The sequence below is a fragment of the Camellia sinensis genome, chromosome 14, assembly GCF_055761805.1.
Source record: "Camellia sinensis isolate YWXY chromosome 14, ASM5576180v1, whole genome shotgun sequence".
Taxonomy (NCBI): domain Eukaryota; kingdom Viridiplantae; phylum Streptophyta; class Magnoliopsida; order Ericales; family Theaceae; genus Camellia; species Camellia sinensis.
Window position 1 is genome coordinate 28102460 of NC_138974.1, and position 72089 is coordinate 28174548.

The 72089-nt window shown below is 35.9% G+C and overlaps 2 protein-coding genes across 2 annotated transcripts; one reads left to right on the forward strand and one right to left on the reverse strand.

The window, feature by feature from the left end:
* The first annotated feature begins 5929 nt into the window (after window positions 1-5929).
* LOC145788683 (DDT domain-containing protein PTM-like) lies at window positions 5930-37138 on the forward strand. The gene is made up of 9 exons (XM_082906779.1): window positions 5930-8355; window positions 8447-9058; window positions 20983-22003; window positions 25363-25651; window positions 25741-25865; window positions 26900-27357; window positions 32949-32977; window positions 35094-35717; window positions 35898-37138. The coding sequence occupies exons 1-9, from the start codon at window positions 6314-6316 to the stop codon at window positions 36719-36721; spliced, it is 6024 nt and encodes a 2007-aa protein (XP_082762905.1). The 5' UTR covers window positions 5930-6313; the 3' UTR covers window positions 36722-37138.
* Window positions 37139-66535: 29397 nt separating this feature from the next.
* LOC114293681 (uncharacterized) lies at window positions 66536-67602 on the reverse strand. Its single transcript, XM_082906780.1, has 2 exons — window positions 67501-67602; window positions 66536-67187 (listed from the first exon to the last, which is right to left on the reverse strand). The coding sequence occupies exons 1-2, from the start codon at window positions 67532-67534 to the stop codon at window positions 66775-66777; spliced, it is 447 nt and encodes a 148-aa protein (XP_082762906.1). The 5' UTR covers window positions 67535-67602; the 3' UTR covers window positions 66536-66774.
* Window positions 67603-72089: the final 4487 nt, after the last annotated feature.

The window sequence follows — 72089 nt, forward strand, 5'->3', positions numbered from 1 at the left end:
ATACATATATATATCCTTTTTTTTTTTTTTTTTGAGTTAGATGAAGTTGTTGTGAAAGGATTATGTAGTAAATCTATAAATCTCTTTTTGTGAGAATTGCCAATTTGGTTTAAAGATTTAAATTGAAATCTTGAAATGTAAGTCTGTAAAGCTCTCCAAAATTGAGACACAGAGAGAGACACACAGATAGGAGAGAGAGAAAGAGAGAGAGACATTGATCTTTGAGATTTTTAGATTTTTTGCCTATCTGTTGTTATTTTAGATGTTTTTTTTCTCTCTATTTTTGTTGTTGTTGTTGATGATGATGATAATGAACAAATAAGGTTTAGTTTGACTTGTTATTGCAACAAATAGGGTTGAGTTTGATGATGGACAAATAAGGTTTGGTTTGACTTAGTATTGCAATAAATAGGGTTGAGTTGGCTCAACAGATAGGGTTTGGTTTTCCTTGTATTTCAGCAGATAGAAAAAATAGAGATATATAAAAATTGAACAGATAGAATTTTGAAAAATAGATTATAAGCAAAAACAATTGAGGAGACAATAAAATTTTGAACAAATATTTGAATAGATAAGGGAAAAATTTGAACAGATAGGCAAAAATAAGATTAGATAGAATTTTATTTGGACAACAGATAAGCAAAATTTGAATTGAAATGATTAAAAAATTAAACAAATAAGGTAAAAAATTAGAAAAGATAGAGAAAAATTTGAATAGATAGTCAACAAAAAGTCAAATTGGAAACAAAATGTCTTATAGGACTTTTTACCAAACTATTTCACAAAACGTGAAACTTTCAACAGCAAAAAATATTCTCTGAACCTAATGCCTTAGACACTCTCTAAATTGGATTTATTACGAATTTTTTCATTAAGATAAATATAAATAGAACTATACAATTTATTTAAAAAATTAAATATAAATATGTTGTGATTAGATTAAGAAGAAAATACATAAATTAAATATGTAGAGTATTGATTTTTTTCTTTAATATTTGTTTTTGAATTATTCATACATGTTGTATATAGGTATATAAATTTTAAATTAAATATAAACTTTTTCTAATAAATAATTTTATGTTAAATAAAAAATTAAATATAAATTAAAATTAAGACATCAATAAGATAGACAAAAAATAAAATATATATAAAAAAAAATTTGTTCTGTGCATTACATATAATTAAGTACATTTTGTCTTATTTATTTATTTATTTATTTGTATATCAAGATAATTTTTTTTTTCAAATATCGTAATAATTAAATTAAAATATCAACTATATAAAAGAAATATATACATGATGAGAAATATATAAAAAAATAAGTATTTCTCAAATAGAGTCTGTACGGGGAGTAAATAATTTTCACTTCCGTATTCCTTGCCTCCGTGTTTTGTTCACTTTAACAACGTCGTTTTTCCTGTAAACACAACAGAGTTGAGCTAACCGGCAAGTGTCTCACCGGAAAATCCCTTTGATGGTCTAGTTAGCACCCTTAGAGAATATAGGAGAATGAGAGAGTATTTTGGCTCGAGATTGCTTACCCTTCAGAATGGACTCGTAGGTCTTATATAGATAGCTTGACTTACTTCCCCATGCAGCACACATTATCCCCATTGTCCTAGGGCAAGGACATTCTGTTCCATTATTCTTTTACATGCGTGTACTTGTCAGGAACAACACTAACTTGTACAGGTCATTGTTTGTCCTCTACAAACTGTTGGGGCACAAGAAGCACTCAACCGAGACACTCTTGGCCGAGCTAGCTTGGTTAGGATTGTGATCACTACCCATGAGACTCGCGTCGTGTTGCCATTAAGAGCTCAACCAAGCTATCAGCTCAGTTGGAAATATGCAAGCGCTGTCATTGCCCTCCATCCAAGATCCAATCCTATTTGCTTCACCACAGACCGGTGGATTTAACTTAGTCTAGGCGGCGAATATCTCGGCTGAGAAGACGGAGCTCGATCAGCATTGTTGAGCGAACTCAAAAAGTACTTTAGTTTGGCCCAGCTAACCACAAAGCGGTGGGCCGAACTTGGCCCATCATATTGACAGTTCGACCCCATTTTGCACGGTCAAAACTCCTCTCTCATAGTCCATATAAAATTAGTTATTATAATTGAAATTGAATTCATATAAGATTTTATATGTAAATAGAAAATGCATTTTTATCTGACTTTGTTTTTAAAAAAAATTAAGTCTTTACAATGTGCCACCTAAATAAAAAAAAAAAAAAACTACTTATATATATATATATATAAGATTCATCATTTATAAGATATTTATGTCTTCTTCTATATTTAGGGGTTGTTTGGGGTGTCCTAAATAAGTGCACTTTTTGTCTTTTTGAACTAAAAAGTTGAGGGAAAAAATATGGATGTTTGGGTTAACTTTTTGACTTTTTATGAAAAAATGTGTAATAAAAAATTGTAAAAATTGGTTTGTAGGGAAAAATTAGGATTGGGAGTTGTGCAGCCGTAATTGTTGACTTTTGGTGAATAGTGTTAACTTTTTAACTTTTTAAGTAACTTTTTGACTTTTTAGATTATTTCATACTACCCAAACTTGGCCTTAATCTGATGTGTTTCTAACATTACTACACACATATAAATAAAAAAAAAGTGAAAAGAGAATTGAAGGCTGTGTTTGGTTATATTTTCTAATCATTATTCCACCCCTCCGTTTGCATGCATTATTTGGATGAAGTTTTGAAAATGTGATTCCACCACACATTTCAAAACATATTTTTCTTTCATGTTTAGCAGATTCGTACATATTCTCTCTCTCTCTCTCTCTCTCTCTCTCTCTCTCGTCTTCTCCATTATGAAAAGCAAAGGAGTTTTTGAATTTTGAATCTATCCAGTCATCCTCCTGGACGTTCGGTCGGTCGGTCATCCGATCGGTTGACCGAAACTGTGTAATTTTTTTTTTTGTAATCACTAATCGCCACCTGTTATTTGAAAAAAAAAATTATATTTGTTTTTGATATTTTTTTAATATACAAATTATTTTTTTAGACCAAAATGACAAATTATTTTTTTAAATTGAATTTTAAAAAGAGTTTGGTTATAAATTTTGAATACTAGAATTTTCAATAGAGTTTTGAATTGTGTGTTTGGTTATGAGTTATAAGTTTTGAAAATTCTTTTCAAAATTTATAATTAAATTTTTTTTCTCATTTCATATGTCATATCAAAAATTTAAAACTCAATTCAAATTTTTTTTCAAAACGCATAACCAAACAAATTTTTTTTTTTAAATCATAATTTCAAAACTCACAAACTCAAAATACAACTTTATTATTAAATCATAATCTTAAAACTCTACAAAACACCACCATTTTTTTTTCCTCATCTCTCTCTTCGCCCTTTATGGAGAGCATTTATCAATCCACCACATTTGGGTTCACACTTGCCGTTACATTTCCAAGTCAAGAAGACGTGTATATAGGACTAGTTCAATTCCACTTTTTTCACGCCCACCACTTAACTCTCAACTTATACGTTACCAATATATTTTTTTTCATTTTTCAAATCCTATGCATCTCTCTCCTGTCACTTTTACGACTGCTGCCTTTTCCTTTTCACAATTATTTTTCCTATATTAGTTATTTTCTGATTTTAGTAAATTCATAAAAAAAAATGTCAATACCTTTATTTTTTAAAATCCTTTTTCTAAATATAAAAAAAATTGGACCAAGTTAAAAAAAAAACCAAAAAAAACATAAATTAACTTCACTACAAATAAGCATAAAAAATTTGGTCAATAAATAGTTTTTTGGGAGAGATTAAATTGGCTAATAAATTTAGATTTTAGGCCTTCACTAAGACCATCTCCAACGGTGAATCAAACTTGGCATCAAATTTAAAATTTGGTGAAAAAGTCACTTTTTTAAGCTCCAACGGTTTCATCAGATCGATATCAAATCCAGAATTCAGCAAAAATGGTACCAAACTGAGTGCAGGCGAAGCGTTTAACCAAATCACTGTTCCTAACCGTTGGGATGAGACGAACGGGTCGACCATCCGGTTGACCAACCGGTTAACCAACCGGTCGCCCCGGAGAAAGTTCAGACCGTTCACAAAAAGGTTCAAACGACTCAAAAAAAAAAAAAAAAAAAATTTTTGCCTAGGTGGTCGACCACCCGGTCGACCGGCCGGTTGACCACCCGGTCGACCACCAAAAGTTGAAAAAGTTCAAAAAAAAAGGTTCAAACCGGTAAAAAAAAAAAAAAAAAAAATTTTTTTTTTGCCATTACCGGTTGACCGGCCGGTCGACCGGCCGGTCAACCAACCGGTTGCCCAGTGCAAATTTGATGAAACGGATTTGATGTTGAACTGTTGGAGCGCGAAGTATCAAATTAAGGAAATGACTCATTTTTCACTCAGATTTGGTGAAAAATTTGGTACACCGTTGGAGATGCTCTAATTATTTTTTCCCCAAATTTAGTATAATATTTGCAAATTTTAAAAACTTTCTTAATAAGTATTAAGTGCACAGAAGAAATCACTGAAATAGATTTCAATGATGTGGGGTCCGTTTGTGAACGATGATGCTACATGTATCAATTGATATATCAATTAGTATATTAATATATGTCATGACATTATTATTGACTCCACCCGTTATATAAATTATGAATACTCAAAATCTTTAAAATTATGCCACATTATCTGTTAATATACTAATTAATATATTAATTGGTGCATATAGTATTATTTATGTGCGAAACTCACATGAGACATCTAGGTAGTGTTTGGTTCTGTTTTGGAATTGTGATTCCAATTAAAAAATTTCAAAACTGTTTTCAAAACTCATAACCAATCAAATTTTCTCAAAATTCAAAACTCAATTCAAAAACTATTTTCAAAACTTATAACCAAACACATAACTCAAAACTTAAAATTAAACTTTTTTCAAAACTCTATTTAAAAAAAAATTCATTTTTTTAATTTTATTTTTTAAAATCATGATTTGAGTGTAGAGTCGTGTTTTGAGTTTAGTTTTGAAAAGAAAAAATTTGTTTAATTATAAGTTTGAAAAGAGTTTTGAGTTGCATTTCGAAAATTTTTGGGTTTATTTATTTTAAATATTTAAAAATTTTCTTAATTTTATTTTTTTAGGGTAAATATTTTATATTTTAAATATTTATTTATTTATTTTAATATACATTATATTTCATACATTTTTGTGCTATATTTTTTTTGTTAAATATTTTAAATATATATATTTTTTATAAATATATTTTTAAATATTTTAATTTTTTTTTGTTATGCGTTTAGTTACGATTTGAGTGTGAAGTTTTAAAAGAAGTGTGTAATTTCGAGTTATATATTTGGTTATAAGTTTTGAAAATAGTTTTAGAATTGAGTTTTGAATTATGTGTTTGGTTACGATTTGAGTATGGAGTTGTATTTTGATTTTAAAATATTAAAATTAACATATTTACAAAATAAAATAAAAATATTTAAATAAAAATTAAATAAAAATTATATATTTAAAAAAAATTAAATTATATATTTATAAAAATTAATATTTTCTTAAACATTTTTTAATATTTAAAAAAATAAATCCAAAATATTTCAAAATACAACTCCAATTCAAAAATTCAAAACTCAAATTTTTTTTTCAAAATTTAAAATTTAAAAATTATTTTGAAAACATTTTTCAATTTTTTTTTCAAAACTCATAACTAAATAAATTTTTTCTTTCAAAACTCAACTCACAATTTCACAATTAAATTACAATTTTACACTTAAATCATAATTTCAAAATTAAACCAAACGGAGCCTAATTTGTGGCAAAATTTTATAGTGAAATAAAATATTAAAATTATTATTTTTTAAAATAAAAAATTTAATACAAACAGTTTTTCTTTTTTTTTAAAATTACTTTTTTTTAAAAATTACTTTCAAATATATATTTTTTTGGGTCACAATAAAGTTTCTTCACAGCAGAAGATTCAAACACCAAAAACCATTTTTTTGCTAAGATTGTGTATTATATACAAATTTCCCAAGAGAGAACTGATTTGCCTAACCCCCTTAAAAAAAGAACCATTTCCGCAGAGCGACTCAGATTTTTAGCTCTTCGTGCAGAGCCCATTTGCTCTTGCGCTCTCTCTCTCTCTCTCTCTCTCTCTCTCTAAGCAGTTAAAATGCATTTCTAGAGAAATTTTTTTACAGTTTGTACCTATACAGACACAAAGAAAAATCTCTTCTCGTGTTTTCGTGACAGATCAAGAGTTTTTTTTCGATTTTTTGTATGATGATGATTCTGAACAGTTGCTCTCAAAAACCCTAGTTTTTGAAAAATGGAGTTCGTGGGGAGGACCGTGGGGAAGAAATTCAAAGGGTCCGAGGCATGCGCAGGAGTCGTGAATTCCTACGACCCCTCAACTGGGTCCTTGGAAGTTGTATACGAAGATGGCGATTCTGAGTATTTAGAGTTCTCCGAGGTTGCTTTGCTCTTGGAGCTAGAGGCCACCAAGAAGCCTTGTAGGGTCGGCCGGAAGCCTAGTAAACGTCGTCGTTCTGGAATTCGTGGCGATTCAGGTAACAGTTGTGCTAATTTGATGAGTGATAGTTGTTTGACGGAAGTGATTCTGGGTCAGGGTGGGGTGAATCAAAAGGGGATTTTTGAAATACTTGAGAATGGATGTGGGGTTGGTGATAATTTAAAAGAAACTCTTCCTGTCAATGGGAATTTGGGTAATGGGTTGAATTTGAATGATGGGTTGGATTTGAATGATGGTTTTAATTTAAATGATGGGTTTGATTTAAATGTTAATGGTGAAGAACATTTGAAGAAAACTGCATGTATTGATCTAAATATGGATGCAAATGGTGACGTAGAAGAGAATGTAAAAGAGGGTGATCAGGGGGTTTCTGTTGTGGGAACCCAGAAGAGAAAGCATTGTTTTGATTTGAATTTGGGTTTAGATGGGGAGATCAAGAATTCAGATGTTGACTGTGAAGTACAATTGAAAGAGAACACTTCATTTCATGTAGTTGAAGAAACCCAAAAGCAGGAGATGAGTAGAGATGTTGAGGAAGATCGAATGAAAGGTGATGGCAAAAATGAGCTGGAAGCTTGTTTTGAATTTAGTGGAGGTACTCAAATGGAGGCTATTGGTAGGTCTGTTGAGAATGTAGTGAGAGATTCATTTTTAGGGTTGATGGAAGAAGTTCAAAAGGAAAATGGTGTTAGTGGAGGGTTAGAAGGAGGTGATAGTTCTGGACCTATGGATGCCAAGGATTTTAGGTCTTCTGAAGTTCAACTGAACGAGGGACTTCATGACACTTGCTCTTTGCTAGATCATGTTTATCAAGGCAATTCTGGAAGCACATGCAAAGAAAGAAAGAGAAGAAAGAGAAGGAAACTTTCAGATAATGTTAATTCTGCTACAGAAACTGTGTTGAGGAGAAGCAGACGCAGACTAGCTGAAGAGAGAACCAAGAAGAGGGAACATTGTTTTGATTTGAATTTGGGCTTGGACGAGGAGTTCAAGAATTCAGATGCTGATCATGTAGTTGAAAACACCCAAAACCAGGAGACAGGTGGAGTTGTTGAGGACACTCAAATGGAAGGTGATGGGAAAAATGGGGAGGGAGCTTGTTTTGAAGGTAGTGGAGGAACTCAAATGGAGGCTATAGATTCAGGTGTAGGGTTGATAGAAGTTCGAAAAGACAATGGTGTTAGTGAAGGGTGGAAAGGTGGTGATACTCCTGGATCTATGGATGCTAATGATTTTATGCCTTCGAAAGATCAAATTAAGGAGGGACTTCCTGACACTGGCACTCCACTACCTTATGGTTATCAAGGCAATTCTGGAAGTACATTCAAAGGAAAAAACAGAAGAGAGAAGAGGAAACTTTCAGATAATGTTTACTCTGCTACAGACACACTGTTGAGGAGAAGCAGTCGTAGATTGGCAGCCACTTTTTCTTCTCAAAATCATGTTTCTAGTGGAGCAATGTTCTTTACATACAATGAGGCACATGCATCTCTTGCAGTTAGTGCAGTATTGGAGGAACAACCTACAACCTCAGGTCGTGAAGAATCCGAAGAATACACTTTTCTTCCTTCAAAGCTGCAGTTACCCCCTTCTTCAGGAAACTTGAACTTAGATGGGATTCCCATACTTGATCTTTTCTCAGTTTATGCTTGTTTGAGATCATTTAGTACATTATTATTTTTGAGCCCCTTTGAGTTGGAGGATTTTGTGGCAGCTGTGAGAGGCGAAGTTCCTAACTTATTATTTGATTTCATTCATGTTTCTCTTTTGCAAACTCTGAGAAAGCATTTGGAATTTCTTTCTGATGAAAATTCCTTATCTGCGTCTAGTTGCCTCAGGTACTCTATCCTCCCTTCTTGCTGAATTATTGTCCTTCTCTCTGTTTGAATCTTCTTCTTGTGCTTATTTACTTTATATTTTTAATTGTAGGAGTGTTAACTGGGATTTGCTGGATTTGATCACATGGCCTGTCTTTATGGCTGAGTATCTGCTTACGCATGGTTCTGGATTGAAACCTGGTTTTGATCTTTGTAAATTGAAGCTATTTGAGAGTGATTATTACAAACAACCAGCAGTAGTAAAAATTGAGATACTTCGTTGCCTCTGTGATGACGTGATTGAAGTGGAAGCCATAAGGTCAGAGATTAACAGGAGAACACTGGCAACTGAACTGAATACGGATATTGATCGGAGTATGAGGGTTGAGACTTCTAAGAAAAGGACTTCAATGGATGTTTCTGGTGGTTCTTTCTTGACTGAGGAGGAGGTTGATGTTGCCACAGACTGGAACAGTGATGAATGCTGCCTCTGTAAGATGGATGGGAGCTTAATATGTTGTGATGGTTGCCCTGCAGCATATCATTTGAAGTGTGTAGGAGTTGCTAATAGTCTCTTGCCAGAGGGTGATTGGTATTGCCCTGAATGTGTGATTGACAAAGATAAGCCCTGGCTGAAACTGGAAAAGTCACTTCGTGGGGCGGAGCTATTGGGAGTTGATCCTTATGGACGACTATATTATAGCAGCTGTGGCTACCTATTAGTGTAAGTTTTTGTTTCGCATAAATTTCGCAAAGCTTGATTATCTCTGTTCATTTTATTGATGAGTAGGCTTATATTGCATAAAAACTTAGGAGAGACGGAAGTAGTTAATTTTTGGAAATTTTCATATGGCCAAACCAACTTCATTTAATTCAAAGATAAAACGAAAATGTAACACTACACTAATTTTTAAGGGGAAATAGCATTTTGGTGGGATAGTCCCAAAATAATTGCACTATACATGAGAATCTTTTAGGTGCATAGAAAAGACTGCACCTTGCACATGATTGGACTTGCACCCATACAGGATGGAGTTGCACCCCCATGAAAATGAGATTATTTTACCACAATTCAACTGGTTTGTAGTTTCCCCAATTTTTAAAATCTAAAGGAGGAGAATATAAATAAATTTATATTGTTTTCCTGTTTTGAGGATTCCAAGTTATTTTATATACACATTTAATGTGTTTCATGTGTGTCTAAGTGCTAGACACATGTTCTCAAATGTCTAAAGAGTGTCCGAGTTTGGAAGATTTTGAAAAATACTAGGACATAATTGGATGTGTGTTCGACAGGTGTCGAGAGTGTCTTGTTGTGTCGTTGTCTGACACGACGTACCTGTGAGAATATATTGTATATATTCTAGAAATATATTGTCTATATTCTAGATTTGATATAATTCTGATTGTATATATATTAGGCATTGTTGTGATTATGTAAATCTTATATTTCCTTTTTTGGTTTAGGAGTTAGGGTTATATAAACTAAGATCTTGATGTAATCGAAATACACAAGTTGAATGTACTATTCTCTTCAGAAAACTTACATGGTATCAGAGCCGTTCTCTGATCCGAAACCCTAGAGCCGTCACCATTGCTCTCTTGTTTGTGTTTGTGCTTTCTTCTCTTAGGTTCATCTTGGTTCGACTTGGGTGTGTGACCCATCACTCATCTGTTTGTGACTTATCTACTTGTGATTGTGCCTCGTCGTAGTTGACCTATCTATATTTCCTCTCTATTCGTGCTATCTGGTGCAACTCGGCTTCTCTCTCTGGCTCTCCTTCGTGGTCGCCCATCTAGTTTCTAGCTCGTGAACATTAGCATCGCGACTCTTTCTCTTTGCTTCTGGTTCGCGATTGTGTTCGCACTCATACATCTACATTTGCGTCTGCGTCTTCGACTTTGACTTCGGATTTTGGTTCGTCTCAGACTCTCTTTGGTTTGTCTTCTTCAAACTCTCTTTGGTTCTCAATTTGTTCGATTTCAGGCTTATTACACTACAACCCCCAAGGTTTTCTATTTATTATAATTTGTTCCATATACTCTTTTCTTTTTCTAGTTCATTACAATGTCGGAAGATAAAATTCAGGCAATCAAACTCAAACTCACTAGTGTCAATTATGCTTATTGGTCCAATGTTATGAAAATTTTTCTGCTTGGTTGAAAAAAATGAGGATATGTTTATGGTTCGGTTCCTCGTCCATTGGACCTGAAACAAGAAGGATATCTGACTTCCTGTGACACTTCGGATTATGATAATGCCTAAGTATTGACTTCGTTTCATAATTCTGTGGATGACTGCATTGGAATGATGTTTTCCAAATATAGTATTGCCAAGGAGGTGTGATTATTTATTGGACGTTTGTCAGCAGTCTAACTTTGCCAAGCAGTATGAGTTGGAAATAGTTATTCAGAGTGCTCGTCAGCGAGACCAGACTATTCAAGATTTTTATATTGAGATGACAGGTCTCTGGAATCAGTTGGGTCTCATAGAACCACTTAGCCTAAATGTAATAGACGCTTATGTTGAGTTTTGAGAGCAGGGTCGTTTAGTGCAATTCTTAACGGCTCTCTCCCCTCAGTATGAGGCTATTCATGGTGACATCCTTCATCGGTCTCCTCTTCCCTCTATGGATGCTACTGTTCGTGAGTTCCTTTCTGAGGAAACCTGTTTTAAGATGGCCAGTTAGACTTTGCCTCCCTTTGTCTTCTTGGCTCCTGCTAAGCCTCCTTTGTTATCAACCCCACCTTTTCATCATCTTCCGGCTATTGCGAATGCGAAGGCCAAGAAGGGGCCATTAGGTCCAGACGAGTGTGCTTTCTGCCACCAGAGGGGTCATTGGTAGTCCAACTATCCCAAGAAGGGACATCAGGCTGCTCCGTCTCAGACACAGTTTTGCGGTATTGCTCTGAGTACTTTCCTGTCTCCTGTTGTTTATACTGCATTTGCTCCGGCTTCAGATCTTGGTTTAGCTTCCTTGAGTGCTCAGATTGCTCAACTTCAATCTCAGCCATCCTCTTCTGCTTTCGCTCTTACCTCTCTTTATTCAGGTTTGCTTGGGTCGTCTTCAAGTATCCCTTCTTCTGTCTGGTTTTTTGATTCTGATGCCTCTTATCATATGACTTCTCACATTTTCTTATTTTAAAACTGTATTTGCCCACCCTGTTCCTATTACTATTAATACTGCAAATGGGTTTGGTATGTTAGTTCTATCTATTGGGTCTGTCTTACCTTATGCTATGTCTGCTGTTACTATTCCTTCTGTTCTTTATGTTCCTCAACTATCTGTCAGTTTATTATCTATCAGTTAACTTGATGCTTCTGGTTTTGATGTTATCTTTTCCTTTTCCGTCTGTAGTGTACAGGATCGGGTGTCCAAGAAGTAGATTGGGACCGGTCGTAGAGTTGGAGATCTCTATGTGGTAGAAAGCTTGCATCTCTCTTTATCTACCTCTCCAGTTGCTCTTTTCTCGTTTCAGTTAGATTCTCAGTCGAGTCAGTTTTACTTCTGACATTCTCGCCTAGGTCATTTGTCTGTTGATCGCTTACGGTATTTAGCTCAGTCAGGATTGTTGGGTAAAGTTTCTCCTAATCCAATTGATGAATGTCAGGGGTGTAAATGTACCGAAATGTCTTTTGTTGATGATTGCACCCGCTATACTTGGGTTTATTTTATGACTCATAAATCTGACTTCTACCAAATCTACCGCACCTTTCAGTCTATGATCACTACACAGTTTGGGTCTACTATTAAATTGTTACAGTTTAACTTGGGTGGAGAGTATTTTAAAATTGAGTTCTGTGAGTATCTGGCCAATTTGGGTACCATTTACTAAACTTTTTGTACTGATACACGCGCCCAAAATGGTCATGTTGAGCGTAAACATTGTCATCTCCTTGAGACAGCTAAATCTCTCTTTCTTTCTGCCTTTGTTTCGACTCCCTTTTGGGGGGAAACCGTTGTTATAGCTGCCTTTCTTCTCAACCGTATGCCTATCCCCTTACTCTCTGGTCATTCTCCTTATGAGGCTCTGTTTTCCTAACTTCCCAATTACTCTCTTCTTCGTGTTTTTGGGTTTGCTTGTTTTGTCCTTCTTCCTTGGAAAGATAAGACAAAACTTAGTACTCGGTCTGTTCTGTGTGTCTTTTTGGGTTACAGTCTTACTCAGAAAGACTATCTTTACTATGATCCTGTTTCCCGCCGCCTTTATGTCTTTCACTATGTTGCCTTCCTAGAATGTCTAGCTTACTTTCAACTTCCTCCTATCATTGCTCCGGTTTTTGAAGAGGATTTGATTCACATTGATCCATTTCCCTCTGAGGTCCCCTTTGATGAATACATCTCTACTGTTCTCCACGTGCTTGTTCCCTCGTCCCCTTCACCACCCTTCTTGCTGAGTCCCTCTCCATTGTCTCCCATGAATCTGTTCCATCCTCTCCACCTCCTCCCCGCCTGTTTCTTTTTCTCCGCCGTTGTTAGTCTATTTTCGTTGCAAGACTCTCCCTCCACTAATGGTCACTGCCCTTGCTGCTAATCCTCCTGCTTCTGACGACTCTGATTGTGCTACTCATAAGTATCCCTTTCGCATCCGTAAATAGGTAGTCAAACTTAGTTTTGCTAAAACATGTTTTTCTTCTTCATACTGTACGTTTTTGTCTGCTGTTCACGCTTTTTCAAAACCTTTGTCTTACAAGGAGGCTTGTCAATATCCTAATTGGATTCAAGTTATGGAGGGTGAGTTGTCTGCCTTGCAGAAGACTAGTACTTGGGAGTTGGTTCCTTTGCTTGCTAGCAAGAACCTGATTGGTTGCAAATGGGTCTATAAAATCAAGACTCATTCTGATGGTTCTCTTGAGTGCTACAAAGCTCGTCTAGTTGTCAAAGATTTCTCACAGGAGTATGGTATTGATTTTAAGGAGACCTTTGCCCCTGTTGTTAAGATGATGGAGGGTGAGTTGTCTGCCTTGCAGAAGACTAGTACTTGGGAGTTGGTTCCTTTGCTTGCTAGCAAGAACCTGATTGGTTGCAAATGGGTCTATAAAATCAAGACTCATTCTGATGGTTCTCTTGAGTGCTACAAAGCTCGTCTAGTTGTCAAAGATTTCTCACAGGAGTATGGTATTGATTTTAAGGAGACCTTTGCCCCTGTTGTTAAGATGACACTGTCCGTACTCTTAATCTCTGTTGCTGTTGTTCGTTATTGGACTCTTTGTCAATGGATGTTAAAAATGTTTTTCTTAATGGCCATCTCACTAAGGAGGTTTACATGAGTCCTTCCCTTGGTCGTCATCATTCTTCTAGATAGATTTGTCGTCTTCGGCATGCTTTGCATGGTTTAAAGCAATCTCCTCATGCTTGGTATGATCGCTTTCAGATAGTTATTATTGAGCTTAGGTTTCATCCTTGTGCCCTTGACTCTACCTTGTTTCTCCTCCACATCTTTACTGGTTTTGTTGCCTTATTACTGTATATGGATGATATGATCATTACTGACTCTGATTCTTCTGCTATCGCTGAGGTCAAGCTGCATCTCTTCTGCACTTTCGAAATGAATGATCTGGGACCATTCAGGTGTTTTCTTGGTGTTAAAGTGCTTTCTTCTCCCAAGGGCGACTTTCTGTCTCTGGCCAAGTATGCCAATGAGGTTATTCACTGCGCCAGTCTTGCTGACACTAAGATTTCTAATACCCCCATTGAGCTTAATGTGAAGCTCAACACTGTTGATGGTATTCCATTAGATGATCCTACTTTATATCGTGAGCTTGTGGGTTGTTTCGTCTGTCTGACGGTTACTTGCCCTGATTTTGCCTATGTGGTTCATATGGTTAGCCAGTTTGTTTCTGCTCTTCGCTCTACCCATTGGGCTATTTTGGTTTGGATTCTTCGTTATTTTCGCAGTATTATTTTCTAAGGTTTGTTGTTGTCTTTTACTTCTTCCTTGGATTTGGTTGCCTATGCTGATAGTGATTGAGCTGGTGATGTTAATGATCGTAAGTCCACTTCTTGTTTCTGTATGTTTCTTCTTGATTCTTTGATTTCTTGAAAAAGTAAGAAACAAACTGCTGTTACCCGTTCTACTACCGAAACTGAGTATCGTGCTATGGCTCATGTTACTACTGAAGTTGTTTCCTATCGGCCTTGTGTGTAGCTCAATCCTTTCCAACCTCTCTTTACTGTGACAACCGAAGTGTTATTCAGATTGTCCATAACACTGTCTTTCATGAATGGACGAAATACATTGAGATTGATTGTCACTTCGTCCATCAGCACCTCCAGTCTGGTTCTATCTCGCTTCCTTTTGTCACTTTGACTTTGCAACTTGCTGACTTCTTCATCAAGACTCTCACCACTGCTCGTTTTCAGTTTCTCCTTGACAAACTCTCAATATTTTATGCTAAAACACTTTGAATTCGAGTGGGGGTGTGAGAATATTGTATATATTCTAGAAATATATTGTCTATATTCTAGATTGATATAATTCTAATTGTGTATATATTAGGCATGGTTGTAATTATGTAAATCTTGTATTTTCTTTTTTGGTTTAGGAGTTAGGGTTATATAAATTAAGGTCTTGATGTAATCAAAATAGATAAGTTGAATATACTATTCTCTTTAGAAAACTTACAGTACCGCCTTCTTAAAAATGTCCATACTTCTTAGTTTTGTGTGTCCTCGACAATGTGTTTCATGTGTGTCTAAGTGCTGGACACATGTTCTCAAATGTCTAAAGAGTGTCCAAGTCCGGAAGATTTTTAAAAATAGTAGACATAATTGGATGTGTGTTCGACAGGTGTTTAGAGTGTCTTGTTGTGTCCTTGTCCGACACGGCATGCCATCTTAGAAATGTCCATGTTTCTTAGCTTTGCGTTCTGTCCTCAATAATGTTTCTGATGCAAAAGGGGCTTCAATTTGCAGCGTTTGGATGCTTTAAAAGTTGCAAATGTTCAGTGTCAGAAATATGGTGGCAAACATTTATTAAGTGGATTCTGGAAGAGTTATTTGTATTTGGATTATGGCATCTATTTGATGTTGTTTCTTTTAGAACCTTTTGATCTTATTGCTTGATGCAGCGTATATAGTCACATGTTGCTGATATGTGCACTTAAAAAACTAGCATCACAAAAAGAGGAGGTTGTAAGGCTGAAACAAAGTGAGAAAGAAAAGAATCATACTAGCGTGAAGATAGCCAAAGCTGGTGGTCATTAGACCAAAGCTAATGCTCATCTCAGTCATCACCAAAGCAGTAACAGTTACTTGGTGGTTGACCTTTAATGTATGCGTTTTAGAACTTTTAGAACTTTAACTGACACGTAATGACCTTTTGAATGATTATTTCTTTGAGACTTAAACAATAGAGAACTTAAATTGATGATCTCACTTCTGCCAATTAGTTGCATTAGATTCACGTTTAAATACACAGTTGTATGAGATTAAATAGTAACATCCAGAGTAACTTTCAGTGTGCTTTTTCTATCAAGAAACAAGTGAACTTATTATTGATTGCTCTTCTACGTAAAAAAAAGCGATGATGTGCGTTGGGTTATGGTGGAGGTAAGGTTTTAAAAAGCGGTCGCAACCGTTACGTAATGCCATTATGTAACGGTTGTGGTAGTTACCGCCACCCGTTATGGCCGCTTTTGCAATGTGACTGAGATTCACAGATGTATCGGTCGTAACAGTACTGTAACGGCCTGTTACGCACCGTTATGTAGCAGTTCCAAATTGCTTCTTTTGAAAAAACACAAAAAAAAAAAAAAGTTGAAAAATGGGGAAGAGAGATAGAGAGAGAAGAGGGAAGATGGAGGAACAGGAGATAGAGAGAGAATAGGGAAGATGAAGAATATGTTATTGGTTTGTTGAAATTGTAAGACCTATGCTATTCTATTCAGCTGCTATCACTCAACCATTTTGTTTGTGTGTGTCTATCTATATATTGTTTGAAAATAATAATAATAATAATAATAATAATAATAATAATAATAAGTGTGGTCATTATCTATTTGGCTTGATTAATATATATATATATATATATATATTTAGGCTTTTATTTATTCTCTTATTTTTGTCATTGTTTATCTTATATATAATAGTTAGTGATTGATTTTTTGTATAATATAAAATCATTAATTATTAAAATAAAATGTAAAAAACTCAATTTATAGTTATTTAAAAATATGAAATATATTGGATCAAACTTAAAAATTTATAAAAATTGATCGATATTTATTTTAAAATCCAATAAATATGATCATGGAAAAAAAATGTGCGTATCGGTAAATTTTTTTCAAATTGTGCGAAAAATAAAAAAATTCACGGTTCCGGTTACCACAACCGTTACGTTACGGCCTTTACACCCCGCAACCGCAACTGCGCCACCGCCACTGTTACGGCGACCGCAACCGCTTTTCAGAACCTTGGGTGGAGGGGATGAGGTGCTATCTCTAGCTATGTTACATAGGCTCAAAATAAATTAAATGCCTGTGTCGGACACTTGACATTTGGACAAAGGTGTGAAATATGTGTCTGATACTTTCAATCGGACACTTCTTATATATTTGTTTATTTTTAATACTATCTTATATGTATATGCTAATTGTACAATTGCTATAAAATAGCTTTTTGATGTTGTATGTAACATATAGCACAATCTTATCTCGCATAATAGATTAAAAATATAAAAATATGATCTTTTTTTGCCCAGTTTGCGTACTCTTAAATTTGAGATTTGATGGATCCGAGTTCTAGATACGTACTCACGCCCAACACCCACACTCGAGTCCATATAACATAGATCTTTGGTTACAATAATGACTTACATAGGTGAGGTTTTAGTTGGCTAGTGATATATAGGAGCTTTGTTATCATAATCTTACGATTCATGATTCATGTATAAATTGATGTGAATTTATGAGGGAGAATCTATTTGAATTTTATGATTCATGATTCGATTCACATCCTAGATCTTCTAGTCACCATAGGTGCTATAGAAAGACAGTGGAGGAGTATTTTCTTTTTCAAACAATGAAGGTTGGGGATTACTTGCTGGAAATGTTTAGATATATTGATCTAGGAGTAGGGATTACTTTCATTAAAGTAGTGAGCCTGGGTTAAGTATACTAGTAGTAGCAACAATAGACTTATAGGGTTGGATTTGGTGGGATTTTGTGATTGCAAAAGTATTTAAAAAAATAGGAGTTTAAGGGTTTGTAAAAAGGTAGCGTTTCGGGATGAAAACACAAGTGTTTAGGGGTAGTTGGATGGTTGTTCTAAGTACTGTGAACAGTAATCTTGTTAGATAGAAGAAGAAGAAGAAGAAGAAGAAGAAGGAGGAGAGAGAGAGAGAGAGAGAGAGAGAGAGAGAGAGAGAGAGAGAGAGAGAGAGGTGCTTCACCCTCACAAGGGATAGATTAATCACACAAACACAATCTCAAATTTTCATAATATTGACTGTGCTATTGAATCATTGAGATTATATATATATTTATAGGCTAAAGACTCTTAATTCTATAAGGATTATTTCTCAAATTTAGAACTAAAAATATTTAGCAACTACTAATATTCTAGACTAACTATGACTTCCAATTCTATTTCAATCATAATAAGAAACTTTAATGACTTCTAATTCTACTTCAATATAAAAATAAAAAATTTGGACTTTTGATCACTAAGATTTTAGACATAATAAAACCCATATATAATAACCCATTTAATAACTTGACCCAAAATAAAACTCATGGGTGATCCCTACAAGGCTACAACCCATGTCCATCAATTATTGGAATTACCATTATGCCCTTAATTACTAAAACCTACTGTAATGACATGAAGACTCAAAATTTTTCAAAATCTTTAATTTTTGATGCCCTAAATGTGCTTCATGTGAAATTCCATATATGCTCTTTTTTGTCTTTCCATGATCTTCATCATATACACGAGCTGTTTGAGATCTTCAATGATGGTGTTCATTTAATCAAAGCTTTTTCTAGGCTAACTTAATTACTCTTGCTATCGTGCCCAATGACTCATAAGGTTTAGCTCAAACATTTTGGCTCTTGAGAATGGTTGCCATCTAAAACTTGATTGGCAAGACCTCAAGGGGTTTTTGCTCAGCTTATACAAGGGTTGATTGTTGTTCATTGGAGATTAATGAAAGAATAATTCTATGTATCCACCCTTGTCTACCCCGAATTTACCCCAAATGAGATTGTGTGGTTGTGATTGAATGTGTGGTGTGGGGTCTATTTGTAAAATAAATCTGAACCATAAGATAATAATTCGGAGTAATTTTGAAAGTTGAGCCTGGGTTTGTAGTATTACTGTTAATGAAAATGTATTGTGATATTTATAGTGTTTGGTATTATTAACTGATTTGGCTTTTAGATAAGGACTTGTGGTCTTATCCTTCAGCTGACTGCACGCTATCTAATTGTCTCATTTTGGATTACTTACGGTGGTACTTGGTTGGCGCTCAAGTTGGTCCCCTTGTTATCTATCTCTATTTTCCGTAGTCGTGAATTGAAATGGCCTCGTACCACATCGCGAATCGAATCGTGAATTGTAAAGATTCAGTCACTTTTTTTTAAATTACTTAAAAACATATATCTACATATTTAGATGTTGATATATCTTATGAATATGAAATATTTAGACTTAAATCAATGAAAATGTTATTTTGAATGATAATCACGTAATTTAATAGGTAAGAAGTTAACAAAGGTTCCTATGTAAGATCAATATCATATCTTTTTTCTTTTTTAGACAACCATTCTTAATAAAGATAATAACCAAATAGACAAACTATTAATTTTCGAAGTAACAATAATTAACAACAATATGGGTGTTTGGGAAGTGGGTTTTTATGTAGGTTTTTTTAGTTGTAGGATATTATTGGAGAAATTTTTTTTCTGTTTGGGAAGATAGTTGGGTTTTTTTGTGGTTGAATGTGATGTTTGTGAGAGAAAAAGTGAAATGATTATGGGGTTTAATGTGATATTTTGTTTGGATTTGTTTTTTTGGTTTTGCAAAATCTTTGTCTTTTAGTGGAAAAAATTCAAAAAAATCCAAAAAAAATTATTGCCAAACACCGCCAATATTGATTAGTAAAAACTCCATGATTACTAAAATAAAATCATGTATATGTTGGTTATTTTAGTATTAAACGCTATTAGAAGTTGTATTATGTCATTTTCTCTAAAAAGATGGAGAAAAAAAGAGTTGAAAATCAGTCGGACACAATAATTTCAAAAATTGTATGAATCGTAAAAAGTTAATTGAATCGTGAATCGATTTTGAATCGTGCGATTCACTAGAGATTCACTTCCAAAATAGATTCACCCATAGATACATATCGATTTTGCAACAATTGCGAATTGAATCGTGAATCGAATCGCGAAGCGTAAGATTTTGATAATAGAGCTATTTTCTATCTGACTGTCTTTGGTGCCTTGTGTGTAGCCCTTCTTTCTAACTTGATAATAATATACCATTCATCGTGTAGATTAGCAATCTAGAGTGCCAATGGATTATGTTTTTGGGACCCCTTAAGTATTCTATTCGTCAAGCACTAGTGATCGTCTCTCGCTTGTTCCGTAATACCTTCACAATATTTTTTGATTTCCACTTTTTTTACTAGCTTTCTTCAGTGACTTATTTGATTTGTTGCTGGTTAAACTCCATTAAATCTGAATGGGTAGTTTTTTTCCCCCTGTTGAGGCCTTGCTTTTCTTGTCAATTAGGTTTATTATCCACTGATCCTCAGGATTGCAGCCTCCATTAGATTCCAATTGAAAACTGGATTGCCATCACATACATAAGATTGATTAATTGATTGAATAAAGCATTAGTACACTTCACACTAGGGTTGACATTGCTTTGGCTCATCATGCTACACTCATGGGAAGCTATGTCTTTGGCAATGCTTTTCTTAAGCTAGATGCATTTCATACTGGCTTGTGTCTTAATTAAGAACCAGATAAAAAGGGATCCCATTAATGACATACCGTTTCCAACCCTTACTTTTCTTGTTGGGCCTTCACAATTCACTTCTTATGCAAGGAGGAAAGTGCAGGGGAGCAGATATTGAGTTGGCAGACATTGCACAACTTGTGTGCAAGATGTGAGAAACTTGATTTTGAGAAAGGAGAGCCTTTATTTGATCATTTTTAGTAAAGGCATGCTAGAGCTTCAGTTTGATTGCCAGTAGTTTTCTGTCCGCTAAAATGTGAAATAATGATGGTGGATTAGCACCTATGAACCAGTTTGAGAGGTGCCTTCCAACAGCTAACCATCACCACTTTAAGTGGGAAGTGCACAAGGTTCTTAATTGAACGTTGGGCTCAAGCACAAGGTTGACATTTTAGTAACTATTCCCTAAATCTAGACTATTGCTTTGTACATGGTTCTTTCAAGCCAGATGGAGATCCACTTCGGACATAAAGCTTGGCCTTTTTTAATTTCTTTTGAGTTAGACACCTTGTCCAAATTTTGTTGCATCTGATTTACATACAGTGAATAATACGCATGATATATTGGGAGCTCATGATGAATAATTCATTATTGATCTTTTTTATTTTTATTTTTTCATGTCATAAAAGCCATATGATTGTTTAAAACCTATTGTGAATCTTGTCTTCTGTTGAATTTGCAGGTCTGATTCATGCGACAATGAATCCTCGTATCACTATTACCACATAAATGATTTGACCTTTGTTATTGATGCGTTAAAGTCCTCAGATACTTTTTTTAGCCCAATATTAGGTGCAATCTCAAAGCAATGGAATATATGTATTAATTCTAATGGAGCAAAATGCGATGTGGACTGCAAAGATGCTACTGTATGCTCAGAACTTGTGAAGAGACAAATGCTTTCTACTCCAGTGCTGCCGCTGCATTTGGCACCTTCAGAAACATTTGTTAGGGATGAAATCATTGATGAAAGGAAACCTGAAGAGAATTCTATAGCTGCTCAATATTCTGGTAATACAGACTCTGAGGTTTCTTCATTGGTACATAACAATTTATTGACCGTGAATAATTCTGTGAAGATAGGAAATCCGTTGAAAAGTTGTGTAGTATCAGCTGAAATCTCACAAACTACAGGCATTAAAAAAGGTGATCGTATATCATCCATGATGCTGACCAAAAGGGGTGAAATATCACAAGGGCAACTAGGAACCGGTTATGTGAACTATTATAGTTTTGCTCGAACAGCTTCATTGGTTGCGGAAGAGTTAACACGGAAATCATCAGATAAGAGCACTGATGGCTCTATAAAATCGGTTGAAGATATAATTTCAGCACAGCTGAAGGCCATATCGAAGAAATCTACCAAGTTTTCTTGGGCAAACATTCAGACCCTAAATGCTGATGCTAGGAAAGAAAAATGTGGGTGGTGCTTCTCTTGTAAAGCACCTGATGATGACAAGAATTGTTTTTTCAACATGAATGATTCTGTTTTGGAAGGTTTTACAGGTGAGGTGGTTGGTATTCGTTCAAAACGGAATACGAATTTCCATCTTATTGATGTCATGAGCTATATTCTTTGCATTGAAGATCGTTTGCATGGTTTTCTGCTGGGTCCATGGCTAAATCCACACTATACCAAACTTTGGCGTGACAGTGTTGTCAAGGCATCTGATGTTGCTTCGCTGAAACATTTTTTGCTCATGGTAAGAATTTTCCTCTGTATTGTATTGATTTGACAATTATAGTTCCTGCAAACCGGTGGTGCAATTCGATACGTGTTTGAGTCTGTTGGATGTGTTTTAAGAGCATTGCCCTTAGAGCTGGTCCAGTGTGCATTTTAAATTGACATACTCAACCTGAATTCAATTATGTGTTAAATTCCTTTAGTTCGGTCGAATTCAATTTGATCTTAATTTTTTATTTTATTTTATTTTATTTTTAAATTTTCAGTTCATTGTTTGGTGCACTACAACAGAACTATATTTGGATGAACTAGTTTTCATAGGTTGATATATGTGTGGGTATATGTATATATATTATATTATATATGATCAATAACCACAGATATGTATTCTTGGTTAGTTTTATTATGTCAACCAAAGTCTCAGCTCATAGCCTATTCCGATTTCAAAATATTTTTTATTTTCATCAAGTTTAGGGTGGAACATTTTTTAGCCCAAATCAAATTATTGATAGTCTGCTTGATCTTGGTTTGGAATTACCCAAGTTGCTCTTTGTTATGATTGTCTGCTATGTGTGTTTGGTCAGATGTTGCTTCTTGGAATATATGAAGCTGCATCCTGTGATTTTTTTACAACAATTTTTAAGTATTATTAAGTTTTCCTACAATTGATTGTGGGCTGAGCATAAAGAAATGGAAGTTTATAGGTTGAGTTTGAAAATGTTGGAAAGGTAGACAATGCTTCAACATAGTTGATTTTGAAGATGACAGGTCGTTGGAAATTCTGATTTTTGTTCCTGGAACTTCTTTGCCAACAACTATTTTGGGTTGGTTGACAGGGAGAAGGCTTTTGTGGTAGATAGGTTAGGTTGATGAGGGCATGTTTTTGGTTGAGAAATAAAAGAATTTTGGAGAGTATTAATTGAAGAATATCTCAGGAAGCACTACTGGAATCTCTTGGACGCCACATGTACAGCTTGTTTTGCATTATAAATGCTGCTGGATATATTTTCTGAGTGGACCTCTAATGTCTTGAAAGAATGGGTAGTTACTTGGAGGTTTCTCTTGTAAGAGTAATTAATAACTTGCAGGCTATTAGACTTCTCCTGAAGTACTTAAAACTTTTCATAAGTAATATTAATGCTAAAACCAGTTAAGGTTGCATATAAAGGTCCTGTAACATAGGCAAGTAAAACTAGTAACAGAAGAAACTCCATGGACCACTAATACAGCCAAGGCGTATAGAATTTGAAGTTCGTTAAATGTGACGTTCCTTGCATACTTAGAAGAACATAAAAATTTGGCTAAGCTGAAGTAGCATCCTAACAATCTTGGGGAAATATGTATGGCTCCACTGACAATAATACTTGGTTGTACATATATCTATGTTAGAGGTGAATAAATGAGGGAAAGCCATTTGAGATGATGTGTGGTCATGTTTATCGTAGACCAATTAATTCAACTGTAATTTGATCCCTGTGGAGGTTCATAAAAGAAATAGACGGACATCAATAAGGACATGGATTGAGGTGAAAGGACACTTGAAAGCACTACTAAAAGCAGAGGTGAGTTTAATGACCTGTATGATGTCTAACAAAAACATATGGTGAATGCACATGAATGCCATTTCCAAAACATGCATTTTCCCTTTTTAAACTATGCTATGCCAGAGTTCAATTCACAATTGATATATCTTTGCTTCAAAACAGAAAATAGGACAGTAAATACACATTAGGAATCTTTAGGTACGTTACAAGTAGGCCATAAAAGCACTACCAAAAGTCATTTTACCGGTACTAACTAGAAGAATCAGCACCTGACCACGCGGGTTTTTAGACTTTCACCAAGGATACAAAGGCTAACTTAAATAACTACATCCACACCTCCTAACTAGATTCACACCGGTATTCACCCTTTTTTTTCAAAACAACACTTTGCCATGCGTAAGTGTAAAACAATTGAGTAAATGCAATGCATGAGTGAATTGGTTTCAATTAACCTAGTTCTCATACAATTTCTACAACAAACAATGTTATCTTCCATTGATAGCCAATACAGTTATCTCTATTCAATATATTCTAAAATGGACAATATATACATAAACATCAAGAGTATAACCAATAATTCCAACATCGTCAATCCGATGAAATGTTCTTACCCTTTTCTTAAGAGTTCAACACTTCCAAAGTCACATGAATTTCCAACTCAACTCAATTCATAGATTCATCATGAAATTCCAATTTTTCCAACAACACCGAGGATTTCTGAACATAGAACAATTCAAGGATTTTGAGAAAAATTTGAGGTTTCTCATTTTAAAAGCAATTTCTCCCAACTTCCAATACCACTCATTATCATAGGCAAACCGACCATACTATAAAGAAAATCATTCCGAAAACCCCTATTTTGTAAATCAAATTATGCTTTAATCAATCCCAATTCTTCCAAAGTGTTAATTACCCAACTAACACATAACAAAGCTAAATAACATGCAAATCATTAAATAAATCTCTACCTCAAAGAAATAGGAAAAGAAGAACCACAAGCAAAATCGATAGCGACGAAAACCCGAACTTTCTAGATTAAAACAACCCCTTCCTCAAGCTCTACCTTTAATCCCAAAGCATTGTGGTAGAGAGATTCACGGATTGAAGTTGATTAGAAGATTTATGCAAAAATTTTAGAGAAGAGGGGTGAGAGCTCAAAGAGAATAGATATTTGTAGAGAGAGAGAGAGAGAGAGAGAGAGAGAGAGGAATCAAAAAGTGAGTAAAGAGTGACTTTCCTTCTAGCTTTATCCGGACAGACCACTCGAGCGATGAAACCTGCGCTCAAGCGTTAGACACAACATATTGCTCAAGTGAAGAAACCAAACTCCCGGAAGTTTATCTCTGTAGAACAGACAGCTCGAGCTACCGAAACACTGTTTGAGCAAAGAAAACAAACTCTTAGAAGTTCAAATTGTAAATAGGCTGCTCGAGCGACCAAAACGCCACTCGAGCGAAGAAACCCCTACTCGTAGAAGCTCAGGTTGCAACCCAGAATCTGAGAGAAAGGAAAGACCGCTCGAGCAAACTCAAGTTCACATAGCCAAAATCACCCTAGAAAACCAAATTTCCCCGTCTCAAAATAACCTAAAAAGAATCCAATCCACAACTCAAAGATAACATAGGACCAAAATAGATATCAACAACATTAATAGGTACCAAACCCAAAACCAAAGAGTATAAAAAGATCGGATCTTAACCCAGGCCGCTATATGCTCTATCTGCACTTTCCCAATCATTGCATCAACTTAACTATAGTCGTCTTCAAAGTAGTTTTTGCTTTCGTATTTCTTCTGTTTTTGGTGTTAATTACAAATGTTGATGGCATCCTGCAGTTAGAGTCAAATTTGCGTCGTCTTGCACTTTCAGCAGAGTGGCTAAAACATGTGGATTCTAATGCTACAATGGGGTCTGCTTCTCATATTGTGATCAGTTCACAACGTGTGTCTTCAAAACATGGGATTGGCAGAAAACGTGCTCGGCTTTCGGATTCAGAGCCCAAGCCTTCATCAAATGCTGCAACTGGCTTGGGTCTGTTTTGGTGGAGGGGTGGGAGGCTCTCACGTGAGCTGTTCAATTGGAAGGTTTTGCCTCGCTCCATGGCTTCAAAGGTTGCCCGTCAAGGTCTGAAACTTTTGTTCTCTTTCATATTTTCAAAGTTTGTTGTTTTTCCTAACTATATAAATCATTCTGAATTTGTTAAAATTCTGCAGCTGGACGTACAAAGATACCAGGCGTATTATATTCTGACAGTTCAGAATTTGCAAAGAGAAGTAAATATGTTGTCTGGCGAGCTGCTGTTGAGACATCAATAAGTGTGGAACAGCTTGCTCTCCAGGTATGTGCCCCTGATTCTTCAATTTTCAATGTGCATGTGTGGGTGTGGCATTGGCTTGTCTGGCCTATTTACCCATGTAAATAAATAACGAAACTCAGATTGCACTAAGAATCTGCTGAGTTCAGTTGGACCAAAATTGAAGGCCAGTCAGATTTTGCAGTGCCTAGACAGCTCTCACTAACATTTATTTCCCAATATAGTATTTGTTAGAATTTGAAGGCATCCAACCCAAAACCAATTGGCTATGGATGGAGAGACCTCTAGACTATATGAACCTAGATTGGGTGGCTTAGAGAAGTGATGTGGGACAACAACACTCTTTTGCACATGCGACCCAGTTGCACATGGATATAGAGAAGTGAACTAAACAGACCCAGGGTGGCTAGTTGGCCCGTGACATCACCCAAGACTTAGGTCTGATACTGTGTTAGAATATTAGATAGATCCGACCCAAAATCAATTGGTAATGGGTGGTGAGGTCTCTAAACTATATGAACCAGGCTTGGGTGGTTTAGAGAGTCATGAGGTGCACGTCTCTAAGGCCACATTTGATTCATGGACAGAGGATTAGGTGGGATAAGTAATCCTGAGAATAACACTTAATGCAAATTTCTAAAAAGCCCTCCTCGAGATACGTTGTCCCACCCCTCTCTTGGAGAAAATAATTTTACATGTGGGATAAAAAGCCCCCTTGGGATTAGTTGTCTCAGGTTAGAAAGTTTGAACCAAATGCAGAATTATTTTAGCCCAGGATTATTTTATCCAGTCCTGCTCCCCTATATGTGAATCAAGCGTGGCCTAATAATTTTGATTGCTTCACTTGCTTCTACAATTGCGATAATGTAATTTAAATAATCCTCTTATTGAGTAATTGTACACTATCAAGTCTCATTTTCACACAAGACACCTATGCATGTTACATGTTTGATAGATTAACCTGAGTTATTTGCCTACCTTGAAGGTATTTGTCATATAAATATATTTCATATTCTTTATGGAGTTTTCAGTCTATTTGATTTGCATATTCTCTTTAGGTTAGAGAGCTTGATGCGAACATTAGATGGGATGACATCGAAAATACTAATATTCTCTCAAAGATGGACCAATTTAGAAAATCAGTCAGGCCATTCAAGAAAGTTATAATCCGTCGGAAAAGCATAGAAGGAACTGTGGTGAAATATCTTCTTGATTTTGGCAAGAGAAGAATTATCCCTGATATTGTTGTGACTCAAGGAACCAAGGTGGAAGAATCTTCTAGTGGAAGGAAGAAATATTGGTTGGAAGAATCTCTTGTTCCCTTGTATCTCTTGAAATCTTTTGAAGAAAGGAGAATAGCCCGCAAATCTAACAAGACGAGTCCCAAGAAACTTCAAGGGAGTGGTAGAGTAACAAAGAAAACCTCAAAGAAGAGGGGATTCTCATACCTTTTTGCAAGAGCAGAAAGATCTGAGAATTATCAGTGTGGGCACTGTAACAAAGATGTTTTGATCAGGTATCAAATGATTATTTTATCCCACGAATTATATTATGCAGTTTTTAGGGTTCTGGTATTGGCTGCCTTTTTTTTTTTTTTTTTTAAAAACTCCGAATTCAATTATTATGATAGTATTGGCTTGTGGATATCTAGCTAAATCTTAGTTTTGAGAATGAGTTGCAACTATTGTTAGTGGCATGTGGTTTGTGGGGACAAAACATTGGAAAATTTAAGCAAAGACAAACATCTCAGGAAAGAAAGTGTCTTGTTAGCATGCTTTTGATGTGCTCTTGTGAATGTGTTGTATAATGAGCATATTTTTGTATTCAAAAATTAAATAAGAAATTTTAGAATGTCTTAAAAACCAATATTCGAAATTTAAGTATGTGTCTCTATAAGTACTATTAATAGTTTGGTATTAGGGTAATTTATATTTAAATGAAAGACTGCAGTTTGTCAAGGGGTTTGGTCCCAAGTAGGAAAATATATATCGAGTATAAAACATGTCAAACTTTGAAAATGAAATAATGTTGTGAGCCATAGTTGTCAAAATGGGATTTATATTGTGAATTGATATCCCTTTTTTAAAAAAAAAAAAAATTAAAAACAATTTTAGGCATAGAAATCAAATTTGTATTATAAAATTGTACAAAATGGTAGCATATTATTTTTTAGTGGTGTGATCACATTATCTAGTATGAAGCACAAATACAAACACACAACATGGACAGAGATGACCTTTCTCTAAAAATTAGGACACAGACATGTTAGGGATATGTTGAATAAAATATATATTATAAATTCATATAAAAAACCAACATTATTAAATCAAATTAGGGATAAATTTTTTTTTTTTGCAAATAATAATAATATTATCAAGATATCAAAACAACGAAAGCACTAAATGAAATTTTAAGAACTAAGCATCCATGGCATTTTATATTTAACCATCACTCAAAATTCTATAATTTCTTCATTTGACACAATCAAAAGATTGTCCACCCAGAAATGTTTAAAAGGCCTAGATGTGTAGGATATTGATACGTGAGGCCAGATCAAATATTTGTGCATCATAGTTTAGCATAATGAGCATCTAGCTGATAATCATTGGAGTCATTGGAAGAAGACAAAAGTCATTGAATTTCATCGAATGTCATCAACGTAAGATATAACGTTTCTAGTTTTCTCTCTTTCTCCTTCCCAATTCTTAATATTTTTCCTTTTTAAGATCTAATAGTTGTCATGTGGTGGTTTATTCTCCTCCTTTTCTTTTCTTTTTGAGTATTTGTTTAGCTTATACATAAATATATATTTATAAAAAAAATGTGTGCTTAAAGTGTTATTAGTGTGTCCTTAAAGTGTCTCTTAACATGTTTAGAACATGTCCTTAGCATCTCCTCACCGCACCTCCACTTGCCTGTAATTCAAAAATAATTCCAAGCACTTTTTCACGTGTCCGACATGTGTTCAGAGTGTGTTTGTCTCAAATGTGTTTGACACGTGTTCAAGCGTCTCCGTGGTCTAGATGTGTCCCGATATTGATGCACTAAGAAGCATGGACATGGTGATTTCAAAAAAAATGAGGACATAAACATGGCGGGGACAAGACAATAATATATATATATATATATATATTTGTTATGTAGATAAATAATGCATTCACAAAAAATCAAAATTAACAAAACTTAACACTAATTCAATTTATATATAACCCCACTCTTAAATTAACTCTGATCGTGTATTTATTCTTTATGGATGATCAATTAATTATTTAAATTTAAACAAAAAGTAACAAACATTTAACATTCAACATTCATCAAAAACACTAAAAAAGAAGGGGGAAAGGGGGAACTAGTTGGCGTGCCCCCTCCATGTCCGCCACCACTACGGCACCTATTTTGGAGTGTCAATGCTTCATAGTTGATAGGTAGGTTTGACAGAGGTTTTTGTTCTTCCTAGTCTAGTACATAAGTTTTTGTATTTTGGACTCATTATCCAGCTTATTGGACCAACTAATAGTCTAGTACATAAGATACCTACGATATATATCTTTTCTTCTATTCAATCCTATATTATACTTCTCCAATGTTTGCATTACTATTGTTGACTTCTTTCTTCAAGAAAGAAGAAAGTGACCCTAGTCATGGTGTTGAGTCCTTACCATATTCATTGACCGATTTCACTGTCTTGACAAGCAAAGGGCTTTTAATTTAACTAAATAGGAGAGCTTGGGTGTATGCACTTCACAAAGGTTCTAGTTGGATATAACGTTTCAACTTCATAATGTATTTTGAAGTCAGTTATTTAACATTCTTAAATTTTGTATTTCCTTTGAAGTGTATGCATCGGTAGTTTTTTATTCTACACCAACATTGATTTTCCTAACAATCCATTTAAATCACTATAACCCTCCATTCATTCTGACATGTGTCATCTTAGCATTTGCACATCAAAATGTGGTGTTACATTACCCCTTACTATTAAAAGAGAAAAGACTTAATATATATATACATATATATTTGAGAAACAAATAGTAATTTCCATTCTTATTTCAAATTATTATTTTTTAAACTACTTCAACATCTTCAGCAACTTATCTTGATAATTACATTAAATGTATCCTAGCATTACCACATTAACTATCGTTAACGGAGGTCAAATTCTCTTGTGGGATTTTTATTGCCCGAACACCCTGACCCACACTCACATAACACAGGAACGAAGTTCAATCACAAAATAAGATAGTACCTGCAAAACAAAAAATAAAGATATCAACCTCAAAGGCCAATGTGCAAAACCTCGCATTCTAAAAATAACTGGGTTCAAAATTTCCTTCTTGACTAGAAACATTGGCAAAAAATCACCGTTCTTTATTTTGGATTCTTATAGAGGAAGAGAGAAAATCCTCAGTGTCTTGATAAGAATCTTAGAGATCTCAAATAGTCATGAATAAAAATAAGATGAAGGAGAGGGAAGAATGAATGATATATTTTGAAAAAGAAAGAAAAGATCCCTTATGCCCCAAAATAAAACTTACCAATTAATACCAAAGAGGGGTTGTTTCAAATCAAGTTTTTTTTTTTTTTTTTTTTTTTTGGCTTACATGAATGTTACTTAACATTTTTTTGGGTGTTGGGAGCATGGTTTTAAAAAGTGTCCGCAATCATTATGTAACAGTGTCGGTGGTTAGCTATCTTGGGAGTGGGGTTTGAATTGTGAATGTTGGATTTTAATAGCTATAGAAGTAACACCATGACCTATCTTCTCCCTCCTTCCTATTTTGATGGCCCATTTTTCTCATCTTAGTTGTGTGTTGCTTGTGTTCAATTTAAAAAGTCAATTTAGTCGATTTAGTTATATGATTTTCTTAAATTATGCTTTGTGGTTGAATGTGAACACATTCAATGGTTTGAGACAAATGAGGGACAGGAAGGGAGGCAGGTAAAATCTTAGAAGTATATAACTTCCTAGTAAGTGGGAATGTATTGGTAGTGTCTCCTTAAAGGGTTTGGGTTTCAAGAATTATGTTACATATTAATTAGAACATCCTTATTCAGAAATTTCATAATTAAGGAATAAACCAAATGAATGCAGGTTTTTAATTTTTTTAAGAAATCATTTGAACACAAAGTAGAATAACACGTCTAGGGAGGAGTCGCATCCGTGTTGGATGCACATTGGACATGTAAACCTTTTATGCATCCCTAGAAATGGGCTTGACACTTTTGAGACATGTTCTAATGTGAAAGTGAAATTTCAGAATATTATACATGTAAATGACACATCTCGGACAATTTCAGAAGGCCGCAAAGACAAGCTAATATGGGGATCTTAGAAAGACCAATGTTGGACTTTCTTGGGAATGTGACACACCTGGCACCCAAATATGTCATTAAAACATTTCTAAAAGAAGACACTACATATACAATTATTACAATGTAAAGTATGTGACGGTTACTTCTAATTTAGGAAAATAATATAGTAGCAAAGGTGAATAAGGAATGTAATGAGAAAACATCAATAGTAGTATCCATTACAGTCATGATCTTGTGGAGCTTCACCTTTCTTCTTTTGCACTTGTAAATACAAATACTTAAAAAATTAACTTGTTACATATTGCTTGTCATAAACGGTCTTATGTTGTTGATACCGTCCTTTTTTATTTATTTATGTTAGTACTATTGTTGTCGTTATTGTTCTATTTTATTTTATTATTTATTTATTGGTATCATGTTATCTATCGTCGTTTTTTTGGTGTATATATTATGGTTTTCCGTAGTAAAAGTATGTATAAAGAGCGTACATTATTTTAGAACTCATCATCCCAATATTATATTAAGATCTAAAAGAAATCTCTCTCTAGTGAACATTGATACTTTGGTCTCTTAGTCTCGTTATCTATGTTGGTGGCAATTTATATACATTTGATGTAGTTGGTATATTAGGGGAGAGGAGGTTGTCCTGTTGAAATTATAAGGTTTATTTTTCCTTGAAATAGAACTATAAATTAAAATTACCAAGAAGTGAAAACATAAAACGGTAATTGTGGTAAGGTTGCTTAGGGAAATTATGTTGTGGGTCTTTAGAATGCTATCATGAATGCGTATGATATCTTTATGAAGGAGTTGAGGTTTGAGGTGAACGAAGCAAATTGGCTTTAATTCGGGAGAGATTGTTGATTTGTATAGGGCTTTGAATTTGTGCATCTTTTTTAAATGTCAAGAGATAAAGAAATGTGGGTGAGTGGTACTGTCTATTGGTGTGTAAGAGATGCATTGGTATCTAGCTTTTTACAGAAGATTATGTGGTTGGGAGTTGGAAACCACCATGCTGTTAGTTGAAAAGATCTATAAGGTGAGTTTACTTGAATACTTTGTATGTTATGGTTTCAAAGTGAGGTATTAGTGATTTGTATATTATGAATTTCTGTTCTGGTATTTAAGTGATTGATTTATTGGCTGTTAAAAGGTGAAGGTGACAATGATTCCTCTACCTCTTGAGGGTGCCTTCTTTACTGGTATTGTGGGGTGCAACAAATGTTTGACGGCCAATCATCAACCAGTAGAAACTTTCATACTGAAAATAGATGCATTATTTGTAGGATATCTGGGCTCTCTCTCTCTCTCAGTGGTCTTGCCTCAACCAACATATTACTTGCTTTTGAGTTGGTCCTTTTTTATGATCAAGAAAATTAGAAGGGTTTGGAATAGGGATCTGTGTGCTTTTTTGGGGTCATTTGGAAGGATAGAAATGAAAGAAATTCTGAAAATTTATAAATATTAAATTTAATTTGACAATTTTTATTTTTTTAATAATTTTTTCTTAGTTTCAGAATGTTTAGGAGTTGTGTGTCCTGTTGATCCTTTGGAAATCTCAGCTAGTGAATTTCAACTTGTGTGCACCCAAAATGTATGTGCACCCTCTAAGTAAAACCTCTATTCATACTTGACTGTTGTTCTTATAATTATTTGAGTAACTTAAAGTTTTACCACTTGTGTAGTTGACAGAATAAAACCTACTAAGATTTGGTTTGCCTTGTTTAACTTAATAGCAATTCCATTTCTTGCAGTCGTTTTAATTTTTTTTTTAATTTTTTTTTTCATTTTCAGGGAAGCTGTGAGCTGCCAGTATTGCAAAGGTAAATAATTGATTATAAGGAAATATTTTCTTATTTGTGCTTTGTAGTTTTTGTTCTTTGGTTTATGCTTTCAGATTTGGATTGCACTTATCATACCATTGATTTTTTGGAGAGATATCCATTGGTAGAGATGGGAATTGTTTGTCTCGCCGTCTCGCCGTCTCGCCAATGCTGTCCAACCTTTGAAAGGAAACTTTCATACTGTTTGTCTTGTCTAAAACTTGGTTCTGGACTTTGTTTGGTTGTTGAGTTCAAGTCTGTGTTGCTACTGGCTTGACCAATCTGTAGAATCCAGGTTGTTGCATCTTGAGGAATTTATAATGAAGTTGGTGACTTAGTAGGAGATTGGCAGGGTTCTCTAAAAATTTTGTTATTCTTTTCCAAAAGAGAAGAATGCCAAAATATCCATTTGCCCTTATGCATTTGTACTCAAGGGGAATGGAAAGACCAAAATCCTAGTTGTTGATATATTGAAGGGTTAATACACCAAGAGCCTTTTAACTATATCACTTTACCCTCTCATCAATGAACTTGTACATTTTGACCCTGTCAATTATAAAAATTGTTCAAATGCTCCCCTTCTAGAGGGGGTGGAAATGATGCATTTTTGTAGTTAAAGGGGTCAAAATATAAGGGTTCATTGATGAGGGGAGTAACGTGATATTTACTAATAGTTAAAGAAGTCTTGGTGTAATTAACCATATATCGAATGAGATGTTAGATTTGGAGTCCTTTCTTGAAACATGAAAATTTTCAAGCTAAATTCAAGTGGTGAAGTTAAAATTTTGTTGAGGTTTGTACCACATACATTTCTTTCTTGCTTTTGCTTTTGCTTTATTTTTTCTTTTTCTGTTGTTGGGCCTAGTGGCCTGATCTCTACTGTTCGTATTTTTATTTTCTACAGTTTTAATTTTTAAGTGTTTCATCTGCAGTTCTTTCATTACAATTTAATGTTTTGTTGTTTATTCTATGTTGTTTTCAATTTTGTGATACTTTTCTACGTTGCTGCTGTTGAATTGACGAAGGAAAGACAAACAATTTATGCCATCTATTTTGGGTTTACGTTTCTGATTATGCTGAAAATTGAGCAAACTAGTTAGGGTTAGGGCCATCCGATTTTTACACCTGGATGGTTCATGAAGTCAGAAATTGAGCAAAGTTGGTTTTAGGTCTTTTGGGCATCTGTTATGATGACCTGATGGGTATGGACAACTGAATATTTGCATCCCTTCCTGCTGGCATGGAGTGGTTGCAGCATTTTATTTTTCCTTTTCTTTTAATTTTTGCGAATGATGTGTTTAGGTACTTGATAGGGATCCACAAACCTTGTATAAACTAATGTGTTTCATCAGTGTGCTTTGTACAATTTTTTAATTTTATTTTTGTTTGTGTTATAGATTCTACTGCAGTTTTAAGCTGCATATTGTTGTTCTTCATTTTAAGTTGGCACATAAGTCATCTATTGACTTCTTAATAAAGTACAAATGGCTTAATGCTGCCATGGCTGTTGTTTATACCCCGCAGAATTGGGACTGTGTTTTAAAATACTTGGATATATTTTATGTCTATGAAATCTGGCTTCATGCCACTCAAAATTGGTTCTTCTAACATTTGAACCTGTTGAATCAGTTGATTTGGTAGATGATCCTACTTGATTATCGGTTGCATATCCTCAACTTAAGTTTAAAACTTGTAAATATGTATTTGTGTTATGTGGAGAGAGAGAGAGAGAGAGAGAGAGAGAGAGAGAGATGTTATTATGGATTGGCCTGTATATTTTGGCCAATTCCTTACTGAAAGTTGGGGAATACATTGGGTACTATACTTACTAAGTTACTACTCAACATCACAAGAATAGTTTTCGAGGACAGCACATATAACTTTTTTGCTTCTATTTGTAAATGACATTTTCTTGTTAAACCCTTCAGAGTACTGCAATAGATTTGAGGACCTGAGATCTCCAAGAGGGTTTCTATACCTGGTGGTTTGATACTAGGTTGTTTTAAATATATGCATATACATATATATTCTAACTGACACTATATATATTGTGATAAGTTTTTTGTCTAGTTTTATTTTCTATAATAAGTATGCGTGGTTGTATTATGAATTTCAGGCTTTTTCCATAAGAGACACGTGAAGAAGTCTGCTGGAGCTGTCACTGCTAGATGTAAATACACATGCCACAAATGCCAGGATGGGGACCGTGTGAAGGTTGAAGCCAAGAAAGGGAAATCTCAGTCACAGAAAAGTAAGAAAGCCTCCACTGTCTGCAGGGTATTGCGCTCGAAAATGAGTAAGAAACCCGCCAAAGATCAAAAACCATCACAGCAGCAGAAAAATAGAAAAATTGCTGTAGTTTTACCTCTGCGGCGTTCGGCTAGGAAAGCTAAATGTGTGACACTGCAGAATAAAAAAGTTGGAGGTCGCAAAAAAGGGAAAGGGAAAGGGAAGGCAAATGGGAAAGCGAAACAAATCAAACCGAGAAAGGAGATATCAAAGAAACCAAAGGAAGGTACTTGGAAGAAGAAAAGAACACCTGTGTATCATACTTACTGGTTGAGTGGTCTCCTGTTGTCTAGAAAACCAAATGATGAACGAGTTATGCACTTCAGGAGTAAAAAACTTATTGCCCCTTCTGAGCACATTACTGCAATCCATGGTGAACCAAAATGCAGTCTCTGTTGTGAACAGGAATTTTCGTTGACGTTAAACTATGTTGGTTGTGAAATCTGTGGAGGTAAATATTTCCATGTTCTGATATCTATTTTTGTTTTCTTTATTATTTTGTTTATTTAGTTTGTGTGTTTTGGATATCTTGGGCCTCTGAGGCAGCAAAATTTATCAGTTCTTAAATTTCTTATAATTTAGAGAATACATTCTCTTAAGATTTACTACACTGTTTTCATATATTCTGCAGATTGGTTTCATGGAGATGCTTTTGGGCTTGGAGTGGAAAACATCGATAATCTCATTGGATTCAAGTGCCACAAGTGCCGTGATAGGACCCCTCCTATCTGCCCCCATTTCCACCGAAAGACAATTGACGAAGACGTATTGGTTGAGTTAAATAATACGGCAGGGACTGAATGTGCTGAGGAAGTCTCCAATATTGTTGCACTTCCAACTGAGGGTGAGGAAGAGCGTAAGTTCCATACAGATGATGAATCAAAAAAGCTCTCGTTGGGTAAGGACCCAGAACTGGGAACTGTTCCTGATTCGAATGACTTGAATGCAAAAAATTCGCACTTACCTGTAAGTGTGGAGCAGAAAGGAGAAGCAATTCAAATTCCCAGTGAGGCATTTAGACCAGACTTATCAATGGAAGAAAATACGACTGATTTGGGCACAGAACACATTGGAGCTGTGACAACTTTTTTTGAAACAGAATTCCCATTGCCCAAGTCTGATGTTGATGTCAGAGACACAGAAATGGTATCAGTGGGGCATGAGATTGCAGAGAATGATTCAGCCTTAACAATGGAATCCAATGAGCATGTTTTGTTGGTAGAAAATACGACTGATATGAGCACAGAACACATTGGAGTTGTGACTTGTGTTGAAGCAGAATTTCCATCGTCCAAGTTTGATGTTGATGCTATAGACACAGAATCGGTATCAATGGTGCCTGACAATGTGGAGACTGATTTGGCTGAAACAACCAGTTTAGGGTCACTAGCACATAAAACTCTTGCTGACTCATCTGAAGTGCCTCCTCAAGAATTGTGGCATCTGGTGAAATAGTGGATGGTGGAGAAAAGGTGGTGTAGGTTAGATTTTCAATCTGTACTTTGACCGATGTGATGAGGTTGCCAATATCATAGCAAGAGAAACCATCGGTGAGTCTTCTAATTTCATGGAGATGCGGTTAGGAATGATAGGAAAAAAAAAATCCATTTAGATGTTAGCTGAATTTGAACAGCTTTATAGGGTTGATTCACTTAAAATCAAAAAATAATGAGTTGATTTGAAGATTTGAAACCTTCCATTTCAAGACCTTTAATTTTCTTGTATAAATGATTACTGCAAATGTAGGATTGTTTTTAAGGTCGGAAAATGCTACCGTGGCTACCATTGCACCATAATTGTGTCCAGTTTACAAATGGCTGATATTTTGTGATAAGTGAGAATGCCTGCGAAGGCATCAAAGATATATCTGCATATGTTTGTTGAGCATGTCTGCAAATATTCTCTCTATCCCAATTTAGCTTAGCAGACTTTTTTATTTCTTGCTTTTTCTTTTTCTAACAATTCTATATAGTTCTCACACCAACGGATCTTGGGGGGCTTGGAGTAGCTATTGAGCATTTTATTATAGCTCACCACAAATGCATCTGATACTCAAGTGAGTGAGTAGTGGTGATTCTAACATTGTGCCTAGGCATATTGTAAGAATTTATGTATTATTGATTGATGTCTTGATTGATAGATTACAAGATACTATACAATCTATATATAGAAGAAAATGTGGTAGTAGGTGTAGTGGAGGTGATAGTGGGTTAGGTGAAGTGGAGTGTGTGGTGAAGTGGAGGTAGGTGAAGGTAAAGTGGGTTAGGTGAAGTGGAGGTGATAGTGGGTTAGGTGAAGTGGAGTGTGTGGTGAAGTGGAGGTAGGTGAAGGTAAAGATGGAAAATTCTAACAGCCCCCCACAAACTCAAGGGGGATAGGAACTAACCAACTTGAGTTTGGAGATAGTAACAAAACAAGAAAATACATAAAAATAAAAAAGGATAGGAGACACTGTATGGTCGTGTCAGACCATTGGTGAAGACACTGGATGGTGGTGTCATAACGTTGTAGAGGACACTGTATGGGGGTGTCATAACGGTGTAGAGGACACTGGATGGTGGTGTCAGACCGATGTAGAAGACAGTTTATGGGGTCATGTCGGACCGTTGTAGCAGACAATGTGGTGACAGTTGTTGTAACAGTTTACGGAGTCTTGCTGGACCCTTGTAGAAACTAACCGGAATCAATGTCGGGACAGTTTAGAGAGTCTTGTCGGACCCTTGTAGAAACTAACCGGAATCAATGTCGGGACAGTTTACAGAGTCTTGTCGGACCCTTGTAGAAACTAACCGGAATCTATGTCGGGACAGTTTACAGAGTCTTGTCGGACCCATAAAGGAGCTAACCGGAATTAATGTCGGGACAGTTTACAGAGTCTTGTCGGACCCATAAAGGAGCTAACCGGAATCAATGTCGGGACAGTTTACAGAGTCTTGTCGGACCCCTAAAAAGTCGCACCCTCAAAAGGTGTGCCCAATTTTTCAAAAGGCGTGCCATCAAAAGACGTGCCCAATCCATAAAAAAAGGCGTGCCATCAAAAGGCGTGCCCAATCCATAAAAAGACGTGCCATCAAAAGGCGAGCCAAAGTCATAAAAAGATGTGCCGGACATGATGGCGAGGCACGTGAGTGCCTTGACTGGCGCGCCCGTTTGTCGTCTGGCGTCAAGTGGCGCGCGATACGCGTGGCTGCCTCGCTATTTAACCAAGGTTGATGCTGAGGCTGAGGCAGACAAAAAAACTTCTGAAAATCCTCTGAAAACAACTCTTCCTTTGCTGAGAAAGAAACTCTGTAATACTCTGTAACCAACCCGTCTCTGAAACACTCAGCAACATGGCCTCTTCTTCCCGTCCAGCTACCCAGAACATGGCCTCCTCTTCCCGTGGTCTGCTCACGCTCTTTCCAGAACTGAACGAGTCCACAAGAGAAATAACTGGTGCGGTGGCCAGTGAACCTCAACCAAACACCTCTGGTTTTGCTCCATTGAACTTTCCGATGCGGTCGGTGGAGCAAAAAATGGCGGTGCAAACTGATATTGAGGCTAATCAGTATACTCTGAAGTCATGCGTGGAAACCATGACGGCGGTCACAAATTTGTCGAACCGGCTGCAGAGTAGGACAAATGAGGTGCAGCATTTAAATTCCCAGCTGGCTCTGCTCCAACGCATGTATAAGGATGCGCGAGCAGAGATAAGTGTGCTGAAAGCAGAAAATAAGGAGCTGAAGCGGAAGGCCACTGTGATGTTCCGATTTGGAGGTCCGCCGTATGCTGCAGTGGAGGAGTATGGAGGAGTGAACGTGCTCGGCGGCGTAGGAAACACGGAGGCAGCACCGTCAAGGGCCGCCCAGGACGGAGGAAAGAAGAAGAGATCTGCAGCAGAGTAGAGAAGAAAAATCCCACTGTGGGTGTTGGGTGTGTTATGGTGGTTTTTTTTTTTTTTTTTTTTTTTTTTCTCGTGTAAAATTATGATCGGGGTTGATCCTGACATGAATAAAATAAGTGTGTTTGGCAAACTCGAATGGTAGGTGTGGTAAGGCAGAAAAATCAACTGGAATGAATTTTTTTTTTTTTTTTTTTTTTGTGAAAATAATAATAATAATAATAATAATAATAATAATATTAATATGGAAATCATGGAGTGGGCGGTGGTACAAAAATATTGTGTAGAAAAAGAGGGAGATGGTGGAAAAGAGAGGCCACTCATGTTATTAAAATAAATTAAGGAATTAAAAAAAGTGATATTGGTTTTGTTTTCAAAAAAGATGGATTAAAATAAATATAAAAAAAGAAAAAGAAAGTGGAGACCATGATGAAAGGTGGGAACAAGTGTGCTGGTGCTGTGTTGTAATGGTCAGAAAGAGAGATAAGAAAATAAAATAAAATAAATTTCAAGGTGCTGTGTTGTAATGGCATTGAAATATCCACCATCATAAAGAGTATCAGTGGTGCTGCATATGTTTATGAGCATTATTTGAGGCCTTTCTTTCTTAACGCACAGCAGACTGTTAACGTCTAGTATGTCCCAAGGAAGAAGGACATCTTCAGTAAGCCAGATGACATTCTAACTGCTGCTGAGAAGTACATAGAAGAACATGGCCCGGAAGCATTTGAGAAGCTTGTTAGCAAGGATAGGGAAACCAAGTTCAGGAGTAGCAATTACACGTATTTTGATGAGGACCACAGCTATTGAGCCTTGTTTGGCTGAGGGAAACACCGTTTTTCCGCTGCTGTTAGGAGTATCTTTCCGGTGGAGAAGCTGCTATGGACTATTTGGGGAGAGTGATGTCGAAAGCCGGAGCCTTGGATCTCGCCACCGGCGTCGGCGGAAAGATCGAGAAAGACGATGTTCTCTCCGCTGTCCAGAAGTATGAGCAGTATCACGGCTACTATGATGCCGAGAGAGAATGAGATGTTATGAAGATATGATGAGGAGGTAGGTATGTAGTAGACAATTCTAGCGGACTAGGTTGAGGTCCGGCGGGCGGCCAAGGCGAGGTTGCCGCCCGCCGGTGAAGCGAAAAAATATTAAATTCTTAACCTTGCTCTGATACCATGTAAGAATTTATGTATTATTGATTGATGTCTTGATTGATAGATTACAAGATACTATACAATCTATATATAGAAGAAAATGTGGTAGTAGGTGTAGTGGAGGTGATAGTGGGTTAGGTGAAGTGGAGTGTGTGGTGAAGTGGAGGTAGGTGAAGGTAAAGTGGGTTAGGTGAAGTGGAGGTGATAGTGGGTTAGGTGAAGTGGAGTGTGTGGTGAAGTGGAGGTAGGTGAAGGTAAAGATGGAAAATTCTAACACATATGACCAATATCATAGCTCATAGAAGATGATTATTGTGAACATCTGTTACAGAGAAGTGTTGGAAAAAATTTATCATTGTTAAGGATTGAATTTTGTATGAAGATATGATTTGCGAAAATTTTGATTGGTTACCATGTTCATATGATGTTATTGTCTTCTATTTTTTTTTTTTTTTGCAAGCTTTAAGATGATGCCTTAACTGATTTGTCTTCTTCTGACATTTTCAGTTGTATTTGTATTTGTTTTCTCATTTTTTGCTTTATTATCAATAATCTTCTTTTGAGGGTGATCAGGGGGGTTCGAGGGTCATTCATTTGAATATGAATGTCTTGTATGCAAGATATTAAATCCTGAAAAATTTGCTTCATTCCCTTTCTAATACTGGAGAGGTCATTCTCTCTCTTACAGTACATTATTTACCTTAACGTTGTTTTTATTTGTAATGTTGGGGAGATGTCTATTTAAAGTGTTGGGTATGTAGCCAAATTTTGAGTAGCATAGGTTGTATCCCCTACTTAATTGGGTGAAGGTGCACAGTTCCAGTATTTGTGAGATCTATCTATAGAAATGAAACCTTGAATAGTTGGAGCTCTTGTTTAAGTAGAACCATTAACACTATTTTTAAGTGCATGAACTTGTTGCCTAGTAGTTTGTGAACTTTCAGAAATTTAATGAGCCTTGACTGATTCCTTGCCATTTGAGTGAGACTTTTTTCGAAATATGAACATATTTTCTGTTATGTAAACATTTCCATTTTACTTTCATGCTACTCCTTATATGTGAAATTGAGATTCAGATTATTTGTTTTATTTTATTTTGTATTTTATCTTCTAAATGAATACTTGTAATAGATGGATAAGTATATATATAAATATCTAAAGAAGCCACTTGTCTGTTTAATTTGCATTAATTTTAATGTCTTAAAAAGTCCCCATCTTCTCCTGTTCTCAGAAATTACTCTGTGGAATGATACTCTAAATTACTGTGTGTGTTTTGGCGTATTTTGCAATATTTGGCTTCTTTGTGCTGCTTTGCTTGATGTGGCTTTTTCTGGAAGGATTGCCGTAGGAGAACCTTCGAGGCTGTTTTGAGGAGCCTGTTCATAGAATTACTGAGTTTTTTTTCTTGGACATCATTTTGTACAGTTGGTCTTCTGGGAGATGGTAATTTAGATTCTGTCTTGTAAGAGTCTTTTTGGTTTTTTTCTAGTGTATGGGCTTATGTTTACTTATATATAATTAATAATAAATAAATAAATAAGAGCAAGTGATATAAATTGCAGAATTTGTTGTAAATCAGTGTTATAAGGAATGTTTATGCTATTCCTCCCAAAAAAAAAAAAAAAAAAGAGGGAGGGGGGGGGGGGGATATTTAAGCTTATTGGAATGCTTTAATGCTGTGTTTGGTTGAGAAATTTGAGGAGAGATTTGGAAAGGAAAATAGAAAAGGTAGGTGAAATGTGAATAAAATATACATAAATTTTATTTAGTTTTACATATTTTTTTTCTTTTTCTTTCCAAATTCCTTTTTAAATCTCCTAATCAAACACAGTATAAGTGATAGGCTGCTTATTCCAAATTGTGAGTAGTTAGCAATCTTGTTTTTTCAAAGGAGATTTTGTGCAGCATTTCATTCTACTATGGAAAGCCTGTGTCATGTGATTTGTTCATGTCAATCTATTACACTAACTAAATTTTTTATTTTTTATTTTTGGTTATACAGATCTCTCATTTTTATGTTTTATTTTTTGGGTGGTGGTTTAGCACAATAGCGCCTTCCCTTATCTTATCGCTTGCTCCACCATTCTACACTTGACACTATACCTTTAAGAAATCGAAAATAAGGGAAGAAATAATGGAATGTAACAAGTTGCTTTACATGTTATGTTTGTTTGGATTTTGAATTTGTTAACGAAAAGAAAAATGACAAGTACTAAAATAAATGAAATTTTCACTTCATTTACTTTTTTTTTTTCTTTTTTTCTTTTTAACAAATGAAAGGGGTTTTCTTTGAAAATTGGATTACTAAGTACGACACCTGATTTAAAAAGATGTAAAAATGATAGTTTATGATTTTATTTTTCTAACACTTAAATTTTTATACAAATTGTCAGTCATTTTGTCCATCCCTTGATTGATGATGAGAAGTTTATAAAAATTAAGTGTTTAATTTATACCATATAATTCGTCTTGTGTAGATTTTGAGAGAGAACTTTTCATGGTTCTTAATATTTTTGAGTTGGAAAAAGCCTGGGACTCTCAATTTGGGGACCCCATGACCTCCAAATGTGTGTGATTGGTCCATGTGTGTTTTCATTTCGTTTTATTTTGTTTTGTTTTGTTTTATTTTTTTCCCCTCTCTCTCATAGGATGATGTGGGAGTTATGGACGTGGAGTTTTTGTGAGAGTCTCAATCATTGCTCTTTTGAGTCAATATAGGAAATTTCTTGATTTGATGGTTAAATTTATACATTAAGTCGTATGTTAATTGACAAAAAATTGAGTGACAAAATGGAATCTGATTTTATGTTAAATATTTTTTAATTTATAAAATGAATGAGCCCTCCAATAGTGTAGCTAAAATATATGTTTTTTTTTTTCAATGGATAGGAGAGGGATTATAAATATGAGAAATATTTACATTATCAAACAGAGTACTTAACTCACAATAATAAAAAAGTCAACAAAACCGAACAACCAATAAACCAACTATCTCAAGCCTAATACAACTACCTCCAAGTATATAGGCCTCCATAATAAACCAATTATCCCAAGCCCAATACAACTACCACTAAATAGTAGGAAAAGTTAACAAAGCTTAACGACTAATAAATCACCTATTCCAAGCCCAACACAATCACCACTAAGTACATAAGCCTCCATAATAGGGGAGAGATAAATCACCACAAAGAGTATCAAACTCTTTTTCCCAATCCAACAAAGTCGATAAATCACTACAAAAAGTATTAAACTCCTCTCCCAAGCTCAACACAACCACCACTAAGTACATAAGCTGCTTAGAATAGCGGGAAGTCAACAAATCCTAACAACCAATAAACCTATTACCTCAAGCCCAACACAACCACCACTAAATACATAAGCCACTCACAATAGTGAGAAGTCAACAAAGCCTAACAATCAATAAACCAACTATTCCAATCCCAATACAGCCACCACTAAATACGTAAGTCTCCATAATGGGAGAGAAATAAATTACCATAAAGAGTATCAAATTCTTTTCCGTAAGAAATGAACTCGAAATCTCACACCAGAAAAAATATTATACAATCACTAAACCAACTGCTCTGAATAGCTAAAATATATCTGTTGATTTGAGTATAAAATTAATAAAATAAATAAAGTACAATTTCCTCTCCCGCCCCCTCTTTGTCTCTCCTCCCTCTACACGCAACTCAACACATTAAAACGAGGGGAAAAAAATTGCTAATTATTATTATTATTATTACAAGTTAAACACATAACACTTTGGAGATGGGAGACGCAGTTATCATTGTGAGTGTTCATGAATCGGTTTGGTTGTACTAAATTTAGAGCCAACATAATTATAATTTGTTTCAAATTTTTAGATTTAGAACCAAAACAGTTATGCATTTTTTTTTTGATCGACAAAACAGTTATGCATTAGAACCAATCTAACCCAATCTAATCTAATTCAGGTTGATTCGAGTTAAAATTACGGTTCTATTATATTAAAAATGAGTTGATAAATAATTAACATAACAAAAACAAAGAATAAAATATTATTTAATGTAACTTAATATAAATTAAATTAAATTGTGAAATCCAACTAACACTCCTAATACTTCCCATGTTCACCTAATACTACGTCCATAATAGACTAATTAGAGGGAGATTTGTCAATATAAATAATATATATATAGATTCGGGTAGACTCGTTTTAGAAGAAGACTAAACTAAAAACTAACTCCATCATATCAATTTGGTGATTTGAAAACTTTTAAAAAAAACTAATGCACTTAAAAACCAATCACCTTGCTTGTTTTTATTTTTCAAAAAATATTTTTCAGAAAATTTTATTTTCTTATTTTTCGTGTTTTTTTGTTTTTACTGAATTTTTTTAATATGTTAAGTAATTTTTTTACTTTTTAGACACACCTAACATAAATACACTTAAAAAATAAAAAAATTATAAAAAAAATCTTTTAAAAATTCACTAAATACCAAAAATAAAAAAAATACAAGAATTCAGTATATTTTTTGTATTTTTATGTACTTATTAATTTTTTCAAATATTTTTTCACAAATTTTTTACTTTTTAGATACATCTAAGTAAGGTGTATTTAAAAAAGTAAAAAAAAAATGTTTAAAATTTTAAAAAAATTCACTAAAAACAAAAAAATTTGAAAACCAAAAAAATCAATTTTCAAAAAACTTAATCCAAAAAACTCAAACCAAACAAATCGAATACAACCCAAAAAAAGGTCCGATTGATTTGATTCTTTGTTGCCAATAAGGCAGGGGAGTGAAGGGTCAAAATAGTAAACTGAAATTCAGCTATAAAAAGAGTAATGCTAGACCCCAAATATTTTATCAAAAATTTTACTAAATGTCTCACATGGGTGTGAGACCCACACAATGTGGGTCTCATGTGAGTCCCACACCATGTAAGACATTTGGTAAAATTTTTGGTAGAATTTTTAAGACCTCTAGCATTTTTGCTACAAAAAAGAAAAGAAGCCCAGGCAGGAAATTGGGTTCGTCTTCTCTTCAGAGCAATTAGGACCATAAAACAGAGAGAGAGAGAGAGAGAGAGAGAGAGAGAGAGAGAGAGAGAGAGAGAGATTAAATTGTGGTTGATGAGATGAGAGAATAATTTCCATTTTCCTCATTGCCAAACAACTACAACGACAACGATCTTGGCTCTGCTGCTTGTAAGTTGAATCTTCTCTCATTTCATTCATTTTGGGTGGGGGGGGGGGGTTCTTTCAAATTCTCAATCCAAACAAACCCTCTTCTCTTTTCATATTTTCCAATCCAAATAAGAAACTAACAAATAAGGAAATATGCTTTGGGATCCCACATCGAAATAAGACGAGAAAACTTACTTATATGGATAAATTATGTAAATAGTTTTTGTAGTTTACACGATATGTCAATTTGATCCATATTATTTTAATTTGCTTGATTTTGTTCCTTAATTTAACGGATTGTATCATATTGCAATAAAATAATAGCCGTTAGGTTTTGATAAATGGAAACTCAAACAATGTGTTAATTTGGTCTCTGTAGTCTACACGATGTGTCAATTTATTCCCTGTCAAAATCGAGCAAATTAAAATAATAGGGATCATATTGACATATCGTATAAACTATAATGACCAAATTGACATATCGTTTGAGCATGTGACAACTTGTCGTCCACCAAATCTAATGGTCGTTACTTATTGGACCAATATAACACAATCCGTTAAATTAAGGGACAAAATCGAATAAATTAAAATAATAAGGATCAAATTGATATATCGTGTAAACTATGGGAACCATTTACATAATTTACCCTACTTATATTTATAAGACGATATTTATGATATGAGAAAACTTCCAAGATTTGTTCTATAGGATCGTACCTCCAAATCCTTGAGTTTTAAGAGCATCTCCAGTAGTTTCGTTTCTTTCACTTTCAACCATAGAAGCTTGTTTGAAAGTAGATGTTGGCACTAAAATTTATCTTTTCTGTCGAATAAGCATAACAAATACAGAGAGTTGATCCAGTGGATGCTAGGAGTGAAAACAATGAGTTTACAATGGGAGGTGGATCCCAAAATGCAGAGCAAATAACAGGTGAAATAAAGGAGTAGATGTGTCAGATGTAGTTTTTTCTGTCGATTTATCTGGTAATGCAGTAGGATGTGGCCAAACATGGCCCAAGTGTCAAGCCATGAAGTTAGGTATGTAAGTAATGCAGGATACGTGTCTTGTTTGCAAGAGAAAGGGAATGCTGCAGTAGAGAAGCAGTTACTAGCGATTATGGAGGTCATGGGCAGAATTATACAAGAAGTAGAGGTAACTTGCTCCATGATGGGATACGTGGCAACAGAGAAGTAGCAAGGCCAGCATCATAAAGGCTGAAAATTCGAAGAAAATAAGGTCTTCAACAACATTTACAACCTATGTAGTGTGGAATTAGGAATAACATAACCTAGTTAGCAATAGTTTTTGTACTTAGGAGTATTTCTGTCTGTAATTCAGCCTCTGTGGCCAAGTTTCCTTCTGTTGATTGCTATGTACATTGGACTTGTAATTTAATTCTTGTGATTAAGCGGTAAGTTTACTTGTTCTTCAATCAAATTTTAGTTTATTCTCACTTGTTTCTTCACATTACAACCTCCAAAGAAGTCCTTGAAACTGTCAAGGCATAAGACATTCCAAACCACAATTGTGTGATCTGTTGTTGTTTGTGAAATCTTGGTTATTCTGTCAAATCTCCTTTGTCGATTTGACCCAAACCGGATTTTTGCTAACATATTTTGGCACTCCCAGTGGGACTTGTCTAATTTGGGGTGATAGGTAGGAAGAAACAGCACGAAGTCTTGGAAGACCTTGAGAAAAGAGTTGAAGATGGAGGAGAGTTGGATGGTGGACTTGAAGGAGTTCAGGAAAACCTAGGCGACGGCCATTCAGTGGCCAGACAAGAAATAGGCCAAGGAAATGGCCAAAATGTGGCCAAAATTGGCCAGTCTAGTTGTCCTCCTATTGATCCAAGAAAGGCTTTTCTACTGTATACTCAGCAAACAATTGGTTCTATGTCTGCATATGAGAACCAATTGATGATAGATGACTTGCTGGCTTTGTTTGAGAAGGCCAACATCAAGCCCAGCCAATCAAGAAGAGTTGGGGATGAGACTCAGGTAAATAAAACACAATTCATACCTCTTGTAGCCCCTCAATAGCATGAAAATGTAAATGAACCTATGTTATTTTATAGACTTCCCACACTCTAAGAAAGATATGATAAGGGAATGACCATAAATCCTATGTTTGAGAGGGAATACCCCACAAACCTAATGTTTAATCACTACTTAAATAATATAGGAATGAGACCTAGGGGGCAATCAAGGCCACAAATGTATGGTACTCATGGATTTGATGGGCCTGTAGCAACTTATCAGGCTATGGTAGAATAAAGAAATAGGCCAATTAATCAAATAAGGCCACAGAATATATGAGACCATGCCATGCAGCAACCATATTATGAACCTAACATGATGCATCTAAGGCCTAGAGGGCCTAGTCCCCTTTTTCCTTATTTCCAACCAAAAGTCTAAGGAGGAGGACAACAACAACAATACTTAGACCCCTAGATTAATAATAGGCAGCAAATAATGAACATCATACAGGAAACGTATGGCCCAGGCCTGAGAAGACTAGATAGGCCAATGTTTAGGAGTCCTTACCCTCCTTAGGCAGAAACAACCCCCATTCCAAGAAATCATAGGATTCTTGAGTTTACTTTATTTACAGGGGAAGAGAGACAATCAACCATAGAGCATGTAGGCAGGTTCATACTCTAGTGTGGAGAACCTGGCTATGATGACAATTTAAAATTAAAACTCTTTCCTCATTCTCTGTCGAAAGTGGCATTTACGTGGTTTGTTAACTTGCTAGAAAATTTTGTTCATACTTGGCAAGAAATGGAGAGTCAGTTTCATGCCTAGTTCTTTAGAACTGAGCTTGAAGTGACAATGGTGGATTTGTCAAAATTTAAACAAACGCAAGGAGAAAGTACAGAACAGTACATCAACAGGTTTAAGAAAGCAAAAAACACATGCTTGAAATAGAAGTTATAAGACTAGCCCATAATGGTTTAGAATTTGAACTTAGGAAAAAGTTTGAAGGTATGATGTTTAGAGATCTATTTAAGTTGTCTTCAAGGGCAACTAGTTATGAGGTAATTCTTAGAGAAGAGTAGCAGAGAAATGCAACCTCATTAGAGACTTATTACCAGGAGATTGAGTTTGACCTGGATATCGACATAGATGTGGCTTAAATAATTGGTAAAAAGCTTGTGGCTTGTGAAACATTAAAGAAAGTTGACAAACATGTGAGTATGCTAGCAACACAACCAGCCAAAAAGAATGTGGCTGTGTCACATAGGCAGTACTCTTTTGACTTATCAAAAGCAGATGCATTATTTGATGAGTTGTTAGCAAATAAGTTTTTAACTTTGACTACTAGCCACAATATTCCCAAAGAAAGAGACAGGGTTGGCAAAGAGTATTGTAAATGGCATAATTCTTTTAGGCATTCCATTAATAATTGTGTTACATTTTGAAATTGTGTGCAGGACTTAATTCAAAAAGGAATGTTGAAATATGCTGAAAAAGATAAAGGGGTTATAGCAGTTGACAGTGACCCATTCCCAAACTTGGTGGAGATTAACATGGTATCAACTGACTTCCAGTTGATTGATCAAAAGAAGAACAACAAAAATCCCAGAGTTCTCTTGGTAGAATTAGAGAAGCTCCACAAAGAGAGGATGGAAAAGATGGCAAAAGAAGCAAAAGGGAAAAAAGTTTAGGAAGAATCTGATAAGAGGTTCATTTGTTTTAGATATGGTACTGAGAAAGAAAAAAAACAAGGCCATTGTGATTGATGGAATCTAGAAAATTGGAAAGAATGTTGGCCTGAGGTTCAACACTATAGGTAGTGGTGATTTGCAAATTTTGAACAATGATTGTTTGTTCTATGATGGAACAAACCCAGGGATATTTGGTCCTACAGAGAATTATGGTAAGGATTATGCTCCATTCTTGTTCCAAGGAGCCCCTATTCATCCATGCTTTGGTGGACCAAGTAATGTGAGGGCCATGCTCAAACAACACAAGGGTTCCAGGCCCTATGGAAGTCCAAGGGTTCTGACTAGGCCATATAGTAGCCAACACCAGCAATCTAGTGCATCACATAATGGCCATCAACAGACTAGAAGGCCATATGGAGGGCAACAACAGTTTGTGAGACCATTTGGAGGATTTCAACAGCAGCATCATGGCCCAAGAGTGAGGCCAGAAATGCAACTAGTTCAGCCAAGGATGCTAAAGCCTCCAGTACCATCTCATCTAGGATGACAATGAGTGTTTTACCCAAAGTTCTCCATGGGTGGCTCGAGACCAATGGAGGAAACAAGAACTTAGAAAAGGAGAGAACAAAGAAGGTTCCATGCTATGATGTCTACAGCTGCAGGGGATAAGCTAGCTCGAAGGCAAGATTTAGTATGGACTAGAGATGGATTGGTTCCTGCTGCTGGAGGAAAGGAAGTGAAGGTTTCAACTTTTAGAGCCTATCCAGCATAACCAGTTGAAATTCTGAGAAGGAAAATGGAGCTAGAAAAGGCAGATCATAGGCTTATTGGGAAGCTTTCTGAGAAGTCTTTGCTGAGTCAGAAATTGAAAGAGCTGGAGAAAGATTTAATGTCAGATGACGATGACAACAATGAAAAAGAAGTGGTAATGAAAGGGGTTGAGGACCAGGAGATGGCTATTGATGACATGCATAATAATGAGGGAGTTAAAGAAGATGAAGTCAAGTCAAATAGTTCTGGTGGCGACTTTGGAGAGAAGTTGGCTGCCATTTATTTTGGTTCTTTACTTCCATCTAAGGAGTGCAACATGATTATGGCCATCCCTCAGAGGTTTCAGGCCAAGTCAAACCAACCAGATAAATTGGCAGGTGATGTTGAAGATTTGATTGAACTAGTAGTTTAGGTAGCAGTGATTGAGACACAAACCAAGCCACTAAGGTTAATTGAGGTGGTTAGGTCTGTCGATGGAGAAAAGGTTATACTGCAAAAACCAGAAGACAAGCTCATTAGGTATCTAAGGCCTTTATATGTCAGAGCTTATTTAGATAGGGTGCTAGTGGAAAGGGTGTTGGTTGATGATGGAGCCATTGTTAACATTCTCCCTTCTAGAACACTGAAAGCTATTGGGAAATCTGTCGATGACTTGCTTTCTACTGATGTGAACATAAGTAATTTTGCTGGTGGATCATCTGAGGCCAGAGGAGTAGTGGCTTTACAACTTCAGGTTGGTTCCAGGTCAATGGGAACAACTTTCTTTGTAATAGACTCCATCTCTAACTACAATGTGTTACTAGGTAGAGATTGGATACACTTTAATGGTTGTATACCCTTTTCTCTGCACCAGCCATTGATCTTCTTAACCAATGGTAGTAAAAGAGGGATGGAAGTTTACTGGGTAGATGCAAATCCCTTTGTTGCTGATGTTAATAACATAGAAGCTATGTTGTATGATGAGGATTTGGATCCAGTTGTGATTGATGAAGAAGAAGTTAAGTCCTAGAGGAAAAGTTTGACAAATGAGGAGTTCAAGACGTTTGGTAAGGAAGGTTTTAAGTAGATAGGCCAGGAATTGGCCAAGCCAAGCCTAATGCAGAAGTAGAAAAGGTTTGTGATAGAAGAGATTGCTGAAGATCAAGAGGAATGCAAGCTGGATGAGACAACTAATGTAGTTAGATCTACTTTTCCTGGGCTTTTTTATTTCTTCTTAGAGAGTAAGTTTAGCCCTAAGTGTTTGCCCAATTGGTCTTGGGCAGAATGTGTTATCGACAGTAGCCTTTTGAGTTATAAAGAGGTGCAACTGGAACATCTAAAGGCTACTCTTGGCAAGCTTGATGACCTCAAGGCAGATGTGCAGGATCCTTTGGAAGAATATATCTTAGAGAGTAAGGCTTGTAAGAGGCCTATCTATGTAAATGCTAATCTATTTAATGAATGTAAGAGCAAACTAGTTGGTTTGCTTTTTGAGTATGTGGATTGCTTTGCATGGAATTATGAAGAAATGCCTGGATTAGATATAGCATTGGTAAAGCATAGACTCCCAATTAAAGGAAATTTCCTTCCCCATAAGCAACCACCAAGAAGGATGACCAATGGAGTCACCTTATTGGTCAAGGAAGAAATTGAAAGGTTGCTCAAAGTAGGTTTTATTAGAACAACCAGGTATGTTGAGTGGCTGTCTAATATTGTCCTTGTTATGAAGAAAAATGGCAAGTTAAGAGTGTGCATATATTTTAGAAATCTAAATCTAGCAACTGCCAAGGATGAATATCCCATGCCAGTGGCTGACTTGTTAGTGGATTCAGTAACCAAAAGCAGAATTTTTTCCTTTATGGATGGTCGTGTTTGGTATAATCAGATTTTTATTAACCTAGAAGGTACACATAAGACAGCCTTCAGGTGTCTTGGTGCTTTGGGTACATTTGAATGGGTAGACATGCCTTTTGGATTAAAGAATGCAGGAGTAACATATTAGAGGGCAATGAGTTTCATTTTCCATGATTTGATTGGAAAATATTTAAAAGTCTACATAGATGATGTAGCTATCAAATCTGACAATTTTGATGAACATTTGGAACATTTGCAGCAGACATTTCAAAGGATGAAGACCTACAAGCTCAAAATGAACCCTCTGAAGTGCGCATTTGGGGTATCTGTTAGAAATTTTCTGGGCTTCTTAGTACATCACAAAGGCATAGAAGTGGATGCTAATAAAGCCAAAGCCATTTTAGGAGCAAATTCCCCAACCAACAAAAAAGAGCCGCAAAGTTTTCTTGGGAAAGTGAATTTTTCGAAGAGATTCATAACCAATTTGGCTAAGAAAACTTTAGCATTTTCTCCTTTGATAAAAATCAAGTCAGACTATGAGTTCAAGTGGGAAGCATGCCATCAAGAAGCTTTTGATTTACTCGACAGATACTTGGCAAACCCTCTAGTGCTTATGCCCCTAGTGGTAGGAAAGCCTTTGAAGTTGTACATCTCAGCTTCTGACCTGTCGATTGGTTGTTTATTGGCTTAAGAAAATGATATGGGTCATGAACAAGCCATTTACTACCTAAGTAGAAAGTTAAATGATGCTGAGACTAGGTATAACTTTGTCGAAAAGCTATGTTTGGCACTTATTTTGCAGCCACTAAACTGAGGCATTATATGTTGCCCACAGAAGTGTTTGTGATAGGACAAACATATGTTATCAAGTACATGTTGTCTAAACCAATCTTGAGAGGAAGACATGGTAAGTGAATTTTAGCATTAATTGAATATTGTCTTAAGTATGTGCCACAAAAAGCAGTCAAAAGGCAAGCCTTGGCTGATTTTCTGACAAAACACCCTTGTACATCTGTCGATTTAGATTTATATGAAATCAATATGGTGGAGAATGAACCTTGGAAGTTGATGCTTCATGGTTCAAAGGTAGATGAAGGAGTGAGAGCAGGTATTATGTTGATTGCACCAAATAAGCAAATGTACCACTTTACATATCAGTTGGAGACACAACATATTCAGTCTTGTAATCAAGCTAAGTATGAAGCTCTGATAATTGGCCTAGAGTTGGCCATAGAGTTCAAAATTAGAAGTCTTCAAGTTTTTGGGGATTCACAGTTAGTTATTAAGCAAGTCTTGGGAGAATTCAAGTGTGTAAGTGGTGCTCTGGAGGAATATCTAACTGAGGTCAAATGGTTAATCAGTTTCTTTGACTATGTCACATTTACACACAGATATAGTTTAGAGAATAAAGAAGCCAATGAGATGGCTCAAGCAGCTTCTGGTTTAAAAATACCTAAAGGTGCTGAGGAAAGGGTGATTCGAATTAAGAGAATAAACTTTTCTGCACTTAAGAGCAGGTGTAGAAATTTCTTGCCTATTCTTACTTTGGATGTGACAGAGGAAGATTGGACATTCCGCTTAATAAAATACTTGTCGAATCCTAGTAAAGGGAATAATAGGCAGGTAAGATATCAAGTCCTAAATTATGTCATCATGGGAGATGACTTATTTAGGAAGGCTCATGATGGTTTGACTTTACTTTGTACTGGTTAGTTAGACCAACTGAAAGCCATGGCTGAAGCACATGAGGGAATTTGTGGGGCCCATCAGGCTAGTGATAAGATGAGATGGTTGATTAACAGGTATGGTTATTTTTGGCCATTTATCAGAAAAGATTGCATAATGTATGCAAAAGAATGTCATAATTGCCAGAAACATGGTAATATTCAAAGAGTTCCAGCCATAAGTCTTCATTTAGTAGTGAAACCTTGGCCTTTCAGAGAATGGGCCATGGACTTGATAGGATAAATTTTTCTAGCCTCTTCAAAAGCACATTCTTATTTTCTAGTAGCCACTAATTACTTTACCAAATGGGTAGAAGTAGTACCTTTAAAAGTGGTGACACAGACTTAAGTCATTGAGTTCTTAAAAAAGAATGTGATCCATAGGTTTAATTTACCCTAAGCCATAACTGTCGATCAAGGCACAATGTTCAATGGGGATGGGATTAAAGGGTTTGCCATAGAATATGGCATTCAAATATTGAATTCCTCACCCTATTATGCTCAAGCAAATGGACAGGTTGAGGCAACAAACAAGATTGTCAAGAACACTTTAGAAAGGATGATTGAAGATAATCCTAGGGATTGGCATAACCTCTTGTCAGAAGTGCTTTGGGCTTATAGCAATTTAAAAAGAAATAGCACGTGAACAACTCCATATGAGTTGGTGTATGGGCATGATGCTGTGTTATCCTTAGAAGTAAAAATGAGGTCCAATCAACTGGCTAGGCATTTGAATATTCCTATAAATGAATATGCAGAAGCCATGTCGATTGAGTTACAAGACTTAGAGGAAAAAAGGATTATGGCCTTTAATCACTTGATAGCTTAGAAAAAGAATGTTGAAAGAAGCTACAACAAGAAAGTGAAAAGTAAAGTATTTTCTGAAAGAGAGTTGGTGTGGAAAACCATCTTACCAATTGGCTTAAAAAGCCCAGCATATGGCAAGTGGTCTCCAAACTGGGAAGGTCCATTTAAAATACATAAGGTCCTTAGAGGAGGAGCTTATCATCTTGCTTCTTTGGAAAGTGAGCCACACAAGAGAGTTATTAATGGTAAATATCTAAAAAATACTACCCAACTATGTGGGAATGCATGAATAAGTCATAAAAGCATAAGAAAGAGCATATGTAAAGCCAAGAGAAGCCAAAGTAAATATGATAAATCTTTCATTAAAAGTTGTGTCAAGAGTACAATCAAAATAATTACATTTGGCCTAATCTTTTTGAAAGTACATGGAAAGTCTACTCCAGGCTTGAAGGGCAGTTTGGTGCCTAATTTTATTTTGCCTAAGTTTGGTTTGAGCCTGTTTAATGGCAAGTGGGTCACCTTCTGCTTGAACAAGAAGAGTTGGAATTTGTTGAGAAATGTTGGCTGGTTTTTGTTCAGCAACAACTTTCTAAGACCTTACAAGTGCTAGTTGAGCTTCCATTTGGGCCTCTTCTGTTATGAGGTTGGCAAGTTGAATGATGAGGGCCTGTGATCTGGTAGAGGCCTCAATCAGAGTAGTGGCCTCTTTTTTCATTTGATCCACTTGAGTTTTCGGTAGTTTTTGGCTCTGAGTGAAATTGATTGATAGCTACTAAGTATTGTGGAAGTTTTGAAAGGAAGTTCTGGAAAGCTTGCACTTGATTTGGGTCAAAGAGTTGAGGCACTAAAGGTGCAATGGCTTTTAGGCAGTCAGTTAAAATTGTGGTGTGAGAAAGAACCAGATCATCCAAGGGTTGGTCAAGCAAGTTGAAGAACTGATCCACCAATTCTTGGTCTTCATCAGTCAGTTGTTTTACTCTTCCTTCGACAGAAAGATTGGCAATAGTTTCTTGTGCAATAGAAATGCCCAGAAGCCAGTCGTTAATTGTGGAAGGAGATACAACTGCAGGCTGTGACAGTAAGAAAGTGAAGTTAACAACTGATGTAACTTAAAAAGAGTTAAAATATATATATATATATATATAATAGAATGATAGAAAGTAATGTGAAATGTTGTTACTTCTGTCAAAGGTATGGTAATAGCTCCAATAGAGGGTAGAATAGAGATGGTCAAGGCCTCTCTTGAAGGACTTTGGGTTGGCGTGGGTTGCACCCCCATTTCAGTAGTCAGTGATGTATGAGAAGGCATAGTGGCCTTGCAAAACAGTATAAGGAAATGTTATTAGGCTACAGAAAGAAAATGTGAAGAGATAAGGTGTATAGTTGTAAGAAAATGTTACCTATGTTGGTAAATTTTGAGCAATAGAGGTATTGATGGCCAGAACATCTGGACTTGGTTCTTTGATAGGACTATGAATGTGAGAAGTTTGAACCCCCATGTTCATAGTGAAAGTCTCTTGATCAACAAGGTGTGTAGACCCTTCAGGAGGAGTCCTCTCCTCATTTGAAGATGATTAACTCTCCAAGACGTCAGTATCAGCTTAGTCAGCTTTATCCCCTTGATTGAAGAGTGGGGCATGATTGTCTTGTTGAGTGACATCATCTTGTTCAGGAATGGGGTCATGGATAGGAGAACTTCTGTCGACAGGAGCTGTATGGCTGTCAAGGTTGTTGGTTAAGTCAATTAGAGTCTCTCTGACATGGCCCAAGTCAATTGGAGTTTTTCTGATATAGCCAAGGGTTTCTGATTCTTTTGAGGAGGAAGAGTCCACACCAGGGAAATTAATGACTTCATTTGTTCCATGGCATACCCCTCTAAGAGGGAAGGCCATTAAGTCCCTTAGAGCTATTCCCTGAGGAATGTCAGCCAAAAGCTCTGCCAATTCAAGGGCCAGTTTGTTCTGTCTGAAAGCCGATTTGTTCTTCCTGAATGAGCTGGGGATTCAGATGCTCTAAGTTTGTCTGAGAAGAGGGTAGATTGGTTTGGGTTTCAGGAAGCTTTTCATTCTCAGGAAAAGAAGGGGGTAGATTGGTTTGAGTTTCAGGCAATTCCTCATGAGAAGAAGGAGATGCAACTGGGTAGAGAAGTCTTCTCCTCTTGTATGTCTGAAAGTATGTCTGAAAGAGAGGAAGGAATGTGGAGTAGAGTGTTTGTACATTTAACATAATATATAGTAGTCTAGCAAAAGATTGAGTGAAAGCTATACCATTATAGGAAGGGAGGAAGAACGGCTAGAAGAGGAAGAGGCTGGTGCAGCAAGAGCTATGGCTTGAGGAAGAATTGGTTGTTCTTGTTTTCTTTTTAACCTCCTCTCAAGGGTTGCACTACTCTCCAATCGTGGCTGAAAGGACAAAATTTCCTGAATTTCCTCTTTTTTATTCTGAGTTCTCCTTTCAATCTCAACACCTTGATTGTAAGGTGTGAACCCTTCACAGCTAGTTGTGTTCAAATGATTGCCTTTGGGTTTCTTTGGTGGGTTCATTGGAGCCTTGCCTTTGTCTCTAAGGGCTAGAACAGCCTGGGTAGGCATCTCTATAGCCAAAGGAGTGGACTTGACAGGAGACTTGGCTTCATGAGAAATATGGCAAGTCAGTACCATTACTGTGACATCCCTGTTCTGTACTATGCTAATTGGTCCTTAAGTTGTTTATGGTTATGTGTTTAGCCTGGTTTTGTATGCCATTATGTGAAAATATGTGATTTTGAATTTCTATCTGTTCACCGTAGGAATATCTGTTTGATTATACCGCTTCGGGAATTAAATTGAAGGCCTTATTGGCCATAGAACCCGAAATCGATTACGCCATTGTGGTTGGCATAATTTTTAGAGCCTACAGTGAAATTTAATTAGAAATTGATTCGGGTCAGATTAAGTTGATTAAATTGATAATTTAGTGCCCAATTGTTTATTATTATTATTTTGGAATAGTGAGGTTTGATGTAAAAGGGCACTACACCCTCAATTCCTTCCCTTATGTGGCTTTGGCTGATTAAACTCTCTAGAGAGAGTGAGAGACCCGAAATTGAGAGAGAAAGGGGGAAATCATCTGAGTTTGCTCTTGAAGCTTTGGAGTCTTGAAGGCTAGCTCAAGAATTAACCATAGATTGTGAGGATCAAGCTCCTAGGTGAGTGATTCTTGGATTATGATTGTAATTTTGTGCATGTCCAAGCTATCTTGATGATCAAGAACAAGATTGTAATGAAGTTGAGTTGTGTTGTTGAATTGAAGCTTAATATGTGCATGTATGTAAGAAATACTTCAAAATTTGCATGTTTGAGCACAAATGTGTATAACCCATGTGAAATATTAAAGGAAACTCATGTCTTGGTCACCATTTGTGTTATCTAAGTTGAGAATATGGCTAATCCATCACATGCATGTACAAATTGAGAAGATATGAGCTTTGAATGCATGAAATGGTTACATTGGTAATGAGTTGGTGGAAAATGAGCCATGCATGTAAATAAATTATGAAATTGAGCTTCAATATGTTGTAATTCTATGTTTGTACCATGTTAATACATGATTATGTGAAGTTTGGGCTGAAATCATGCATTTAGAGCCTTTGAATGTCGAGATGAAGCTCAAGAACTCAATCTGGAAAACCCAGATTTTTGATGTCCGCTCGAGCGGGTTGAGTGACGCTCGAGCGAAGAAATCGAGCTCCCAGCATTTTCTGCAGACATGGTTCCCGCTCGAGCGGGGAAGTTGACGCTCGAGCGAGGAGCTATGTAGACAGGCAGTACGCTCGAGCGGCCGAGTTCACGCTCGAGCTGGAATTGAAGGCAACCAGTACTTTTGCAGACCTAAGGGTCCGCTCGAGCGGGAAGGTCCACGCTCAAGCGGGGACCCTATTTTCTGAAATCATGTTTTTGCATTTTGTGTTCTGTTTTCCGTTCTCTTTCACTTGCAAGCACTCTTAGGCATATGTTAAGCATTGTAAATGAGTTAATGAGATAATAATAAAGCCTAAAGAGGAATATGTGAATTACAGAACGGATTGAACTGTTAATGACCCTTTTGTGTTCATGAAACGTGTAGGGTCAAGCTCCAGGGCAAATCCACAAGCCGATCACTGTGAGTAATATCGATATTTGAATGCTTGTAAATGTCCAATTGTTTACTCCCTTTGAAGCTTTATGAATTGCTAACTGGGATTGTGGGATTGTGGACGTAAGTCTGATATGAACGCATAAATGGACCCAAGGTCGTTTCGATAAGCATAAATGGGCCAAAGGCCGTTTGAAATGAATGAGTGGGCCAAAGACCGTTTTGAAATGAATGAGTGGGCCAAAGGCCGTTTGAAATGAATGAGTGGGCCAAAGGCCGTTTTGAAATGAATGAGTGGGCCAAAGGCCGTTTTGAAATGAATGAGTGGGCCAAAGGCCGCTTTGAAATGAATGAGTGGACCGAAGGTCGTTTGACATATATGAATGGACCTAAGGTCGTTTCGACGTGAACGAATGGACCGAAGGTCGTTTTGATAGAAATAAATGGACCTAAGGTCGTTTTGACATAAATGAGTGGGCCGAAGGCCGTTTTGACACGAATGTATGGGCCGAAGGCCGTTTTGACGTAAACGAATGGGCCGAAGGCCATTTTGACATAAATGAACGGGCCAAAGGCCGTTTTGACATAAATGAATGGGCCGAAGGCCGTTTTGACATGAATGGAAATTTAAATGGGCCAAGGGCCAGAATGTTTAGAACTACAGTCACTTGGTTTGAATTTCGTATAGTTATATATCTGTTAAATGGAAATATGAATTGGGCCTAAGGCTGTTTGGAACATGTTGATCTACATCGTTATGTAACTTCTGTATTTGATTTGATATTATTCACTGGGCTTTCGCTCACGCTCATTCATGTGTTTGTAGGTGAGCCAAGAGAAGTCCAGACCCAGCCTCAGAGAAATCTGTATGGAACCACTAAGGTTTTGAGAGAGTCAGCCATTGTGTCTCACGCATGAGACCCGCCTTCGCCTTTTTGTTGTGTATTTGCATTTTGTTAGGTTGGCGAAGTTTTGTATATGTCTGCTTACAGTTTTTATGGGTTGACTTAGTTTTGGATGATCCTGTCTGTACAGAACCTATATCACTATGTTTCTGTTGTGAGTTATTAACGTACATATGTATGGTTTGTTTTGATGTGCCATGTAAGCACAGCTCTATGGACAAAGTTTTAAATTTTGCTTCCCTTTTGGCCCCCTTTACTCTGATGTGTTAAGTCTGTTTTGGTTTGAGGCCGTAGGTAATCTTAGGATTACTGGCCGGTTACGTCCTTAACCCATGGGGGCGGGTTCGGATCGTGACAATTACACACCCAAGGAAAACAGTTTTAATAACAAGTATAAGTAAAAAAGGAGCACAAGTGTTTACCAATGCTCATTTTCACTCATTTCCTATTGTTAGGATGCACATTCCAGAGGCAGACTTGAACTTCTTTGTCAAAAATTAATGTACTCATGAGAAGCCACCATTATTTGAATCTTGTAGTAAGGTAAGGTGTGGTGTTGCAGTAGTAGAAGCTAAACTGATCAAATAATTTTTGATTCTCAGCTAAGAGAGCCTCCACATCTAAATATTCTTTAAATTGAAGTCTAGCCCCAACTTGTTCATGAATTATTTGGTGGAAATAGGGGCAAGGAACAGCTTGATATAAACCCATTTGTCTAGCCCATTGGCAAGGGTTGTAGCTCTCAAAGCTGCAGTTTGAGAGTCTATTGGTGGAGATAGACCCTCCCACCAGAATATATCTAGAAGTAAAGATTTGAGCCCAAAAGCTTCTTTGTTTTTGTCTCCAGTCATCATCTAGGGTATGGGGCTCAATATTAATATATGTGAGTCTAGATGAAGTAAAATGGAAATGTTGGAAAGGGATGAAAAGTTGAGGATCCCTGTTAGGTAGTTCATAGAGAGTTGTGAACAACTTGATGAAAGAATTAGAGGTAGCTAGTCTAAAAGAAAGGAAAAACTCAGCATAGCTTTCACAGGATGAGAGGTATGGAGTTTGAGTGGTGGGCCTAACTTCAGGGAAATAAGCATAAAGCTAGGCTTAGAAAAGCCAGAAAGGGCCACCACAATTACGATCAATCTCCTTTTCAACTAAAGAAAAAAGGCCTCTGTACAGGGTGCCTAACAAGAAAGGAGCAAATGCCAATTCTATGCCCTCTTGAATGCAGGTAACAAGGGCTAAGTATTCTTTACAAATTTTAAAGCCAGGGACACATAAGAAATGTTGAGACAGCCACAATAAGTAAAAAATTGTTCTCTCTTCATCTGTGGGTTCAAGGCTTTCATACTTGGTCTGGAATTTTCCATAACTAAGGTCAGTATCAAGTTTGATAGGTGTTTGTGGAGTTAAAAGTGCACTAATGTGTTGGCTAGAAGTAGGGAGGCCAGTTAAATGGACAATGTCATGAATGGTGAGAGAGATCATACTACACCTCAGAATGAGGGAATTGCATGATAAGGACCAAAAGCAAGCAGCAGTACTGATGGCCCATTTGTCTATATCTAGGGCAAAAGTTGACAGCCTAATGGCATCGTAAATGCCTAAAGCTCTCCAGAGATCAATATCGTACACCATCATTCACTGGACCCATAGCCTCTAGTTAGGGTTAGGTTTTTGCCATGAGCGTAGAGGGTTAGGGCTTGAGTCCCAATGGTGCCAGGCCAACTTCGCCTTATTGAAGAGCATCATTTTGATGTCTGCAATAGGATAATAGTGAGTAAGTTCATCGAGAATGGTTGCGGTGAAAGTAGGGCCCAATTCCCCTTGTGCAGAACTATCGCGGCGTGGAATAATGCAGTTGTTGAAGGCGTGTTGACGGAGTAGCTGCTGGAACTCAGTTAGGAAATGTTGCACAAGTAACGTTTCTACTTGTTTCTTTCCTTTGGTTTGAGCTTATTTAGGTGCCATTGGAGTGTATGAGCAAAAAAAAAGGGTTTCGAAGCAAAAGGGTTGAAGAGACAAAGAACAAAGTAAAATAGAGGGAATGAGAGTAATGAAGTGATGATTTGAATTCTGTCGTTCAAATAGCTTATGGTGGACCCTCCTGATTGAGCTTGGGCATATTACTGACAATTGGGCTTAACGGTTGGGCCTACTTAAGTGTTTTGGATCAATTTTTGCATCTGAGTGTTATAATAAGTATTTGGGCTGTAATACATGGGTTTGTTTTTATAAGCCTGAATGAACTACTCAAATATATAAGTGTCCAAACCTTATTTTGTCCTTTCTGATATTCATTCAAAACAAAAACATCTTTTTGTCTTGAATGATGGGGCATTATTGGCACTAAAATTTATCTTCTCTGTCGAATAAGCATAACAAATACAAAGAGTTGATCCAGTAGATGCTAGGAGTGAAAACCACGAGTTTACAATGGGAGGTGAATCCTAGAATGCAAAGCAAGTGACAGGTGAAATAAAGGAGCAGATGTGGTAGATGTAGTTTTTTCTGTCGATTCATTTGGTAATGTAGTAGGACGTGGCCAAACGTGGCCCAGGTTACAAGCCATGAAGTTAGGCATGTAAGTAATGCAAGATACATGTCTTGTTTGCAAGAGAAAGAGCATGCTGTAGCAGAGTAGTTACCAGCGATTATGGAGGTCATGAGCAGTTATACAAGAAGTGGAGGTAACTTGCTCTATAATGGGACTCGTGGCAACAGAGAAGTAGTAAGGCTAGCAGCATAAAGGTGGAAAATTCGAAGAAAATAAGGTCTTCAACAACATTTACAACCTATGTAGTGTGGAATTAGGAATAGTATGTAGTTAGCAATAGTTTTTGTACTTAGGAGTATTTCTGTCTGTAATTCAGCTTCTGTGGCCAAGTTTTCTTCTGTCGATTGTTATGTACATTGGACTTGTAATTTAATTCTTGTGATTAAGTGGCAAGTTTACTTGTTCTTCAATCAAATTTCTGTTTATTCTCACTTGTTTTTTCGCATTACAACCTCCAAAGAAGTCTTTGAAATTGTCAAGGCATAGGACATTCCAAACCACAATTGCTTGATTTGTTGTTGTTTGTGAAATCTTGGTTATTCTATCGAATCTCCTTTGTCAATTTGACCAAAATCAGATTTTTGCTAATAGTAGAAAACACTTCTTCCATAGCAGCGAGGCATTGTTCATTGGAATTTCAATTTTTTTATTAATTTTTCCTTCCCTCATTGCTCATTTTGGCACTAAAGTGAGCAAAACTTTCACCAAGTGGTCGACCATCCAAAACTTTTTTGGTTGGCCTTGATAATTCACCTGGTTATCCATCCGGTCGACCACCCAAAGTTTTTAATAATATTTAAAAAAAAATATAGTTAAAGTAGAGAGTTTGTTAGAATGTATGTTTAAAAAGTGACTAGTTAAAGTAGTAAAGTGAAATTATGAATGGCTAGTTTAGCTATTCTTGCTGTAGATGCTCTAAGAAATTAGGAATTAGAGTCTGGTGGTTGAATCATGGTGCTTGATCAGAGCGTAATTAATGGCTCTATAGTCCAGTTGGGCTTAGAGTCGTAGAGGATCGTTCTTATGTGTGCCACTTGCCTTCGATGATCAAGCGATTGTCTGACAAACTCAACCCCATATTTTGATTTTTGCTTATACGCGTAAATTATACTTTACCCCCCCCCCCCTCTTCCTTATGAGGGTGTTTGGGAAGTGAGTTTTTATGTAGATTTTATTAGATGTAGATTTTTATAAGATAAAAAATTTTTAGTGTTTGGGAAGATAGTTGGGTTTTTATGTGGTTGGATGTGATGTTTGTGAGAGAAAAAGTGAAATGATTATGGGGTTGGATGTGATATTTTGTTTGGATGTATTTTTTTTTGGTTTTGTAAAACTTTCGTCTTTTAGTGGAAAAAATGAGAAAAAAATTTGGGAACTTGCTTCCCAAACACCACCAACTAATTTTTCGTTTTGTAATTTAAAGTTTTCTTTTTCTTTTTTTTTTTTTTTTTGACTTTAATCTCTTATGTTTCAAATTTTTGTCAGTTTATTCTTAAAGTTAAATTCTAATCAAAATTAGACAGAAAATTAGCATTTAAATTTATGTTAGAAGTGTGAATTATATATAATTAAAAAAAAATTAAAGCCATTTGGCTACCACTGTATCATTTTCTGTCTAATTTTAAGCATAAATTAACTTTAGGAATAAATTGAAATAAACTTGATATATGAAGAATCAAAATGGGAAAAAAAACAAACTTTAAAGGTCAAAGTGAGAAATTGGCCAAACATAAAGGGGACAATGTGTAATTTATCAGAAGTTATGTTGGGTTCTAAGACCATCTCCAACTTTCTACTAATATTTTCATCTAATTTGATTTTAAATTTAGGGGTTGTTTGTGATGTTCTAAATAAGTGTACTTTTTGGACTAAAAAGTTGAGGAAAAAAATATGGTTGTTTGGGTTAATTTTTTTACTTTTTATGGAAAAATATGTATTAAAAAATTGTATAAATTAGTGTATAAGAAAAAATTAAGATTAGAAGTTGTTCAACCGTACTTTTTGACTTTTGGTGAATAGTGATAACTTTTTAATTTTTTAAATAATTTTTTGACTTTTTAACTTTTTAAACACATGCCAAACTTCACCTTAAGCAAAAAAAATTGATTTGATGTGAACTATTTCAATTCTTTCATTAATTTTTATCAATTTTTTTTAAAAAAAAAAAAAAAAATTCTCTATTCGTCAAATTTGATGGATAAAAAAAAACCATCTCTTATCTTTTTCAATTTTCGTCAAATTTAAATTTGATAAATTATTCGATAATTTCTCAAATTGATGAAAACCTGAAATCTGAAAACCTAACAACTAAATAGATGAAATCAACAGTTTAGGAATGAAATTTAAGAATAAAAATGAAAATAATTTAGGTAATAAGAGTGAAATTAAGCTTTATCAACTCAGCACATTAACCACCTGAACAACGCCGGCGAAGGATTCACGCCAGCCGTTGGCCAGCGAAAGAGGAACGATGGCCACCGACATAACAACTCGGTCAGCATTACAAAGCGACAATGCCAAAGCCAACATCGTCACCACTTTAACCCTCTCGGAAGTAATGAACTCCAAACAACTCGGCTAGCGCAGCGCTTCTTCACCTTTGGACAAAAACGAGCCGCTCGCGAATCGACGAACATCTCTCGAAGGATTCCCAACTCTGATCGGTTTGAGAGTGCGAGTTTTGCATGCGTCGAGTGAAAATGCGATTTGCGAAGAGGTGCGAGAAGAGAATCGATCGAAGCATGTTCTCTGGTTCGGTGATTGTGAGAGAGTGGTGAGAGATTCTTGGGTATTGATGATGATGGGTTTAGGGTTTTGAGAGGTCCAGAAGGAACTACAACGAACCGATCGATCGAGAGCGAGTGCCCAATTCATGGCGTGTGTGGAATAGAATAGCCACGGATGGTACAGAGTGACTTGTATTGTCGCAAAGGAAAACTACTAGGTACTATTTTGAAGATTTGAATATTTTATATATATATATATATATATTTAATTTATAAATTATTAAAAAAATTCACAAAAATGAAAAGTTAAAAAAATAATTGCTAAGATATGACGAATCAAAATTAATCGGACTAAGATGCTCTTCATTTCATAGTTTTAATAGTTGATGTCCATTATATTATCTAAGAATTATGAAATAATCATGAAGATTTATTAATAATTTAAATTTAAAAAGAATAATTACAAATATTAGATAATGCAATGGAGGTCTTTCATTACAATTTTAAAATAGGGAGGATCACAATCCAAATTGATCACACTATTTTGACAACATGATTTAGCAACAAACAAATAAGCAGCTTATTTGTTTATTTATTAAAAATTATTACATCACCTCTATATTTTTTAAGGAAAATGTCTCGTAGCTCAAATTTTGTAGCTCAAAAGTGGCTCAAATGGCCAAAACGACATCGTTTTGGCCATTTTTATGTTGTTCTGTACTCAAAACGACGTCGTTTTGGCCATTTGAGCCACTTTTGAGCCACAAAATTTGAGCTACGTAGCATTGTCGATTTTTTATATATCTTTTTATAAAAAGTCAATAAGTCAAAAAATAAATTAAAGAATAAATAATTACAAAAAGATGAATTTTTTTTATAAAATAACTACAATACCCTTTTTTTCTCCATCTCATCCTTTATCTTTTTTGAAGACCCTAACCATTTGCAAATACCACCTCTAGCCAACACCTCCCCCTCTTCCTATTGGTTCGTGCAACTGTGAAGAGAAAATTTTAGGTATGCCTTTGTTTTAATGAAGGTAAGATGTCTTTAATTGAAAGAAAAAAAAGAATGTAATGAATGTACACTCAATCCTTCTTAAACAATGTCATAATAATTTTAATTGATAAGATCTTGCTAAAATTCATGTCAAAGTGTGGTCTATAACGACATCTCTTAAAAATGACATCTTTCTATACGTTATTTTAGGTAATTTTTCTTGTAATGTCAATAAGCTTCATATTATACAATATTTCTTTTTACACATGACTTTTCTCGTAGAGTCTAAATTGGTTGTAAGAGAAGTCATGAGACCTATAGTCGACCATGGGACAGAATGTAACATCTTGTCTCACAACGGTTGGAAATGTAGCATCTCATCTTATATCAGTTAGATAGAAAGTGATGCAAACTCACTTTTCTAGTAACACTACCTTTTAAAGCCACGATGGTGTAGTGCAAAGCAATACGATATTGTCGCAATTTGGGATACAAGTGTCAAAATTGGACTCAAACTAGGATCTATCTTTAGCTGTCTAAGCAATACATCCTTTTGAATCCCATGAATAGGAGCGGAAGCATGTGCTAGACAGAAAAAAAAAGTTGCAACATAGTGGTGTCTTATGTACTCAAGATCGTCCCTACAAACATTTGATGTGAGATGAGATCATTACACACAACACTGTGAGCTCCACAGCTTCTTCTGTGACTGGAGACTAGTCGGACCCCTTTTTTTTTTGTGGCAATGTATGACTCCTCCCATCTAGAGCCTTGTTCTTTTCAATATATGTTTTGTTCCAAAGTCAAGTATGGTTTTTGCTGGGGATTGTTGGGCAGGTTGTTGATTCACTCTTTGAATATATATATATATATATATATATATATATATGATTAGTGTCATCTACCCACCATGAAAAAAAAAAAAAAAAAAAAAAAAGTCTCATCTCACAGAGAACAATGAACATGTACATATGGTAACAAGAAGCCTTCATAGATTTTGAACCACTTGCTAACAAAAATAAAACCAAAATGCATAGAATAACAAACACACACAAAGAACAAAATGTGAGGCCACACCTTGGATCAACCAAATACCAGTTATACACCTCTAACACTTGACACTCAAAAAAGATGCCATAACATTCATACAAGATGCTTCCAACTTGTTTACTCAACATCAAACCCTTTCTCTTGCAGCTCTAGAAGGACTTAATTTCTCATCCTAATCCGCAGCTGCAGAGCTTCTTGCTCGAACTTCTTGTCCTGTAACTCCTTCTGATAATTGTACGAGTCTTTATCCAATTCAATGACACCTTTTGGACCAATTGCCGTGCTGATCATGCCACCCTTGGCAACAAACTCCTTCATTGCCTCATTGTCGCCAGGGTATGGAAACTTTCGCCGCTCGTACAGGTGGGCCAACTCTCTCTCCTCCTTGGGCTTTGGCTTCAGTGTCCACAAACCCAATGGCGATGTTTCGTTGTAGAGCCATGCAACGCCGAACAGAGTGTACGTGCATAGCAAAGCTGTGCCCACTTGCTTCCAGAAGTGATGATCTTCCTTTCCTAAACCAATCTTCTTCAACAACTTATCGGATTCGAACGATTTGGCGAATAGTTGCCCTGCAAAAGAGTAATACATATGACTATCTTCATATGTGTTTGTGTGTGCGTAATTGTTTTTCTTAGACATTTTGTCGAACAGTTTATAGGCAATGTTGGTAAACTGCAGTCGCATTTCCAAGACGATGGGAACGAATACACGGTCATTAGATTTTTGAATGGGACTGAATTCTAATTCAGAAAACTAGGTCGTCGAATTCATCCACAATTTTGATGACAAAAAAATAAAATTCTTGTTTCGGGATCGGAGTGGGATGATTTAAGATTCACTAATAATGGAGATGACGATGATGATGAATATTGAAGATCTTGCCTGTTTTGGCTTCTTGAAATCGTTTGCGAACCATAATTCAAATCGTCTATCCCATAAGTCTCATAATATATGTCATTTATACAAAAATAAAATAAAATAAAATAAAAAATTAACTTTATCAAAAAATTATAAATATGAAAATATATTACATTTTATTTTATAAAATAAATGATAAATATAATTAAATTTAAATTATCTATTTTGTAAAACAAAATGCTATTTGTCCTATATTTATAGTTGTCACAATTTGGATCATCAGTGCAGATCCGAATTAAAACTCATGAAAACAGTATGAAGAGATGAGATATAAAGAGGAACTTATCCCATAAACATGAGTCTAGATTTTAAGTTTTAGTCATCAAGTTTAGTTTTTATTCCCATTGATTGATTTATTTGTAGGAAATAACAATTGGTATGAGAGCTCACGGTTTATTTGGACTTATTTATTTGTTTAGATGTGGGTTGTATGTCTAGCTTTATTGGAAAACTAAAATGGATGATCTATTATTTTGTAAAGATTTGTATTTATTGAAAAACTAAAATGGAGGATCTATTATTTTGTAAAGATTTGTATGGATCCATTGAGGGTGACAGTGGCAAACCCGAGGGTATGAAAGATGATGAATGTAATAGGCTTAATCGAAAAATTGTTGATGTTATCCGTCTATGGATTGATGATAGTGTTTTTCATCATGTTGCTACTGAAACTTCAGCATATGATTTATATAAAAAATTAGAAGGCCTTTATGATAGAAAATCAGCTACAAATAAACCTTTTCTATTTTATAAGTTGGTTAATTTAAAATATAAAGATGACCGCCCCATTTCAGAACACTTGAATGAAATAAATAGTGTTGTTAACCAACTTGCTTATATGAATATTGTTTTTTATGATGAGTTGTAGGTTTTGATACTACTTAATTCTTTACTCGAAAGTTAGGAGACTTTGGTAGTGACGATTAGTAATTTGGCGCTTGATGGAGTTGTCACAATGAGCCAAGTCACTAGTAACTTATTGAATGAAGAAACTAGAAGAAAATCAGGAGGTTCTTCTCATTCGGACGCATTTGTTATGAGAGGCCGAAGCAAAACAAGGGGGATGGGTAAGACTCTTCATGGTCATGATCAAAGCCGTGACAAATCAAAAGATGGTTCTTTTATCAAAGAAAGACATTGAGTGTTATTACTGCTATGAGAAAGGGCATATGAAGTGGGAATGCCGAAAGCTCAAGAACAAGGAGAAAAGGCATGACAAAAGTGTGGATAAGAAGCAAGAAGACACAACGGCAGTTACTACAGATGATCTCATGGTCGTTTATGGAGATGATTGTATCAATTTTGTGGGCCAAGAGAGTAATTAGTTGATTGGTTAAGGTACTTATTTTCATGTGACTTTTTGAGTTGATTTCTTCACTACTTACACCAAAGGAGATTATGGTTCTTTTTGAATGGGTAATGAAGGTTTGCCCAAGATTATTGGCATGGGTCATGTTTACTTGGAAACAAATTTGGGCTGCAAGTTGTTACTTAAAGATGTGAGGCATGTTCCTGACATTCGCCTCAATTTAATCTCTACTGGACGCTAGAATGATGAAGGGGCTACAAGTTTTGTTCAAGAAAGAGGTTCTATCCAGTTTGAAAGATACACATCTTAAAACTTGTGTTTATTGTTTGGTGGGTAAACCATATAGAGACTCTTTTCATAAAAATGTTGCTTCTAGAAAAGAAAATATTTTGGAGTTGATTCATTCGGATGTTTGTGGTCCTTTGAAAGTTAGAACACATAGTAGTGCATTTTATTTTGTTACTTTCATTGATGATTATTCAAGGAAAGTTTGGGCTTTTATATTAAAAATTAAAGATCAAGTTCTAGATGTATTTAACCATTTTTAGGCCATGGTTAAAAGAGAAATAATGCAGAAATTGAAGCACATCCAAACAGACAATGGTGGTGAATACATTGGGCCATTTGATCAGTATTGTTGCAGTCAAGGTATTCGGCACCAAAAGACAGTTAAGAAGACTCCTCAACAAAATGGCGTTGCCGAGAGGATAAACCGCACCATTGTGGAAAGAACAAGGTGTCTTCTTTCACATGCTAAATTGCCAAGATCCTTTTGGGGTAAGGCAATGAGGACAACGGTTGACGTGATCAATTTGTCTCAATCCTATCTTTTGAATGGTGATGTTCATAAAAGAGTTTGGACCGACAAAGATGTGTCTTATAAGCACTTGAGAATGTTTATTTGTCGAGCCTTTGTTCACATTCCAAAGGATGAAAGGTCCAAGCTTGATAGTAAATCAAGACAATGTATTTTTCTTGGCTATGGGCGTGATGAATTTGATTATAGATTATGGGATCCGGTCGACATGAAAGTCATTCGAAGCCGTGATGTTGTGTTTCTTGAAGACTAAACAATTGAAGACTTTGGCAAAGGTGATCAACTGGAGCCAAAAAGTAGTGATCTCATTGACATGGATACATCTTCTTTATCTTCGATGGATGATGAAAATGGGGGAGATGTGCAGCCACCTTTTGAAGATGTAGAGGATGATAATAATCCTAATGAACTTGAGCTAGAAATTGAGGAAGAGCATCCAACTCAAGAATCGCCACTACAACTTGAGTTGAGAAAATCTACAAGGGCCGGCAACCTTTGAGAAGGTATCCTCCCAATGATTTTGTGTTGATTTCTGATCAAGGGGAGCCCGAGAGCTACTAAGAAGCAATTGAGCATGCAAAGAAAGATGATTGGAAAAAGGCCATGGAAGAAGAGATGAATTCCTTACTTGAAAATCACACTTATGATTTAGTGAAGATACCTAAAGGGAGGAAAATTCTGAAAAATAAGTGGATTTTCAAATTGAAGAATGATGGCAAGAATCTGAGGTACGAAGCACGTCTTGTTGTGAAAGGCTTTGGGCAAAAGAAATGTATTGACTTTGATGAGATTTTCTCGCCAATTGTGAAGATATCTTCTATTCAGGATGTACTTGGCATGGCTGCAAGTATGAACCTTGAAATTGAGCAACTTGATGCGAAGACCGCATTTCTTCATGGTGACCTTGAAGAAGAAATTTACATGGAGCAACTGGAAGGTTTTGTACAGAAAGGGAAAGAGAACTTTGTCTTCAAATTGAAGAATGATGGCAAGAATTTGAGGTACAAGGCACGTCTTGCTGTGAAAGGCTTTGGGCAAAAGAAAGTTGACTTTGATGAGATTTTCTCACTAGTTGTGAAGATGTCTTCTATTTGGGTTGTACTTGGCATGGCCGCAAGTATGAACCTTTAAGTTAAGCAACTTGATGTGAAGACCACATTTCTTCATGGTGACCTTGAAGAAGAAATTTACATGGAGCAACCGGAAGGTTTTGTAGAGAAAGGAAAAGAGAAATTTGTTTGCAAATTGAAGAAAAGTTTGTATGGCCTCAAGTAAGCCTCTCGGCAATGGTGCAAAAAATTTGACTCTTTCATGATGAATAATGGTTTTTCTAAAATCACTTCGGACCATTGTGTGCTTGTGAAAAATTTTCCGGATGGTAAATTTATTATTCTTTTACTTTATGTTGATAACATGTACATTGTGGGTCAAGATTACACTATAATTAACAGGTTGAAATTTGAGTTGGGCAAGTCTTTTGCTATGAAAGATTTGGGGCCGACAAGGCAAATACTTGGTATGAAAATTGTTTGTGATCACAAAAAAGGGTTGATTTGGTTGTCTCAAGAAGTTACATTGAAAAAATTCTTGAGAGGTTTAACATGGATAAAGCAAAGTTGGTTGGTTGTCCACTTGCAGGTCACTTCAAGCTTAGTTCGAATTAATGTCTTACAAGTGAGAAAGGCAAGGAAGAAATGCTAAAAATTCCTTATGCTTTAGCGGTTGGTTCCTTGATGTACGCCATGGTTTGTACAAGGCCGGATATTGCTCACGCCGTTGGTGTGGTGAGTCGGTTTCTCTCTAATCTGGGTAAAGAATATTGGGCAGCGGTGAAGTGGATTCTAAGATATTGTTGGCTACACATTTTGTGCTAGCCAGTGACAATTTGACGCGTGGCAAAGTAAGGGTAACATGGGGAGACCAGGTAGGTCTTCGATCCTGATCATACACGTGGCAGTCAATATTGGTTGTTATAAGATCTGAGTAGTAGCGGATCAACAAAGAGACATACGGTGACGTGGCTTCAACGGTTGCTCACATTCAAATTCGAATATAGGGGGGAAGCCTAACTGCAAGTGAAGGCGTAGTGGAACTACTTATAAGGTAGCATGATCAGCGATTACGGAGGAGAAGTTCGACGGTTTGAAGTACAATTCGATGGTTATCTTCGGAAAGTATAAATAGCAGGAAGGACTTCAGAGAAGGGAACGAAGAAAGATCTAAAGAATTACTTTACATATTCCAGTGTTATTTCCTATCCTTTGTATTTCTGTACTTTAAGTTCCTGCGCTGCACTTCATTTGTAGGAGTAGTTTTCGAGTATATTGCCGCTGTAATTCTCTACGGAACTAAGATCATTGTAAGTTTTTCATATTAATGAAATGCTTCAGTTTATTTAACTGTTTTTATGCTCAAGTTCTCTGAAGT

Coding starts and splice junctions, on each gene's coding strand:
- LOC145788683 (XM_082906779.1), top strand. CDS start 6,314: ATGGAGTTCGTGGGGAGGACCGTGGGGAAGAAATTCAAAGGGTCCGAG. Junction 22,004..25,362: donor TGAAACATTTTTTGCTCATG/GTAAGAATTTTC, acceptor GGCATCCTGCAG/TTAGAGTCAAATTTGCGTCG. Junction 32,978..35,093: donor GAGCTGCCAGTATTGCAAAG/GTAAATAATTGA, acceptor TATGAATTTCAG/GCTTTTTCCATAAGAGACAC.
- LOC114293681 (XM_082906780.1), bottom strand. CDS start 67,534: ATGGTTCGCAAACGATTTCAAGAAGCCAAAACAG. Junction 67,188..67,500: donor ATTTCAAGAAGCCAAAACAG/GCAAGATCTTCA, acceptor ACTCTTTTGCAG/GGCAACTATTCGCCAAATCG.